At 45.2% G+C, this 71,441-nt stretch overlaps 2 protein-coding genes and 1 pseudogene across 2 annotated transcripts; 2 read left to right on the top strand and 1 right to left on the bottom strand.

Annotated features, from left to right (window-relative positions):
* The first annotated feature begins 28,532 nt into the window (after positions 1-28,532).
* LOC122119258 (60S ribosomal protein L10-like) lies at positions 28,533-29,028 on the top strand. The gene has a single exon (XM_042693288.1). It carries the CDS (start codon positions 28,603-28,605, stop codon positions 28,942-28,944), a length of 342 nt encoding a protein of 113 aa, XP_042549222.1. The 5' UTR covers positions 28,533-28,602; the 3' UTR covers positions 28,945-29,028.
* Positions 29,029-35,416: 6,388 nt separating this feature from the next.
* Dram1 (DNA damage regulated autophagy modulator 1) lies at positions 35,417-66,663 on the bottom strand. The gene is made up of 7 exons (XM_042693287.1): positions 66,471-66,663; positions 51,663-51,730; positions 50,065-50,207; positions 45,633-45,810; positions 42,597-42,655; positions 36,844-36,936; positions 35,417-35,792 (listed from the first exon to the last, which is right to left on the bottom strand). Exons 1-7 carry the CDS (start codon positions 66,599-66,601, stop codon positions 35,748-35,750), a joined length of 717 nt encoding a protein of 238 aa, XP_042549221.1. The 5' UTR covers positions 66,602-66,663; the 3' UTR covers positions 35,417-35,747.
* LOC122119331 lies at positions 54,620-54,743 on the top strand (annotated as a pseudogene).
* Positions 66,664-71,441: the final 4,778 nt, after the last annotated feature.

Below are 71,441 nucleotides of genomic sequence, written 5' to 3'. Positions count from 1 at the left end.
ACCCTCCAGAAAAACTGACTTTTCCAAGGAATATGGTGTTTTTTGTTTGCTTAAAGAAGTAAGATTCCTTCTAGTTCTTTGTCCTCTTTCACAATTGCAGCCATGTAATCCGTAAGGAATCCATTAATGTGTAAGAGGCTTTGAAGCCACTAGATGTGTGTATGTGTATACTTGTGTGTGTGTGCATATGTGTGTGTGTGTGTGTGTTGGTTATTTTCTCTTCCTCTCAGAACCTTGTGGCTGCCAACCACTGATTTAGGAATGTTTAGGGGTACATGCCAACTCAATAATCAGAATCGTTTTGGTACTGGGAACCCAACTTCAGTCTCTGTAGACCAGTGGAATTTATTGCTTGCTCCAGTTGATTAAGTAATAGTACCAACAACATTTTGAATAAAGAAAAGTCTGATAAGAGGTGATAGAATGTCCGCATAATTCATAAAAAACATGCTTGTTTTGAATCTGCAGTAGAAAAGCACAAATAGCCCGTGGTCATGGTCTCCTTGCCTTGACCTGTAGTGAAGTCTGATTCATAGCTCACTTCAGGAAAGACACTCAATACACACTGCCAGCTTGCTGCTGCCTACACATCCCTGTTTCCAGTCCACAAATATGTATCTAGGACCCACTGTGGAGCCACACACTCTGCTAAGCATTAGAACGTAGCAGTGAAGAAGATAAACATAACTCCTGCCGCATGACTCTCCCTGAAGGAAGATACCTTGCCTGCGTAAATTACTTCTTGAGACAGTTGAGGCACACACAAAAAAGACGAATGGTGAGGACTTGGGAACTTTAGCATCTGATTAAACTGTGGCTGATTCCAGACTATCCTACTCCAACCTATTTTATCTTGAACAATGTACACAGCCTTGCTAAACTGCCAAACCCTTATCACAGTAGTAATTACTTCATCTGGTTCTTTTGAGTGTTAAACATATAAATGTATATACACATATAAGTATATATTTATGTGCATACATATTATACATACATATATGTTTGCATGTATGTATTCATATATTTATTTTATATATATATATATATGTGTGTGTGTGTGTGTGTGTGTGTGTGTACATCCTTGCCAAGTGGCTCACACCTATAATCCTGGCTACTCAGGAGGCTGATATCTGAGGATCCTGCTGTTCAGCCCTGAGAAGGAAAGTCTTGCAAGACTCTTATTTTCAATAAACCACCAAAGAGGCAGAAATGGAGCTGTGGCTCCAGTGATAGGGTGCTAGCCTAGAACAAAAGAGCTCAGGACCAGTGTCCAGGCCCTGAGTTCAAGCCTCACAACCACCATCATCAACAGTAACAACAAAAATCCTTGTACGGTTTTAGCAAAGTGCCTAGCTAATAGCCAGAAGTATTGTAGTAATCTAATCATGAGAGTAAGTGGGCCAACTTGACCTTCACTGGAAATGACTGTTTCCTCTTCCTGGGCATAGCAAAACTTCATGGGTCCAATCAACACCAGGAAGTCACAGATTTATCCCACCTGGGATTCTCTTGCCTTTACTCTTTGATGCCTCTACTTCTGACTTCCCAGCAGGCCTTCACTTTGTTGTTGGTTCCACTGTGGCGAGGATCCCTCCATTCCCCTTATTGTTTGGGGAACCTCCCAGCAGTCACTGTGGCTGCGGAAGCCAACCATTCTGTGGCATCGACTATTGGCATTGATCATTCCCATCCACTCTTGTCTTGAGTGTCAGTAGACCTGGAACTTGCAGTAAATCCTTACCATTCACAAGAAATCCACCTTGATGATGGATCCTGAGTTGTTTATCCCCTGAGGATAGTCTTGGTTTCACACATTTTTCTCTAGAACAGCACACAACAGTGAATGATATAGCTGCCATATGCCCAATAGTTGAGGCTGAGATGGCATGAGTCCCTCCCACAAATGCCCATGACCTTCTTTTTGGCACATGGAACAAATTTTTCCTAAACTGAGATTTGGGGCAGAAACTGATGTCCCAGATAGGTCATTCTGTTGCTGTGCATCCCGTGAGCTGCCTTCTCTACCCAGGATGAGAGAGAAGTTGGCTTGTGCATTCTAAGGATTCAGATACAAAAACAAAACCAAAAACCCTGGATGGTCTGTTTGTCCACTCCCTCCTGTAACCAAGACAGGCACCAAGATTCCCATGATCCCATAAACCCATTCACACCTAGGGGACCTTACCACAGACAATGAAAAAGAACAAATATAAATAAAAAATATGAATTTCCTCCAAATAATGGTTCTAGTCATGCAATAGTTACCCAATTTCTTACATAGTGCCAGAAGAAAAACAAATTTTGACCACCTTCTTGGTAGTTGATTCAGAACTTCACCAAGCCAATCTGCATTAGCTATTAATTCAGGGAAAGGATAAACTGATATCAGAGGCTCATCTCTGGATGCTCCATCTTCTAAGGAGATTGCTTCCTCAGACTTCTTCAAGCTGATATTATATAGAGTGTCACACATACTAGCATCTTTTTCCTATAACTACGTAGCACAACACAGGAGCAGTTGCTTAGTCCTGAAACCATGGGGAAGGTACATTGAACCCTGGCTGGCGATGCACATGTCTCTTTTTGGATACTTGGAGCCAGAGCTCCAGTTACCAATGCTTCTGCTCTCTTTCCACATGGACACTGCCCCAGGGAATCTTACTTCTCTTTCTGCCATTTGTTGCCAGTTTAAGTTTATGCTGCCTTAGATCCCAGCAGATAGGCTGGCATGTAGGTGTGAGGCACACAAGGTCCCTATTTGTGAAGAATTCACAGTCATGAAAAAGAAAAATCAAAGGCAATATTAGATACAAATGCACTTACTGATGTAAGAAGTGGCTTTGCAGCTGGGCACCTGTGGCTCACACTTATAATCCTAGCTTCTCAGGAGGCTGAGATCTGAGGATCGTGGCTCAAAGCTTGCCTGGGCAGGACTGTCAAAATAACAACAATAATAATAATAATAATAATGGGATTGGGACCCTTATAAAAAGAGGCCCCAGGAACTCTCTGGCCCTTCCCATACATGAGAACATAGTGAGAAGACACCAGAAATGGATTAGGAAGAAACTCCCATATCGAGTCTGCTATGGTCTTGGCCTTGGATTTCCTACTTTCAGACCCATAGAAATAAAGTTTCTGTTTTTTATAAGCCACCCAGGTGCTGGCATATTTTTATAGCAGCCTGAATGGCCTGGATCACAGGAGATACTCACTAAAATAGAACTATTTTGTGTAGAAGGAGTGGCACGCAACTCTATACTTACATTGATTTATGAAAAGTTACAGAAAATCCTAAATGTGTGCTACACCCAAGAGTAATGTCTCAACACGAGAAGAAATTCCCCAATGGTTGAAAACATTACTGTTGGACTGAGATGCTGTCCTCTGGTTCTTCCCTACCAAAGAGTGCAGGACTAGCTAGACACCAGTAGCTCACATCTATAATCCTGGCTACTCAGGAAACTGAAATCTACAGATTGTGGTTCAAAGCCAGCTCAGGCAGGAATGTTCGTGAGACTCTTTATCTCCAATAAACGACTCAGAGAAAGCCTGAAATGTGCTGTGATCAAGTGGTAGAGTGCTGGCCTTGAGCACAAAGAGGCCCAGAGACAGCACCCATGCCCTGAGTTCAAGCCCCAGGACTGGCCCAAAACAAAACAAAACCAAAGTGCAGGGCTGGAGGGGAAAGGAAGGAGGAGCCACACTTTTATTTCAAAGACACTATCCACCCACAAAGCTTAGAGGAAGGTGGTCATTTTTGCTAAGTGATCTTTCCAGAAGTTCTTCTTTGTATAATTTGTATGTGGCAGCAGAATGCAAAGCCTTCCAGAACTTGATAGTGTGGTGTAGTCATGTATTAATAAACGGAAGCCTCCATTCCCCAGGTGGAAGTGGCTATTTCCTGAAAACCTCAGACTTAATTTAGACTCTGGCCTTGGGTCTCCTACCAGGGGGTAACCCAGGACCTTCAGAGAATATGGGGCCTGCTGACTTATAGTATATATGATGATTGCATGTTTTGGGGTTTGTTTGTTTTTGTTTTTGTTTTGGTGGTACTGTGATTTGAATTTAAGGTCTTGTGCTTGCTGTGCAAGTGTCCTACCACTTGAGCCATACCCACAGTTCTTTTACTTTTTAAATTTGTTTCTTTTCAGTGCTAGGGCTTGAACTCAGGGCCTAGATGTTGTCCCCAGGCTGACTTCAAACTACCATCCTCAGATCTCAGCCTCCTGAGTAGCTAGGATTCTGTGATACTTTTTCTACACCACACATCAGGGGTTCTACAGATGGGACTCCAGCCTCTGAGGACCATCTATCTATTCTCATGGTGAAGACAAATGTAAACAGCTCTTTGATGAAGTCCCTTGTGCAGAGTGCCAAGAGAGAAGTACGAATTGTAGAGGAAAAGCCCTGGGCAGTATCTAAGGGGATGAATAGACGATTCCCAAGAGCAATGGGTGTTGAAAGGGCCATGTGGGCTGAAAAACAGCATGGGCAAAGATTCAGATGTAGAAAGTAGCATGTCGTGTGCTGGTAGTCATTCAAGAAATGCACCATAGATGGGAGAAGAAAAAAAATTCAGAAAAGGGAATTCAGAAGCATCTTGGGAATGACAAGGGAATGTTATGTGATGTGGCCTCCCACATTCTGTACGGGTGAAATGAAAAACAGATGGGAAATATATTTCCCTACATGGCCCAAGTAAGGCTCTGAGAGGGAAGAGGAAAAAAAAAACCTCATTCAGGTCTGAGGAGCCTACAGAGTCCTTACTTCTAACCCTTGGTGATGGCCTACTTGGTATATGGTCCATACTTCCTTCCATGACCTGTACCCACAGCCAAGAACAAGAAGTCTAGCTCATATCCTTCCAGTGGAGGAGAAAATTCCTCATCTCTTGCACAAGGATAGCAATTGGAACAAGTTTAAAATAAATAGAGTCTCCTTTTATCAGTGTGGTAGAGCCATCTTGGAGTGGATAATCTCAAACAGCTCTGGCTTCCAATTGGTATAAAGATTATCTAGAAGGCATACAAGGATCCAATGAAGGCCAGAAAGGTGATGATGATGTTGGGAAGTACTGCAGAAGGGTTACCAACGTGGAAGCTTACAGGACAAATCACCTGCACAGGGGAGCAAATCTCATGTTCTCTTTAAGAAATATATATAACCCCAGAGAGCTAAGTTAACTTGGAAACCCCTAGATCCTGACTGATCTTCATGATTAAAATAACCTAGAAGGGTATAGCCACAGATGTATCAGTAGTATGAGTAGCAGCCAGGTGGACAGAAAAATAATTTCTTCAAAGATCATGTGGATCCAGAGATCCACACAAGACCTCCACGCATACCCAAATACCACCTACCCACCGTCATAGCAACACAATAAGCAAATCCAGGCACTATGAGCCAGCTGGAGTACAAAAACAGGGAGGGGACGGTGAAATGTACAGATTTTAATTTCCTTGTTATTCATCAAGTGAAGAACAATATTCCTTATTCTCCTAAGGAGGATTAGGTAATTTATAGAAAAATTAGCTGTATTTTCTTTGGATAAATAAGCATATTGTGTGTAAATGATCACCCCTCTGTGTGTGGTTTTAAGAATATCCCTGGCCCAGGTTTAGGGATATGGAACAAATTTATTTTAATTCAGAATAAGGACCCTATGGTGGTTAATGGCTGCTGAATCATGCCATATTCCCTGCCAGAACTAAAACTTTCTCTCGCATATTCAGTGGAAGAGATTACATCCTTTCTTAAATGTGCTCAGGCTTAAAGAAGTGAACAGTTCTTGGTACATCTTCAGAAAATGGGGACATAGATTGCTATTTTCTAAAAAAATCTTGGGCAACTCTTGGATCTAAAAATTGATTAACTTCAGGAAAATGAGTATTTGGTAGTATTCCATCTTGAAATTAACCCAAAGAGAAAGAGAGAGACAGAGACTGAGACAGATGGACAGACAGATAGGAAGACAGAGACAGAGATAGAATAGTGATAAAGAAGAAATCAGTATTTTCTATGGGTAGCACTGGGAATTTGATAGCTTGTAAGTCACTGAGGACCATATTTTAGGTGCTTTTTTAACATAAGAAAGTAATTTTTTGAGAGTCTTTCCTGTATTTAAATACTCTCAAAATCTCAATGACTTATAACAATGATTTATTTCGTACCCGCAAGCCATGGAGTTTTGCACCAGGCCCTACAGCAATTCTATCTCATTCCAGGACCCAGGCTAAGACAGAGATCCCTAGGTAGGACAAATCATGGAAAGAGCCAGAGAACTGGCCCAAACTCAAAGTACCTAATAAACCATGCTTCACATTTCATTGGCCAAAACAGGTCACATGGCCTAACCTAAATCCAGTGAAGTCAAACCATAAAATCTCCCCCAAGGGCTGCAGAATAAGTCACATGACTATGGGTAGAGATGAATAATACTCATAGGGAGGGAACAGAGTCATTGGAAAAATAATAGTTTGCAATGAAAAAAATTTCTAGCAAATCTGAAAAAATGTACAGAGGAAAGAAGACAACCTATCAACATTTGGGCATATACCCTTTCAGTATATGTATGTATTTGCTTGTTTTGACAAGTTTAGGATTATGTACTAGACACACAAATATACCTTGTTATATGCTTGTTATATATATGGAGTTATATACTCAAGTCTTTCCCACATAAATCATGAATTTTAAAAATTATAATTTTAGAGCCTGCATGATTTTTGTACTTATTCAGATAAATTTGGTTCTACATCAATAACAAAAATTATCAGCTTAAGCTCATGCTGGTGGCTCATTCCTGTAATCCTAACTACTTGGGAGGCTGAAATCTGAGGATCACAGTTCAAAGCCAGCCTAGGCAGGAAAGTCCATCAGACTTATTTCCAATTAACCATCAGGATACTGGAACTGGAGCTGTGGCTTAAAGGGGAAGAATGCTAGCTTTGAGCAGAAAATCTCAAGAATAGTACCCAGGCCTTGAGTTCAAGCCCCACAACTGACAAAATACCAGTTTATTGGTATGCGTATACCTAACAGACAGTCATTTCTCTTTCCATCTGTAACTCCCATGTAGATTTGACCATCTTGATTTCTCTGGAACAGAGTCAAATATATCTGGGTTTTGTGTAAGAGAAAGAAGAATCCAGAAAATCATATATTGCTCTTAAAGATTCTGTCCCCAAAGCTTTACATTGACCACCAAAGGTTATATGGTATGATGTTTTTTGCTTGCTTGTTTTTGTCAGTCATGGGACTTGAACTCTGGGCCTGGGTGCTGTCCCTCATCTCTTCAGCTCAAGGCAAGTGCTCTAGTACTGTAGCCACAGTGCCACTTCAGGGTTTTTGTTGATTAATTGGAGATAAGAGTCTCAAGGACTTTCCTGCCTGGGCTGGCTTTGAAGTGTGATCCTCAGATCTCAGGTCATGAGTAGCTAGGATTACAGGCATGAGCCGCCGCACCTGGCTTGGTATGCTGTTTTTGATGACTGTAAGATTACAGGTTCCTCTAATGAAAAAGCTGGATCTGTTCTTCCACCACTTGACTCAGAGATCAGTTACATGACTTACTGTAGTTAAGGAGACCATAGCAAATGTAAGAGATGCAGGGTGTTCGCCAACACTTTTCCTTTTTGTGGCCATCATAAACAACCTAAGATGGATTTAGAGGGTGAAAGACAGCAGGGATGGAAAGGTGGAGCTGTCTCTGGTATCCTTAACCATCCTACTCCCACTAAACCAGACAATGCCCAAAGGTCCCTCCAAGCAATGCACAGACTGTGAGAGTGTTTGAAGCCACTGAATTTGGGAGCTGTGATAGAGAGAGAGCTAACTCACACACGTGTTTATCACTGATTTGGGGGAACAAGCCTTGATGTTCCTGCAGAGTTTCAATGACTACCTCCATCTTAACTCGTATGGACATGCAATCATTTGCTCAGCCATCTTCTTACTGTTGGAATCACATCGTTACCAAATGTGGGACATCACTTTTATTGCAACTATAAATAACACTTCTACAAACATCTGTGTGTTCCCCACCCATCACAATAGTTTGAGAATTCAGAAGAGATACTACAAATAAGAACAGGCACACTGGAAGTCAACATTGCCAGGCGCTGGTGGCTCTCGCCTGTAGACCTAGGTACTCAGGGGGCTGAGATCCAAGGATCACCATTCAAAGCCAGCCTGGGCAGAAAAGTCTGTAAGACTCTCATCTCCTATAAACCACCAAAAAACTGAAAGTGGATCTGTGGCTCAAAGGATAAAGCACTAGCCTTGAGCACAAAAACTTAGGGACAACACCCAGGCTCTGAGTTCAAGCCCCAAGACCATCAAACATTTCCCCCCACCCCCACACAATAATGTTTAAGAAGACGTCCAAAAAATAGTGGACTTGGATAGATAAACCAATGTACTAGTGAGACGATACTTTTGATTTGATTTGTTTGGAAATTGAAAACCAGTTGAAAATGTCAACAGTGACTATTTTGTGTGCTTAATGACTGACTTAAAATGGACCAGATTAAAAAAAATACTTAGTTATCTTTAAAAAAAAATCTGTGTGTCGGGCTGGGAAGGTGGCTCAGTGGTAGAGCACTTGCCTTGCATGCTTGAGGCCCTGGGTTCGATTCCTCAGCACCACATAAGCAAAAAGAAAAAAGCCGGAACTGGTACTGTGGCTCAGGTGGTAGAGTGCTAGCCCTGAGCCGAAGAGCTGAGGGATAGTGCCCAGGCCCAGAGTTCAGGCCCACTACCGGCCCCAAAAAAACCCAAAAAATCTGTGTGTATACATTTTTCCAAGTTTCTGCTTCTTTCATCATAGAAACTTCCACTATCATAAGAATAATTACCAAATCAAACTTTGAGTATCTTAGTACTTCCCAAATGCTGTGCTAAAAGGCTACCAACGCATACACACACATATTTATACTTGCACATTTATATTCTACATATAATGAGAAAACAAATACATCATATAATCATGTCACTTCATGCTCACTAACTAATCATTATTAAGTATGAGCCTCTAAGAACATGTTTGTTCATGGGAAACTGTTTTTTGTTAAAATTTAAATTTCTTTGCAGATTGAGGCTGCATTTTTTTTTCAAACATTGTAAACAATTAATAATCCTAGCCGGGACTGGTGGCTCACGCCTGCAAATCCTAGCTACTCAGGAGACTGAGTTCTGAGGATCACAGTTCACTGCCAGCCCAGGCAGGAAAGTTTTGAAACTCTTATCTCCAAGAAACCACTACAAAACCAGAAGTGGCGCTGTGGCTCAAGTGGCAGAGCACTAGCCTTGAGCTGAAGAGATGAGGGACAGTGCCCAGGCCCAGAGTTCAAGCCGGATGACTGACTGAAAAAAAAAAAGAGTCCTTCTGAAGTACTCTGAGTATGGATAAGTGTTTTGTTTTGTTTTGTTTTTTTGTTTTCTATATTCAGCTAAATGAATATAGAAATCTAGAGTTTCCTGCAGTTTTGTTGTGTGCCTCCTATGACAAAATGACAGGAAGTTCCATATTCAGTTCCCTTTCCCTCTCTTAGGTGGGGGAGGGGTGTGTGTGAAGAGGGGAACTCTGTCCCCATGCATTGTCTCTCCCCATGTTAGGCACAAGAAATCTTCATGAAAACTTCACTTATTTCCCATAAGTCCTGACTTCAAACCAGGGGCTCACACTCACACATACCTTACTGATATCTATCATTGGACTTAGTCCCTTTCCTGCTCACACCCTTAATCACCTGTGGTTGGCCCAACAGCCCCTTCTGTCAGCATCCTGGAGAGATGAGAGGCAGACCTCGAGTTCTCTGTACTTGGCAGGGTTATAATTTTGGAAAGTTTAAGTGTGGTATGTAGGGTCTGGGGAGGAAGGAGAAAAGGCTAGGAGCAGTAGAGGTTATTGTATTCCGAACTGTTTCTCCTAAGTAGATAGTTGCAGGAGTTAGATATTTTAGCTGTTAGAAGTATGATGCCAATGCCAAAGTTTTAAGAAATCAAGTTTGGAAGTATTAAGCATGCATGATTCATCTTGTTGCTTTTGAGCTTAAGACAGTTCTTGGGTTGAGGCTATAGCTCAGTGATAGAGTATTTGTCTAGTGTTGCCAGATACTGGGTTTGAAACCAAGCAATGGACCAGTTTTTTTTTTTTTTTAAGCCACATTTCTTACTGGGTTAAGATATAAATCAAAAATTGGACTCTGTTTGAACTTGAGGAACCTACGAACAAAACCCTCTGTATTCTCACCACTTCCATGATTCTTTTCCCCATTGATGGCTTTTCAGAAAAGCTCCACTTCCATCATTGATCCAGTCAATAAACTTGCATCATTTTAGCCAGTCAATAAACAAACTGTTCTTCCCCGCCAGGGGATAATGAACAAAGCTAGAAACCCAATCACAGCCACTTGCCCAAGGAAGCATATAGTCTTCTCTTCAACACTCCTTTCAATCAGTGTCACCACTGATGACAACAGTCCTACTGTGAGGCAGCAGTCGGGGGTCAGGGACCAGCTTGCCTGCATGGAGGACGGCAAACTCACAATGATGCACCAAGGGCCAGTGCACTGTGTGTGATGTCATCTACTCAAGAAGAAGAAAATGGAAACTCTCACTCTCTGCAAGTGGGCCAGCTCCTCTCCAACAATATGCTGGAGCCAGGCAGGTGGGCAAAAGAGCAGTTCAAGGGATGGGACCCCTGAGAAAAGTGATCAGGGGAGGACTCAGGTCTTTTTTTTTTTTTTTTGTCAGTTGTAGGACTTGAACTCAGGGCCTCGGTGCTGTCCCTGAGCTTTTTTGCTCAAGACTAGTGCTCTTACCACTTTGAGCCACAGCACCTCCATTTTTCTTGTGGTTAATTGGAGATAAGAGTCTCACAGATGGGCTGGGAAGTTGGCTCAGTGGTAGAGCGCTTGCTTTGTATGCCTGAGGCCCTGGGTTCGATTCCTCAGCACCACATAAGCAAAAAGAAAAAAGCCGGAAGTGGTGCTGTGGCTCAAGTGGTAGAGCGCTAGCCTGGAGCTGAAGAGCTGATGGACAGCGCCCAGGCCCAGAGTTCAGACCCCACGACCGGACACCCCCCACCCCCAAAAAAAGAGTCTCATGGACTTTCGTGCCAAGGCTGGCTTTTGACTGTGATCCTCAGATCTCAGCCTCCTGAGTATCTAGGGTTACAGGTGTGAGCCACTGGTGCCCAGCTTGAAGCTCAGTTCTTTTTTGTTGGTGGTGGTGGTGGTCATGGGGCTTGAACTCTGGGCCTGGGTGCTGTCCCTCAGCTCTTCAGCTGAAGGCTAGTGCTCTACCACTTAGGCCACAGCGCCACTTCCAATTTTCTGAGTGGTTTATTGGAGATAAAAGTCTCATGGACTTTCTTACCCAGGTTGGCTTTGAACCGGGATCCTCAGATCTCAACCTCCTGAATAGCTAGGATTACAGATGTAAGCCATTGGCACCCAGCAAAGGCTCAGTTCTTATGTTTTGAGTTTATTCCTGGATCAGAGAGAGGTGTTTAGCGCTAGGACATTCCTGCAGACCTACTTGGAGTTGGAGTGTGTGTGTGTGTGTTTGTTTTTTGTTTTTTGTGGGGCGTGAACTCATGATCTGGGCACTGTCCTCCGGAGCCTCTTTTGTTGAAGCCTAGCACTCTACCACTTGAGCCTCAGTGGCCCTTCTGGCTTCTTCTAGATACTTTATTGAAGATAGAAGTCTCACAGACTTTTCTGCCTAGGCTGACTTTGAACCATCATCCTCAGATCTCAGCCTCCTGAGTAGCTATGACAGGTGTGAGCCACCAGCACCCAGCTCTTGGGGTCTTTTTAGTATAAATTCTCCACCAGAAACTCTCATGTCTCCTTATGGCTCACCATGAAGTATTAAAGCCTTTTTGGAAGAAACAGAAGAGTCCAGAAGCCTCTGGCTCTGGCAAGGTGCTGTGTAATGGACAGCCTGCAGCCTTAGGGGTGATGAAACTTCGCAGGCTGGAAGAGAATTCCACGGACAAGCACAAGAAAGACAGCTCCCCAGAGCTCACTGATGGCCCCCTCCCCCTTAACAAAAACACATGTGTGCTCGCCAGCAAAGTAAACGTTCAAGGTCAATATATGTTCCTGTCTGCCAGTCCTCTTTGGCACTTCCATAGGAACAAATCATCGATGGAGTACAGTGGAACTTTTCTAAAAATGTTGGTGTCGAGTGACTGAACTCACATCTGTGGATGAGGTTAACTATGCCATCAAACATCTCCACAATGCCCTGAGCTCCGATCAGTCTACTGACTGCATGAACAGTGAGGCCCTGGTCCGGAGGGGAGAGAGAGAGAGAATAGCCAAGAGCCGATGTTTGGATCTTGGATCTAAGATGATCTGTATAACCTGGTCATTTAATTACTGGTTCTGTCTCTGTAAGAAGGATTTGTGTTTCAAGAAATAAGTAGATCGTCTTGTCTCCACACATTCATACAAGAGGCTATGTCTGCCACTGTCAAATGGAGATTTTTTTTTTTTTTGGTCGGTCATGGGGCTTGCACTCTGGGCCTGGGCGCTGTCCCTCAGCTCTTCGGCTCAAGGCTAGAGTTCTATCACTTGAGCCACAGCACCACTTCGTTTTCTGGTGGTTAATTGGAGATAAGAGTCTCACGGACTTTCCTGCCCAAGCTGGCTTTGAACCGGGATCCTCAGCTCTCAGCCTCCTGAGTAGCTAGGATTATAGATGTGAGCTACCGGCATGGAGATTTTTTTTAAACCCTATCTATCTCCCGTCCTAGGTAAGCTAAGCATGTAGAAGTGTGAGCTTATTTTAGTGCTGTTTTATGGTTACCAGATGGAACAGAACCTAAGAATTGGCTAGCTATATTCATTCTTTCTTTTCTTTCTTTCTTTCTTTCTTTCTTTCTTTCTTTCTTTCTTTCTTTCTTTCTTTCTTTCTTTCTTTCTTTCTTCCTTCCTTCCTTCCTTCCTTCCTTCCTTCCTTTCTTCCTTTCTTCCTTCCTTTCTTTCTTTCTTTCTTTCTTTCTTTCTTTCTTTCTTTCTTTCTTTCTTTCTTTCTTCTTTCTTTCTTTCTTTCCTTCTTTCTTTCTTTTTTGCCATTCTTGGGACTTGAATTCAGAGCCTGGGCACTGTCCCTAAGCTTCTCTGTGCTCGAGGCTAGCACTCTACCACTTGAGCCACAGCACTACTTCTAGCTTTTTCTGTGTATGTGGTACTGAGGAATCAAATCTAGGACTTCATGCATGCTGGGCAAGCACTCCACCACTAAGCCACCGTCCCAGCCCTCTCCGTTCATTCTTTCAAATACTTTGTGAATACTTCCTATGTGCCAGGTACAGAGCTAGAACAGTGATGGCTGACAGATGTAACTCAGTCATTACTGCATCTACAGTGTGGTGACCGCAGCTGCCAGCTTCAGGCGTCTCCCGCTACATTGCTCACACCCTGAGCTCGGTGCTTAACCATGAGCATCATCGACCCCTGTGAAATGACAGATCCTAAGCCTTCACCTTATCCTGCCGAATGTCACAGGAGTTCTGATGCCTTGTATGTCACTGGGAAGACAGCCAAGGAGCCCTTCCAACAATCATGTGGTGCCTTTCCACGGAAATTGTACATGGAGAAGTTTTGGAAAGCAGTAAGAAATCCTCTGGTAGCTACCACCTAGATCATTCTCCAAAAGCCACTGGAGACCTTTATAGGGACCTTCTATTCACCTCCTCTTGTTGTGGGATGCGAATGTAAACCCACAATCGCATTTAATCTACTGGGTTAGTGAGTCCAGATGGGCTCCTACTTCAAGTCCATCCTGAAGATGGACCTAAATCATACAATCCAGAAGTTCTGACACAAGGATTCGTTGGAAGTAAGTGATGGGTTTTAGAACCCAACCTTCCCAGATACAAGACTGGAAGATGAGCTCAAGATTAGTGAAATATAGGATCAAAGATCTGGAGAGATAACTCAATGATAAGAACATTGGCTCTGAGTTCAAAACCCAGGACTGTCAAAAGGAAAGACATACAGAGTCAAAATCCCCTACTGCTTCTGCACACCATCCCCAAACACCTGGTTATCTCTCCTCTCCTTAAATCTGGAGACCAATTAATTTGGAGTAAACTGCCTCTGCTTGCCAAGTTGCTGGCATTACAGGCATGTACTCCCAAGCCTGGCTTGACGCTCTCTTTCTTTCAGCAAGACAGTGTTCTAGAATTTTAACTGGTCAAAGATACTGATGCCATCTCCCAGCCCTCTGGCCCCCATGAGCAGTGTGAATGAACACATTTCTTCATGATGCCCTGTGTGTACATTTGTGCAAAGAGCTGTAAATACCCAGGGATGAAAAATTGTCGTCCCTGCCCAAGCTCAGATGGGAATATCACTGTGTTTACATAAACACGTCTGCTTTAGAATACACTTTGAAAAGAGGGATCCCACGAGGGCTCGGCTCAGGAGGTCTGGTAGAGGATGAGCTTCTTCCATCTTGATTGGCCTCTGGATCTTGGTGCTGATCCTGTGTGGTAGTTGGACTTCCCCAGAGAGAGGCTCGGAGAATAGTGGAGTGTCTGGGGTTGGGCCAGGTTTGAAGACAGCCCATGTGTTTTGAATTGGCAATTCTTTTAACAGAAGCAGCTTGGCAGCTGGACTGGGAAGCTACTGATGCCAGAAATGTTTCGGCCATTTTCTATGTCCCCTGAGGGCAGGCCCTCAGCTTTCCAGGGTACCTGAGGGTGATTTAAGTGAGAGGCGAAGAGGAACTGCCCTCTTCAAAGGGAGGCCTTTCACAAGTAGAGAGTACGGCCAGAGCTCCCTCCAGGAAGAAACAGGCCATGGGGATGAAAAATGGAATATAAGACACTAAGTTGTCTAATCCTAGCTAGTCAGGAGGCTGAGATCTGAGGATCAAGGTTCAAAGCCAGCCTGCTCAAAAATGTCTGTGAGACTTATCTCCAATGAACCTCCAAAAGGCTATATGTGAGAGCATGGCTCAAGTAATAGAGCTCTAACCTTGAGCCATAAAGCTAAGGGAGAGCGCCCTAGCCCTGAGTTCAAGCCCTGGTACCAGCACGTGCGCACGCACACACACACACACACACACACACACACACACACACACCAAGCCGGGGGGCAGGGGAGTGCCAAATGGTTCTCAGTAGTATTTTACTTACTGAGCACTGAATCTGGAGTTCAAATCTTAGCTTTCTAGTTCTTGGACCGAGTTTTCTCACCCACACTGATCCACTAAGAATGACTTGGAAGTTGAAGTAAAAGATCCGATCATATGGGAGGTGTTCCATAGATATTCATTTCATCGTTTATCTGACGAAGCCTTTCCTGCTTCGTGACTCTATGACTCAGCACTTCCTGGAATTCTGTGGCACTAAGAACTTGCCAAGAGTTGCAACGGCTGTGTGTGTGCCGCGTCCAAGCTCTTCCCAGCACTGCCTTTGGAGGTGAGGGGTGGAAATCAGACAAGACACTGGGCTTCATTTGTTGGTCCCTCTCTACCCTGTGCATTGTCTTTTCTCTACTGTTCTCGCTGGGAAGAGAACGAGATTGCCAGGACACAATGTTCCACAAAGCAGTAGATCTGGTGGGCTGGGAGAGTCATGGGTGCCCCTGGCTGCCTACAGAGAGGAGCACCTGACATCTAAGGTTGGATCAGGTCTATAATCGTGGGACAACAGGGAATAAGTGAATACCCATGCCTCACTTGAGACCCAGCAAGTTCCCTTTTGATAAAAGAAAGCAATTAGGTGATGGCTGAAGATTCTCCCAACGTCAAGCTCCTCTGAGCCCACACTATACAGAATTTCTAAGGACTGAAAGAGACCTCCTGAGCCTCATGTTTTGTTATACTTTCTTTTGAGAAAAAAAAAGAAGATTTTAAAAGCCAAGACGGGTACCAGTGGCTCACACCTGTAATCCTAACTACTCAGGAGTCTGAGATCTGAGGATGGAGATTCAAAGCTAGCCTGAGCAGGAAAGTGTGTGAGACTCTTATCTCCAATTAATAAGCAAAAAGCTGGAACTAGAGGCATAGCTCAAAGGATAGAACCCCAGTCTCTGAGCGTAAAGTACAAGGCCCTAACTTCATTAAAAAAAAAAAAAAGGATTTAAGAAGTCTATGTAAAAAGTCCTCTCTCCTCATACTAGGAGTGGTGTTGGGGTGTGGGGAGCTGGGTCATAACAAGGTAAAGGATGTAGGAAAATATAGTAATAAACTCCCTGAGCATTTTCTGATGTCAAAATCACCTTGGCACCTTACTACATATGACCCCATAAGTTGTTTGCGTTTAACTTGGGTACAGAGGGTGGCCTGCTTTCGTTGATATGACAGAGGAAAAATTTGTACATTTTGTCTCTAAACCTCTCAGAGCCAGTCACCTCATTAAAACTAGCCAAGGTTTAAAAAAAAGAGCCAAAAGAGAAAACTTTTAAATTAAAGAGAATTTATAAGCCAGGTATTGGTGGCTCATGCCTGGAACCCTACCTACTCAGAAGTCTGAGATCTGAGGATGGTGGTTCAAAGCCAGCCTGGGCAAGATTCATTTCCAATCAACCACCAAAAAGCTGGAAGTGGCACTGTGGCTCAAAGTGGTAGAGTGCTTACCCTTGAGCAAAAAGAGCTCAGACACAACACCCAGGCCCCAAGTTCAAGCCCCACAACTGACAAAAAAAAAAAAAATTTAAAAAGAGCTTACATCTTGTGGGGCTTTTTTCTTTAAAATGATTTTTTTCACAAAAATGGAAGGACAAATGGTGAACACATGAAGCAATGATACTCAGTAAACACTATTAAAAATGAACTATACAACTTTTGGGTGGGGATGGGAAGGAAAAACTGGGAGAGAGCGAGGGAAGGGTTGGCATTGTCCAGAAAGAAATATACTCTTTACAACTTATACAATTGTAACCCCTCTGTACATCACCTATAGTAACACTATTTTTTTTTGGGGGGGGGGGTCGATCATGGGGCTTGGACGCTGGCCTGGACACTGTCCCTCAGTTCTTCAGCCCAAGGCTAGCACTCTACTGCTTGAGTCACAGCGCCACTTCCGGTTTTCTGGTGGTTTATTGGAGATAAGAGTCTCACCGACTTTCCTGCCTGGGCTGGCTTTGAATGGTGATCCTCAGATCTCAGCGTCCTGAGTAGCTAGGATTACAGGTGTGAGCCACCAGTGCCCGGCTTGCTACTGTTTTTCCAAGAGAAAATTGTCAAGAAATTATAGGCTTTCAACTTATAGGCTCATTAAGAACTCCTGCTGTCAATGAATATCAAAGATCGGTGAACAGTTGAAAAGATTATTGCTGCTGTTGAGATAAGGTCTCGTTGTGTATCCCGGGCTGGCTTTGAACTCCAAATCCTAATGCTTCAACCTCTTGGGTGCTGGGATTACAGGCATCTGTTACCACCACTGCACCCGGCAAAGGATTGCTTTATGTGGTTTTCTATCTCTAAACGATAAGAGGTAAAAGATATTCCCTCACCTGAATCTATCTATCTCCTCAATTCTTTTTTTTCTGCAAAGGAGATAGAAACTCAAAAAGAAAAGCCATTTCTTCCTCAGTAGCTTTCCATTCAGCTGGAAAAAGAATTGCTCAAGTCTGTGGTTGGCTCTAACTTGAGTTCGTCCTTTCTGGCCAAGTCTTACAGGAGTAAGCCATTCTTACAGTCCCCTAGCGCCTCCAATCGTCCATTTCAGGAAACTATGTTCCATAAACTGCTAAACTTGGATTCCTTTGAACCTCGTAAACTTTTCTGACAACCCTCAAAAGTTCAAGATTGTGGTTTTACCTTTGATTTCCCTGAGAGATAAGTCACAGTTCAATGTTAAGAAGTTGTTCTTAGCCAATGTTTTATAACCAAATGTAGAATTTGTCATGGCCATGTCTGGTCATGTCAAACCAGAGAGTTAGGGAATGCTGGGTAAATGAGCACTGAAGGGAAGGATGGATACATGACATTAAGTAAATATGAAATACAGAGTTCTTTCCTGCTCAGCTTCTCAGAGGATTTAACATGGTCTGTCTCCTGAGGAGAAATGAAACTTCCTAATCACATATAACAGAACTTTTCATCTGAATTGTTGTTGGTGGTGGTGGTGGTGGTCCTGGGATTTGAACTCAGGGCCTGGGTGCTGTCTTAGAGAGCTTTCACTCAAAACTAGCTCTACCACTTTGAGCTACAGCGCCACTTCAAGTTTTCTGGTGGTTGATTGGAGCTAACAGTCTCGTGGAACCGGACTCTGGTGGCTCACACCTATAGTCCTAGCTACTCAAAAGTCATCCCAGGCAGGAAAGGCTGTGAAACTCTTCCCTCCAATAAACCACCAGAAAACCAGAAGTGACGCTGTGGCTCAAGTAGGAGAGTGCTAGCCTCGAGCTGAGAGCTGAGGGACAGCACTCAGGCCCAGAGTTCAAGCCCCCTAGCCGACAAGAAAGAAAAAAAAAGTCTTGTGGACTTTCCTGCTTGGGCTGGGTTCAAACCACAGTCTTCAGATCTCAGCCTCCTGAGTAGCTAGGATTACAAGCATGAACCACTGGTGCCCATCTAGGAACATACTTGTGGAGAGTGGAGTCCAAATGAATCAGTATTCAAATTTGGAAACTGAGTCCCAGGAGGTGGCGGTGACTGGGCAGTAGGAAGCCACTCTAAAACGCGTTGGCAGGCAACTTTCTCATGGGAAGGATTACTACCATCACACCCAGAGGTGACCCTTTGTATTTGTGTATCTATAACGTATGTACATTTGTGGGACAGGAAATGAAATGCCACTGCTAATGCCTTTGGAAGAGGAGGAGGAGGAGGAGGAGGAAGAAGAGGAGAAGGAAGTGGAAGAGGAGAATTAGCAACAATTACCATCAATTAAGAAAGTGGGGTGTCTCTAGTTGGTGACATGGTATGTGTTTACCATTTCTAGTATGCTGACCAGGGTCAGCTAGAATGGGGATCTTCTCAAAGATGTAGGCTAGGTAGGTGTGCAGGATGGGTAGAATATGCGTGAAAAACAATAAAGCAAGCAGGGAAGGGATATCTGGTAAATATGGGTAACATCTGGTAAAAATGAGTGAATGTGCCAAGGACAGAACCAACCAACCACATGGGTGGTACTAAGTAAACTGGTCTGTCTTGAGAAGGATTTGATGTTCTATAAATATGGTAACCAGGTACCTAAGCTGGTCTCCCAATGTCAAATAAGTGGTCCTATTGTTCCCTTAAGCTCTCTCACACGCACTGAGCTATGTGCCTGGGTTTCAGGATCAGAAAATATGGACACCATCAGTTGTTGGACTGTCTTCTTCACCAGGGAGCTAGACAAAGCCTCTTTCCCATAATCCTTGCTCATGAAGTCTATTCTGGCCAGGCTGCTGTTCAGAACCCATCCTACTTTGTGCACTCTTAGGAATTATTTGTAGGTCAGGCGTCGGTGGCACCTCAGGAGGCTAAGGAAGCTGAGATCTGAGGATCGTGGCTCAAAACCAGCCTGGGCAGAAAAGTCTGTGAGAGAGGCTGGGAAGGTGGCTCCGTGGAAGAGCGTTTGCCTTGCAAGCCTGAGGCCCTGGATTTGATTCCTCAGCACCACATAAGCAAAAAGAAAAAAGCCGGAAGTGGCGCTGTGGCTCAAGTGGTAGAGCGCTAGCCTTGAGCTGAAGAGCTGAGGGACAGCGCCCAGGCCCAGAGTTCAGGCCCCACAACCGGACCCAAAAAAAAAAGAAAGAAAGAAAAGTCTGTGAGACTCTTATCTCTAATAAACCACCAGAAAACCAGAAGTGGTGCTGTGGCTCAAGGGTAGAGCACTAGCCTTAAGCTGAAGAGCTGAGGGACAGTGTCCAGGCCCAGAGTTCAAGCCCCATGACCGACAAAAAGAAAGAAGAAAGAAAGTATTTGTGATCATTTCTCATCATGCATAGAGGGTATCACAGACCCCAAGCATCTGAGCTCACAACAAATGCACAAACAGAAAAGTTGCCAAAAATGAAAATAATTATCTATCAGAAACTGTATGGACACATTATATGTCTGTTCCATAGTCAATATTCAACTTGCTCTGGGAGGGATATCAAAGAGGTACTTCCTACCTAACAGAAAGTTTTGTAAAACATCATATCTTGGCATAATATTCATCCAGTTTGTGTGTGTGTGTGTGTGTGTGTGTGTGTGTGAATTGAAGATAAGAATCTCACAGATGGGGCTGGGAAGGTGGCTCAGTGGTAGAGCACTTGCCTTGCATGCCTGAGGCCCTGGGTTCAATTCCTCAGCACCACATAAGAAAAAAGAAAAAAGCCGGAAGTGGCGCTGTGGCTCAAGTGGTAGAGTGCTAGCCTTGAGCTGAAGAGCTGAGGGACAGCGCCCAGGCCCAGAGTTCAGGCCCCACGACCAGACCCTACCCCCCCCCAAAAAAAAGAATCTCACAGACTTTCCTACCAAGGCTGGACTTGAAATGCAATCCTCGGATCTTAGCCTCCTGAGTAGCTAGGATTACAGGCACAAGCCACCAATGCCCACCATACACTAATCTTTTTGATTGTCTCCCATGACGCAGGTACGTCTGTGTTTGTAAGGATTTACAATGGTTTATGATTGACAGAGACCTAACTCAAACTCATGTAAACTAAAGGAGGAGGGGAGATTATAAAGGATAACCTGACCACTCTGAAACCCAAAGACAGGAATATGCCTGGGGCTGAGAACAACTGGAACCGTGGATTTGAACACCATCAGAGTCCTCTCTCATTCTTCTCTGCTCTGGGGCTCCATGCACTACTCTCCATTAGCTGCATTCTTGGTGCTAACCAGAGTTCATGTGATGAAAAGCATGAGGCCAACAGCTCCTAAACTTACCAACACCTAGATAACTTTCACCCTACAGAGTCACTAAACATTCTCTCTGGTTCCAAGACAAAATATCCCAGAAAAATGACTCCCTAAAGGAATCTGAGTCAGGCCAATTCCAGAGAGTCATGAAACGATATGGCAGTTTCTCTGGGAAGAATAATGATGGTTCCTAGGGAAGAGAAGCTTCTAGAAAAAAAGGGGAATGAGGTACTGGGCAAACAAAACAAGAAATGCAAGAAATGATGGCCATCCATCCCTCCTTTCCTTCCTTCCTTCCTTTCTTCCTTCCCTCCTTTACTTATCTTTGCAGTAATGGAGATTGAACTCAGGGCCTACTGCTTTCTAGGCTGGCACTGTATCACTGAGCCATACCTCTAACATAGCTTTCTTTCTTTTCTTTCTTTTTTTTTTGGGGGGGGGTCCGGTCATGGGGCCTGAACTCTGGGCCTGGGCACTGTCCCTCAGCTCTTCAGCTCAAGGCTAGCGCTCTACCACTTGAGCCACAGCGCCACTTCCGGCTTTTTTTTTCTTTTTGCTTATGTGGTGCTGAGGAATTGAACCCAGGGCCTCTGGCATGCAAGGCAAGCGCTCTACCACTGAGCCACCTTCCCAGTCCCAAGCATAGCTTTCTTCTTGCCTGCACAAACCTAGATTATCAACTGACTCTTCTAGGCTTTCTAGGCTGACAGACATGTACCACGGTGCCTAGCTGTTGGTTGAGAAGGATCTCACAAACTTTTCTGCATAAGGCAGGCCTCAGACCACCATATTCCCCATCTCAGTCTCCTAAATAGCTAGTATTCCAGGCATCTGGCTCTTTCCTTATCACTCTTAATGGGACTTAGTTATCAACAAACAACTGTATTTATTTAGTAAAACACCTATTTATTTGCTGAATGTCCGCTACATACCAGGGATTAATTTCCCTAGGAATGAATGATACTTTCTTGGAACTATACCTCCTCTCAGAGGGCTAGCCATTCCGAGATATCAAGAAGTAGAAAATATACTTCATGTAGAACCTTTAGGAATCTACCCCATGACTGAGAAAGAAATACATCATTGGCAAATGCTCAGATGGCAAGCTGGGTGCTATGTGTGAAGAAACAAGCGGGCTCCAGCTGCAAACACTCAGGAGAAGCATCTCAGAGAGGGCAATATTTTTGTCGGGCCTTTGTCGGGTGAGAATTTGCTTTATGACGGCATGTGCTCAAGTGCAGTACCTTTGCATCATCGCGCTGAGCGAGGCCCTGCGCATCTGAAGGCGTTCTGGAATGCGGCCTTCTGCCAGTGGTCTGTTCCTTGTTCAGAGACAGGACTACCACCCACAGCTCTGCTGATAGTCTTGTTTTTAATTGCCATGGCCTGTTGGATCAAAGCCACTGAGTTGGATGCAAGTTCAAAATAATTTCCTTCAAGGATTAACTCATCTTTCTGGGCTTGGGAAAGCCTCACAAGCAACATCTGGTACGGCCTGCAGAGGGGTTATTTTCACCCAAGGAGTTTCGGATTTCAACATGTGAACCACGCTTGCTGGTGAACAAGGACGGGAAGTGGAGCTCTCAGACCTTATCTCGAAAGGGGAGGCTCTACGGAACACCCCCCGGTCATGTTTTGAACACGACTAGAATAAATGGGGCAAACTCTTCACAGGTTCCTGATCGTGTTGTTTCTTGCAGAGAGTGAATTCCAGCTGTTGGAGGATGAAATCCCTTGTGGTTTCAATCTTAGAACTGCGAACAACACCCTCCCTCCCGCGTGGATTGGGACCTCGCTCACATGTTCATGTCAACTCAGGAAATCCGCTGGTCAGTGCCTAGTGTCAGAGTCTATCTATCACCTCTCTCTCATCTGCCCAAGGCTCCTGGAAAGTTCTGGGGAATCATCAGTTTGCCTCTTGGCAAACCCAGGCTTTGTTGTACCAGAATGTTTTGTGGCATTTCCAACTCAGCTCCTTCTAGCCCATGGTCTAAGTCCAACCACCCCTGGAGTTCTCTCTGAGGTCAAGAATTTACAATGCTCTTACAGGTAAATGCTATAAAACTAACAGAATCTTAGGGCTGGGAAGATGGCTCAGTGGTAGAGTGCTTGCCTTGCATGCATGAGGCCCTGGGTTCGATTCCTCAGTACCACATAAACAGAAAAAGTCAGAAATGGTGCTATGGCTCTGGTGGTAGAGTGCTAAGCTGAAGAGCTGAGGGATAGTGCCCAGGCCCAGCATTCAAGCCCCACGACCGACCAAAAAAAAAAAAAAAGAAAGAAAGAAAACTAACAAAATCTTACAGCAGGGATGTGTTACTTATCAGAGTACTGTTATTAGCACCCCAAGCATTAACAGTGGAATAAGGTTCAGTTGGAGAAAATTGCCCAAGGAGATATAAACTCATGTCTGTCTCTTACCTAAGACTGATGCTTTTTTTTGGAGGGGAGAGGGATTGTTTTTCATGGGGATTGAACTTGTGGCCAGGGTTGTCTCCCTTAGATTTGGTACTCAAGACCGGTGTTCTACCATTTAAGCCACAGTTCCACTTCCAGCCTTTGGCTGAGCAATTAGAGGGAAGAGTTTCATGGGCTTTCCTGCCTGGGTTGGGTTCAAACTATGATCCTCAGATCTTGGCCTCCCTAGTAGTTAGAATTACAGGTGTGAGCCACTGGCATCCAACAAGGCTTCTCTTTTGCAGAGATAAATACAGGCATCCAATGAAATGGTTATGGAAGCCCTTAACTTATAAGAGGAGGAAGAAGGTAAGCAAAGAGGAAAACCCAATGGTTCTGAATTCAAAGTGGTGCATTTTGAGAAATGAGCAACTGTGTCTTAAGAAGAGAATTACTACTGGGCACCAGTGGCTCACACCTATAATCCTAGTTACTCAGGAGACTGAGATCTGAGGATCATGGTTCAAAGCCAGCCCAGGCAGGAAAGTCCGTGAGATTCTTATCTCTAATTAACCACCAGAAAGCCAGAAGTGGCGCTGTGGTTCAAGTGGTAGAGCACTAGCCTTGAGCTGAAGAGCTGAGGGACAGTGCCCACGCCCAGAGTTCAAGCCCCACGACCAACCAAAAAAAAAAAAGAATTACTAGAGTTTCATTGGCGTAACAAAGGCTATTAGCAAATGTTTTCAAGACAACTTCAATAGTTGTGGGTCTTGAGAAATTGTTTGGAAGTGGAAAGGACAGCACAGACCACAAACAAAACGGAAAGGCAGCTCGGCAGAGGGTGGAGAAAGAGCTTGTGTTCTTCATTTTCTTTTCAGGACTTTACTGAGCTCAGGGATCACCCGCCGAGCTCCCAGATGCTTTCCCAGCACTGCCTCAATGAATCCTCAGGATTTGTCTTTGAGACAAGTGACATCCCTGGACCCATTGTACAGATGAGCACAGTGCGGCTGCAGGAAGGTTACCTGAGTTATTTGGGGCAAGGAAGTGGGCAAACGGCAACCTGAAAAAAATCAGTTCTTCTTTGACTTTAAAGATCTCAAAACTTTAGGGGGGAAAAAAAAAGATGGTAAAATGTATGTAACAAAATATACCATTTTCACCATTCAATGGCCTTCAAATGCTATGCAGCCATCATTACTATTGATTTTCAGAAGTGAGTGAGTGTGTGTGTGTGTGTGTGTGTGTGTGTGTGTGTGTGTGTGTGTTGTTTGGATGGTTAATTGGAGATAAAGGGTCTCACAGACTTTCCTTCCTGGGCTGGCTTCGCCTGGCTCACGTTCAGAACTTTCTCATCATACCACACAGAAGCTCTTATCCAGACGGTAACTCTCCACCTCCCCTCCTCTTGCCCTTGGTCACCTTTATTCTGCTTGCCGACAAACAGCAGAGGAAAAGACCAAGACTGAAGGAGACAATAGCAGGCCATGGCACGGGCTCGAATTCTTCATCCCAATGTTTCAGGATGAGATTAGAAAGAGACAGGGCTATTGCACTGGACCAATTGGTATTGCTGAGATAAGTAAGGCCACCATCTGCAGCCTTTGTTCCCCAATATAGGGCAACATCTCCCATGTTCTCTCTCCCCCCACCCCTTTTTTTTTATGTGTGTGTGTTGGTCATGGGGCCTGAACTCTGGGCCTGGATGCTGTCCCTCAGCTCTTCAGCTCAAGGCAAGCGCTCTACCAGTTGGGCCACAGTGCCATATCCGGTTTTCTGGTGGTTCACTGGAGATAAGAGTCTCACAGACTTTCCTGCCCGGGCTGGCTTTGAATCATGATTGTTAGATCTCAGCCTCCTGAGTAGCTAGGATTACCAGCTTGAGCCACCGGTGTTCCGCTCCATGTTCTTTTTTATCTCTTTGCCCCAGCACTTTGCCAGTCCCTCCATGGGCAGAACCTCTTCCTACCTCACCTTTATGAGGCTCCCTCTCCCCTGCCTCATGACCACTGGGGATCCAACCACGCCCATCAACTAGGGCGGCTCCCAGACCAGGCCCTCACACACAGACTCCAGTCCTAGGCATCTAGTGAAAGTTCGGGAGCAGATTTAGCAGGTCTGGTTCAGGGCCCTAAGATATGCTCTCAGGTGGCCTGGGGAGTTTTGTCTCTAGACCCCACCTTGAGTCACGGAATGCAGAGCTCACCATGGCAATGTTTACTACAGCATTTCTTCAGCTGCTTCTCCACTTTGCTGTAAGGGCTGGCAGCCATCTTGTTATATCCCCAGACCTTACAGTGATGCCTGGCCCAGAGTATCCCTCCACCAAGGGGGAGCAAGTTAACTGATCAATGAGCTCACAGACCGGAAGGACTACAAAGGAATCTGATCTGAAAAGAGCAATTTGACATTGATCATGAAGCTATGGGCAGCCACAGAAGAATTCTAGGTAAGATTGTGACGTCACTGTGCGATGTGGAAATGGATAAGGAAGGACCAAGACCGAAGTAAGAGGCAGTAGCAAGCTATGGTAGTATTCTGAGGAAATAAATATAAAGGCCTGGGGCTGGGAAGGTGGCTCAGTGGTAGAGTGCTTGCTTTGCATGCATGAGGCCCTGGGTTCGATTCCTCAGCACCACATAAGCAAAAAGAAAAAAGCCAGAAGTGGCGCTGTGGCTCAAGTGGTAGAGTGCTAGCCTTGAGCTGAAGAGCTGAGGGACAGCGCCCAGGCCCAGAGTTCAGGCCCCATGACCGGACCCCCCAAAAAAAACAAAACAAAACCAGCATCAAGAAAGGAAGGTCTTTTCTTTTTACCCATGGACATACCTTGTTACTGCCAAGGCTGAAATCTGATGGGATCTTTGCTTGTATGCATTTGTTTAGATGGAAGTACATATTTATATGTGTAACGATGAATATGTTTTTTAATATGTTTTTTGTTATTTTTAAGATTTCACTCTAAATTTCTGATATTTGAGGGCGAGTTATTGTTGGCTGGACAATGCCCAGGCCCTGAGTTCAAGCCCCAGGACTAGCAATAAATGAATAAATAAATAAATAATTGGAGGCATATGAGAGGCATCCCTTCCTGAAGCTCAGAACTCAGTACATTCCAGAACAATTCACTGTATTGTCTTAGGGGCTTGTCTTATGTGCCCCTCGGACTAACCACAGATGGGGTGCTGAATAGGTCAGTTCATCCTGCCATTTGCTTCTCATTCTCCATTTTCTTCCCTTTAGGCCACAGCTGAGGCTGTTCCAAAGGAGCAGGGGCTTCTGAGTGTCTTCAGGATAGTTTGCAGCCCAGTTTGCAGCCGGGCCGGTCATTTAGTCAGTCAAGTGATGCATCATTCCCAGGGCTGGTTATTAAAGTCTGAAGAACACATCCCTCGGTTGGACAGTTCTGAGCCAAACCTCTGGGGGATACCGAAAGGCTCTACCTCATTTCTAAGCCTCATGACCCAACATCATGACTAATCCCTAGTCCTCCAGCCATCGTATCAGCCCCTGCCACCCTGAAGCACGTCAACAACTAGGTAATTACTTAAACTACCTTGGGGGACTTACCTATGTGTTTCTTCTCTTGGCCCGGAGGCCTGGGATTTTCCTGGTTTCAATTTCAAGGTGGTTCTGACTTCTGGATTCCAAATGCGGTCAAGCGGAAGAAGAGGAGTCCTCCCTTAGAACCTTTTTGAGGGAACTTTCAAAAACCAAGCTGTGGCTTTTCAAGTATTAAGAGGAAATGAAAGACGGAGCCCAGTTCACCAGTCATTTTAACACAGGTGTTAGAGGTTATGTTAGCAGCTGTCAGATCGCTGGCCGGTTCTCAGGACTATCACTCTTCACCTTAAATCAGATGCCTTGGTGGTACCCGGAACCTGCTTACTCCTCAGGGCTGCCCCTGGCAGAAGGATTGCTGGCAAAGGTGAGATATGTCTTCTGAGATTTCCCATTATTGGTTCTAATCATAGGCTGATGGGCAAGGCTGAGGAAGAGAGCTCGAGTCTTCTGCTCCTTCAGTCTCAGGGAAGATGATAGATACTATGTGCAGCAGGTCAGAGGGGGAACTTAGATGGCTGATGAAAGTGAATGGCAGAAGTAAACAACCCCATTCAAAACCAAGCACACAGCTAGGAAGGTGGCTCAGTGGTAAGAGTGCTTGCCTAGCATGCATGAAGCCCTGGGTTTGATTCCTCGGTACCACAGAAACAGGAACAGCTGGAAAGAAGTGTTGTGGCTCAAGTGGTAGAGCGCTAGCCTGGATCAAAAGAAGCTCAAGGATAGTGCCTAGGCCCTGAGTTCAAGCCCCAGGAGTGGCAAAAAAAAGCACACATGTGAGAAGACTTGTTCTCCAAGGAAGATGTCCAAATGGCCAACAGACACGAGAAAAAAAGCACCCGAGACCTTGAGCTTTTAGAGAAATACAAATCAAAATTACAATGAGATACCATCTCATGCCGATTAGGATGGCTACGAAAGTGGAGGTATGGCTCAAGGGTAATGCACCAGCCTTAAACCAAAACAGGCAAGTGAGGGTGTGAGGTCCTGAGTTCAAGCCCAGGTACTGGCACAAAAAGAAAGGGCGCAATGAGAGGAGAGAAGAGGAGGAGGAGGAGGGAGGTAGGAGGAGGAGGAGGAAGAGAGAACCCCAACAGATGGGAAATAACAAAGGTGAGCAAGCATGTGGAGAAATTGGAATTGTTTGTGAGCATATAGAACATACAGGCATTGAAGAAAACAGAATGGAGTTTCCTTAAAATGATTAAACATGAATGACTGTGTGGCTGAGCAATTCTATGGCTGAATATGCATCCCAAGGAGTTAAAAAGCAGTGCTGGAGGAGCTGGGAATGTGGCTTAGTAGCAGAGTGCTTGCCTTGCATGTATAAAGCCGTGGGTTCGATTCCTCAGTGCCAATACAGAAAAAACTGGGAGTAGCATTGTGACTCAAGTGGTAGAGTGCTAGCCTTGAGCAAAAGAAGGTCAGGGACAGTGCCCAGGCCGGGAGTTCAAGCCCCAAGACTGGAAAAAAAAAAATCAGCATTGGCTCTTTTCCTCTGGTGCTCCACTGAACACTCTGGTGTCGCCATAGGTCGCCACCCTGCCCGGTGTTACTGGAATTGTAAGAACAAACCATACCCAAAGCCTTGCTTTTGTCAGGGTGTCCCTGATGCTAAGATCCGCATCCTTGACCTGGGGGCAGAAGAAGGCAGAAGTGGATGAGTTCCCACTTTGTGGGCTCAAGGTGTCAGATGCATATGAGCAGCTCTCCTCTGAAGCCCTGGAGGCTGCGCGTATTTGTCCTAACACGTGTATGGTAAAAAGTTGAGGTAAAGATGGCTTTCATATTCGAGTGTGACTGCATCCTTTCCACGTCATTCACATCAACAAGATGTTGTCCTGCGCTGGGGCTGACAGGCTCCAGACAGGTATGCGGGGTGCCTTTGGGAAACCCCAGGGCACTGTGGCCAGGGTTCACACTGGCCGGGTAATCACGTCCATCCGCACCAAGCTGCAGAATAAAGAACATGTAATTGAGGCCTTAGGCAGGGCCAAGTTCAAGTTCCCTGGTCGTCAGAAGATCCACATCTCCAAGAAGTGGGGCTTTACCAAGTTCAGCGCGGATGAGTTTGAAGACATGGTAGCTGAGAAGCGGCTCATCCCTGATGGCTGTGGAGTCAAATACATCCCGAATCGTGGTCCTCTGGATAAGCGGCAAGTCCTGCACTCATGAAGATCTCCACCCACTGAGCTCTATCACTCACCCCCACTTTAATCATGCTCCCCAATAAAACTTGCATTATGTCTAAAAAAAAACCCAGCTCTGTGCACAGTAGCTGAAATGTGGGCAATGAGCATCCTCTGGCAGATGAACAGATAAACAAATGATGTAGACATGCACAGAGCCCTCTCACCCTGAGCAAAGGAGGGACTACTGTCATATGCTCCAGCATGGATGCACGTGGCAGGGATGATGGCAAGAGGAATTAGCCACTCACCAAAAGACAAAGTCTGTATGACCCCACTCCTGTGAGGCGGTGAGAACAGAAAGGACGCCATGGGCTGAAAAGGGAGAAGAAAACAAAGAATTCTTGTTGGAAGCACAGGATTTCAGTCTTGCAAGATGAAGAGAGGTATAGTGATGCATGCTGGTAATAATTATACATTATGAATGTATTAAATACCACTGAACACTGAAAATTATTCTAAGACGATCAATTTAACGTTGCATTTTGTTTGTTCGTTTGAGACTAGGTCTCACTAAATAGGCTAGGCTGGCTTCGAGGTTCAGGTCTTCATAATCTGACTTGAGTTGGAAACTCTTTGTATAACTACTTAAAAAAGTAATAAAGTTTCAGGCACCGGTGGCTCATGCCTGTAATACTAGCTACTCAGGAGGCTAAGATCTAAGGATCACAGATCAAAGCCAGCCCGGGCAGCAAAGTCCGTGAGACTCTTATCTCTAATAAACCAACAAAAAACCGGAAGTGGAGCTGTGGCTCAAGTGGTAGAGCGCTTGCCTTGAGCTGAAGAGCTAAGGGACAGCACCCAGGCCCAGAGTTTAAGCCCCACGACAAAAAAAAAAAAAGATCCCAAAGACAAAATGACAATATTTGTTGAGTTACATGCAGGCCTGGAGGCACAATTCAAGTGGTAGAGCTCAAGTATAAGTCCCTGTGTCCAAACCCCAGTACTGTTGGGGGAAAAAAAAGAACAAAATAAAGGCATCTAGTGGTATAAAGGAACATCTCCAAGATACATAGCTAAATTAAAATAAAAGGCTCAAATGATTTAACACACTGTGGAATAAAAATACACTTGGAATAAAAATTTTAAACACAAAATATTTAGAAATGTTTAGTTTTGCTTATCTTCTCATGTAAACTCTGATTTGAAAAAGCTGAATGTGGTGGTACACGCATGTAATCCTACCACTTGGAAGGCTCATGAAGAACTAAGTGTGAAGCTGGCTGGGTTCTATAGTAAGTTTCAGGACAGTCTTGGCTACACAGTGGAGTTCTAGAATCAAAAAAAAAAAAGTTCACTGGGTGCTGGTGGCTCACACCTGTAATTCTAGCTACTGAGGAAGCTGAGATCTGAGGATTGAGGTTTGTAGCCAGCCTGGGGAAGAAAGCCTGTGAGACTCTTATCTCCAATTAACTACCAAAACCAGACATGGAGCTGTGGCTCATAAGTTGTAGAGTGCTTGCCTTGAGCAAAAGAGCTCAGGGACAGCACCCAGGCCCTGAGCTCAAGCCCCATGGCTGACCAAAATGACCCTAAAAGTTATAAATGATTATGTCTAAGGGAAGGAGTCACTGTGGGCAGAGAAAGCGCAATAGCTTTTGTAGTGTAAACCATTACTTTGACTTTCAAATCATGAATATATATATGTGTGTGTATATATATATATATATATATATATACACACACACATATATATTATTGTTGCTGTTGTTGTTGTTAGTCATAGGGCTTGGACTCTGGGCCTGGATGCTGTCTCTTAGCTCTTCAGCTCAAGGGTAGCGCTCTGCCACTTGAGCCACAGCTCCACTTCGGGTTTTCTGAGTGGTTTTATAAGAATCTCACAGACTTTCCTGCCCAGGCTGGCTTTAAACTGCAATCCTCAGCTCTCAGCCTCCTGAGTAGCTAGGATTACAGGCATGAGACACCAGTGCCCGGCATGAATATATTATTCATGTAAACAAGAACAAATTATACAGAGAGGAAGATCTGTGATGAAGGCAGCTGAACTCCACTTTTGTAGAAATTATCTTTCCTCAGCATAGGCCCCACGGTGATGCTCCAGCTAAGGAGAGTTTACTACAACATTTTCATAGTAGACCAACCCTTGAATTTCCCTGTGAGGACCCTTACCGCTTACAAACATCAGAAAAGCCACTACGCTTTATTGAAACTCAGAAGAGATTCTTTATCCACTCAAAGAGCGGCACTGGCTCTGCTGCTGGTAGAACACAGAGCGTTGTTTGCCTAAACCACAAGGCTCCTGGGGCACCCTGGATTCCTTCAGCCAAGAGCACTGTCTCTTGTTGGGTATTTTCTCTGCGATGACTTTGGAGGTCACTGTCATTCCCCCACAGAAGATCCAGCTACCCTTGGTTTTAAAAAAAAAAAAAACGGAATCTGCTGGGGGTGACCCAGGAAAGACAGGAGCTTCCCCTCCAGGCCTAGAGCTGCGGTTGCGGTCTTGTGCAACAGACACGATGCAGACGCATGACATGGTGGACTGAGAATGTGGGGGATTCAGAGCCAGACCAAGAAAATGTGTGTGTGCAGACGGCTGGCTCTCTTGGCTTGCCAGGATCTGAGAGAGAGAGAGAGAGAGAGAGCGGGAGACCACTTATCTGCCTCCCACTCTTCCTAGCCTCATTCCAGGCCTAAACAACAGACCAGGATGTCTCCAACTGAGTCAAAAAATACAATTTAAAAAAACGGTAACCTGGGACACACCACCACATAGAAAGGGTGTGACGAAACCCAGACCCAGAACAACACTGATGCCCTGAATTGGGGTTAGGGAATGCAAGTGGCGATTTCTGTGGGATCCTCTGTGTTCATGTATAAAATAAAAAAATGAGTTTATTAATAACCAAATAAATAAATAGATAAAAGCTCCCTTGACGAGGGAATCAAGAAAAAGGAAGAGTCCCAGACTGGAATGTGTGCCCTTCTCATTTGCTGGCTGGCTGAACCTTGTGTTGGTTTCCTCAGCTGAACATGTGATCACTAACTTGCCCATCCAGCCTCTCAGAGGTTAAAGGCGTAAGAGCCTGAAAAGAACACAGGTGTCACTAAGAAGGTACAAAGGCACTTGAAGTACCCTTTAAGGCTTGTTTGGTATTTTTTGGTTTAAATCAGAAAAGGTTAAGTGTAATCAGGTTTGTTGTTTTGGGTTTTTTCGGTCGGTCGTGGGGCTTGAACTCTGGGTTTGGGTGCTGTCTCTGAGCTCTTCAGCTCAAGGCGAGCACTCTACCTCTTGAGCCACAGAGCCCACTTCCGGTTTTCTAGTGGTTTATTGGCAATCAGAGTCTCATGGACTTTTCTGCCCAGGCTGGCTTTGAACCATGATCCTCAGATCTCAGCCTCCTGAGTAGCTAGGATTACAGGCGTGAGCCACAGGCACCCAGCTTATAATCAGGTTTAACCTTGTAGCAAGTTAGGTTGGGTTTGCTGAGTCAGCTCGAGGCTTTCATTCTGTAGTAGAATCGGCTTCTTTTCCATCTGCCCAAGGCTCACTCCCTACAAATTCTTTTTGTTGTTTTTTTTTTTGGGGGGGGGTCCGGTCGTGGGACCTGAACTCTGGGCCTGGGCACTATCCCTCAGCTCTTCAGCTCAAGGCTAGCGCTCTACCACTTGAGCCACAGCGCCACTTCTGGCTTTTTTTTATCTGTTTATGTGGTGTTGAGGAATTGAACCCAGGGCCTCAGGCATGCAAGGCAAGTGCTCTACCACTGAGCCACCTTCCCAGCCTTTGTTGTTGTTGTTGTTGATCATGGGGTTTGAACTCTGGGCCTGGGTGCGGTCCCTCAGCTCTTCAGCTCAAGGCTGGCACTCTACCACTTGAGCCACAGCGCCACTTCTGGTTTTCTGGTGGTTTATTGGAGGTAAGAGTCTCACGGACTTTGCTGCCCAGGCTGGCTTTGAACCTCGATCCTCAGATCTCAGCTTCCTGAGTAGCTAGGATTGCAAGCGTGAGCCACCGCTGCCCGGCCCTACAAATTCTTGAGAAAACAATTTTCAGTCACTGTTGGCCTAGTGTTTTATATGGTGTTAACCCCCTCCCTTCTCCAAGGGTAGACATGTGACTCAGGGCTGACCAATCAGAGAATCACTCCCTTGTAACCACTCCATGAACTCAAATCAACCAATCAGATGGGACAGTAAGTTCAGTTCTAGGCTTTGGCTAGAACATTTGATAATTGTCTTTTGGTCTCTAGAAGCCATCTTACTCCCACAGGAGAAAGCCTGCCTGAAAATGATGCCAACAGGGAAGAAAGCAGAGCTGAGAGGAGGGGAGAGGAAATGAAGGATATATTTAGTTGGTGATATGTTTGATCCTAATGCCAGCTCCCTCCTGGGTCATGCAGTCAAATACCTACCCTTTCTTTCCATCCACAAAGTTGGACTTCTTTTTTTTTTTTTTTTGTCAGTCGTGGGGCTTGAACTCTGGGCCTGGGCGCTGTCCCTCAGCTCTTCAGCTCAAGGCGAGCGCTCTACCACTTGAGCTACAGCGCCACTTCCACAAAGTTGGACTTCTAAGGGTCTTGACTGACATACAATTCTGAGACAGATTGAGAATCCCTACAAAGATCAGCCAGCGGGCACAATCCTCACTACTCAGGACATAATTAATGTACCATGAGCCCAGGTAAAAGCAGGAGGCCTAATCTGAAAAGTAAACTAAAGCCAAAGGACTGAGGTGTGGCTCAAGTGGTAGAGTGCTTGCCTTGCACGCAGGAGACTCTGGGTTCCATCCCTAGTATTAAAAATAAACAAAACCCCATAGGTGTAACCCATCCCTTTATAAAGTGCACAAGGGTGCAGAATCGTCAACACTTCATAGTAGTACCCAGGCGATATAAAAGAGACACAAATTACTAACATAAAGAAATATTTCACTTTATTTTACTCTTTCAGTCACGGGGTCCAAGGAAATGCAAGTTCACAGAAATGAAAAATAATACCAAAAATGTGGATAAGACCAACTTTAGAAGGTGCACAAAATCAGCAGGATATGATTGTCTGGAGTCAGGTTTTGGCTTTCTCAGTTTGCCCAAGACTGGTATAACCATTTGGTTTAGCCCACGTTAACAATTTCTGTGGTAACTGTCCAGAAGAGACTTGTCATAGAATCATGAAGCCCACACAATTGAACTGTTTACAGTACACAAAGCAAAACGGTCAACATTACTAGGTGGCACAGACAATTTGTTTACATTCAAACAACTAGTAAACAAGAGCAAGGCAACCCCCCAGTATACAGCATCCAGACATCCCTAGTCAGTCCTTCGTGTGAACACTGCACACATGCACTCAGGAAGCATCTGTGGTGTTCCAGGAAGCGCTGTACTGAGTGCTGCAGTCACTAAGCTAACGGATATGCTCAGCCCCCAGTGAGTTCCCAGTCTCATCACCAGAGCTGTGAACATCAGCAGTACAGTCTTACTGGCTGATCACACACACTCTGAGATCCCTTCTACCAGAGGGTCCATGGGGAAGATAAGCAAAGTCCTCTTCCTTTACCAAGTAGTTAGGAGGTCACTCTCCTCTTCCAATATCCCAATGGGGATGCTTCCCTCCCCTCCAGCTTTGTGACAAGTGACAATGGACTCAGAAATGACAATGAACATCCCAACCACTGTATTCTTTCAGGGGAATCCAGAGATGGGGCAGTAGTCTCCAGTCTCAACCTTCCCTCACTTAACAATGCTTTAGTGAGGTGCCATCACCTGCTCACCACTGCCAGGGTGCCCACGTGGCTAGACCTGGGTTTGTTTGAAGCCCAGGAGTCTTTCTTTGAAAGACAAAGTACCTTCCTTGCCCATATTCCAAGGACCACTTGAGCTTACAAAAGGGCTTGTTCACTTGTCATTTGGTGACTTGAGTCAAACAGTGAAAGCCATCGCTCCTGCCTGACACCAAGAGCCTGACTCACACGTCCCCTGGTGTGGAAGAACATCCAGCCATGGCCATTCAAAGGAGGAACAAATGCCCAGCACAGCACCGGCACCTGGAAGTTCCAACTGCCCCCTCTCCTTTCTCCCTGTATTCTCTTGGGCAGCACATAGACTCAGACTATAGATCCCATTATGCCAGTGACCACCAAAGGGAAGGGGTTCTAATTTCCAATCTGCCTTGCACAAGCCAGGCTCCCTAAAGGTACATCTACTAGGGCCAGCAATGTCCAGCAGGGGGAGAGGCTGCAGGCCTCTGGGCAGGAGGTTAAGGCTGAAGCCTCCAGAGCCCTTTAAGAGTTGTTCCCACCTTGTGATAGACATACTTGGCTTAGTTTGATTTTCTTTAAATAAAAACCAGAATATCTTAGTGTTTGTTTATCAACGACATCCTTAAGATTATGACATATTTAATGTTACAAATGCTCTCATGATTTTAAAAAGAAAAGAAAAGAGTCCATCTAACAAAGGAATTTTAAAACCAATATTCCCGATTTCACTTTTTCCCCCCATAAATATACTAAACTTAAATTCTCAAGTTAGTGTATTTGCACAGATCATTCACACCCAAAGATAAAACACAGAATCTGCAACACCATAGGTTTTCTATGAATCTGTTAGTATAAAAACAAGTATCTTAGAAAAATATAAAAACATCGCTACCATGTTATAAATGCTCTACATTTTCTAGGGAAACATACCTTTGCAAATAGTACAACTATTAGGAATTGTTAATGACATTCAAGTTCCGGATGTGCCACAGACGCATGCCGATCAGGACATCAAAACCCTGTGGTCCTCTGGATCACTTCTAGAAACTTCTAGATACATTCTCCTTTCTTCAAATATCACCATTGATTTCTGTGGATATCCTGAGGGTGACACTCTTGAGGAGGAAGAAAGAGAAAGATGAAAGGAAGTGAAACAACTTCAGCCCAGCTGACATTTCCAGCAACTCTGCCCCACCCCAGAGGGGACTTCTCACTGAAGTTTTTCACTAAAGCTAAATTGGGTCCTGAAGAATTTTCTAGGCTTTCTCTATCCTGTTAGCTAATAAGTCACTTGTTCGGAAATATCACTTTCCTTGTGGCCAAGCTGTCTAAAGTCCAGCTTCTCTCTGCCTTGGTAATAATGGTAAAAAGGCATTTTTCATCAGCCAACTTTTTTTAGTTGGTCATGGGACTTGAACTCAGGGACTGGGTGTTGTCCCTGTGCTTTTCCGCTCAAGGCTAGTGCTCTATCACTTTAAGCCACAGCGCCACTTCTGGTTTTCTGGTGGTTAATTGGAGCTTAAGAGTCTCACAGACTTTCCTGCCTGGGCTGGCTTTGAACCCTGATCCTCAGATCTCAGCCTCTTGAGGAGCTAGGATTACAGGCGTGAGCCACCAGTGGCTCATCAACCAACTTTTTACAAAGCTGTGTTTTCTGGTTTTTGAAATTCACTTGAAAAGAACTAGGATGCCAGACTTTGAGCAACAAATGGTAACAGATGCATGGAAGCTTCATTGTCTGGGTGAACTATGAGGGTTGCTTTCCTCTATGAATAATACATTGAATAATGCCTTTCTTATTTTTTTGTCAGTTATGGGGCTTGAACTCTGGGCCTGGGGACTATCCCTCAGCTCTTCAGCTTAAGGCAAGCACTCTACCACTTGAGTCACAGCACCACTTCTGGTTTTTTGGTGGTTAATTGGAGATTAAGAGTCTCACAGACTTTTCTTCCTGGGCTGGCTTTGAACCGCGATCCTCAGATCTCAGCCTCCTGAGTAGCTAGGATTATAGGCATATGCCACCAGCACCCGGCTTACATTTATTTCCTCAAACACGTGAAGAGTCAAAAGAAAGTGCTCCCTAACACAGGCAATAGATTTTCCATGAGTGTTTATTAACCCTAATTGTTAGCAATTTATATACCAATTGAACTAACCAGTACCTACCTGGAAATCTTGGATGAACGTTAGGAAGTAGAAAATAAAACCAAAGGCCACCGTCCATTCACAGATTGCACTCACCACATGATATACATAATCCTATCAGCGGCAATAAAGAAAACACAATTTAGCCTTTAAAAAAAAAACTCTCATGGAGAACCTGAAATAATAAGTAAGGCATTTAGGAGAGAAGAAAAACAATTGTCTCATGAGCATACACCAGAACGTTGAGGAAATATCATAAGCAGAGCTATGTAGATAAACATCAGCTACCTGGCGTTCTGTTCCGGACGGCATTAGCAATGCAATCATCCCCAAATTTCTTTCTAGCTCCTGCACACACTGCTTTTAAGGATTGTCTACAGAACTTCAAAGGGCAGCATGAGGACCACAAAATAGCTGAGACAGGGAAGTAAATGTGGATTCAACTAAAGGAAAAACTTGGCATACAAACCACAACCCGGTCTCCTACCACTAGGAATCCCAGAGTTGAAGGGCTCACTTACCAAGAATCTAGTGGATGCTCCAGGGGTTTACCCCAAAGAAAGGTGTCTGTGTGTGTGTGTGTGTGTGTGTGTGTGTGTGCGCGCGCACACATGCATGCACAGACACAGCTAGCTGACCAACCTGCTGGGTTGTATATGTTTCCCTGTTACTATAGGAAATAGTAGTTCAGCAAAGTTTGGCTCAAGATTGTAAGATAAACAGAGCTGGGTGCCGGTGGCTCACGCCTGTAATCCTAGCTACTCAGGAGACTGAGATCTGAGGATCGCAGTTCAAAGCCATCCCGAACAGTGGTTTAACTGCAATAAACCACTCAGAAAACCAGAAGTGGCGGGGTGGCTCAAGTGGTAGAGCGCTCACCTTGAGCTGAAGAGCTGAGGGACAACACTCAAGCCCAGAGTTCAAGCCCCACGACCGACTGACCAAAAATAAATAAATAAATAAATGGATGCAATGCAAATGACCAAGTAGGAGACATCCCCCGACAGCTGTGGGGCAGCCACGTGGCTGCTGTGTATCTCCTTGGGAGCAAGGAGGGAGAACCAAAGCCAAGAACTCGAGTGACTTGAGTCAGGGCTTCAAAACTTGGTTGCTTATGAAGGCCAGGAAGTTCATTAAAAATCAATTGCCGAGTGCCGGTGGCTCACCCCTATAACCCTAGCTACTCAGGAGGCTGAGATCTGAGGATCGCGGTTCAAAGCCAGCCCAGGAAGAAAAGTCTGTGAGACTCTTAATCTCCAATTAACCACCAAAAAACCAGAAGTGGCGCTGTGGCTCAAGTGGTAGAGCATTAGCTTTGAGCTGAAGAGCTCAGGGGCAGTGCCCAGGCCCAGAGTTCAAGACCTCTGACCAACCAAAAAGAAATAAAAATCAATCAATAACCAAAACTAAGGACCAAAGATGTAGCTCAGTGAAAGAGATCTTGCCTGGTATGGTGTAACACCCTAGATTTGATTTTCCAGCTCTAGGAGGGAGGGAGAAGGGGGAAAGGGAGAAGGGAAGGAGAGAAGGTGAGGAGGAGAGAGAAGGGGATGGAGGGTGGGGAGATTAGAGAGAAGATTCTATTTTCTTTCATTTTCAAAATGTATTCTTCACTGATTTACATATTTTGCTGGGGTGGAACCCAGGGTCTTGTGCGTGCTTGGCGAGCACTCTCCTACGGTACAAGGCTCCATGATGCTTACTCCATTTTTGAAAATGGGGAAATACTAGTCCAATGCTGCCTCAAAATCGGGCATGCCTGCATGTGTGTGTGTGCGTATGTGCGCGTGTGTGTGCGTGTGCGTGCGTGTGCGTGTGTGTATGTGTGCGTGCGTGTGTGTGCGTGTGCGTGCGTGTGTGTGCGTGTGTGTGTGTGTGTGTACAGGGAGGTATCTGTGATCTTATATTTTTCTTTCTCTTTTTTTAATGGTTCTGATCTTTGCACTTGCTGGGCGAATGCTCTATACCTAAACCATGTCTCTGCCCAAGTCACAAATGTACACCTACCTACATTCAAAGTGGCAAATTAGGTCTGTGGACTCAATTTGTCCCCTGCGTTTTCAAATAATGGCTTGATTTTTTTCCCCCTGTTCCATTTCAACTGTACTATGCATTGCAGGGGTAAGAAGGGTTAAGTAAACGAGGGTGCAGCCCTGCAGGTCAGTTCTAAGGCGACCCTTCTTTGGCTTGTTATCTTTTCCAGATACTTAAAGGAGCAACCTTGAAGTTCACAGGTATCACTCCTGTCTCTCCTCACCATTAATCACCTCCATCCATTGCTCTGGCCGAGGTCACTCTAGGGACAACCTAGCCAGCCTACAGGAGAGGCAAGGAACAGAGAGGCTTCCTTCCTCTTGGGGTCTCCGGCAGCAGGGAACATGACTCAATCCAGATCATCCCTGGGCAACAAGGATGGCTCATAAAAACGGATGGTCAGCTAGACGTCGGTAGCTCACGCGTATTCCTAGCTACTCAGGAAGCTGAGATCTGAGGAACATAGTTCAGAGCCAGCCCAGGCAGGAAAAAGCCTGTGAGATTCATCTCCAATTAACCACCAGAAACCAGAAGTGGCACTGTGGCTCAAGAGGCGAGTGCACTACCCTTGAAGAGCTGAGGGACAGTGCCCAGTCCCAGAGTTCAAGCCTCATGACCAACCAAAAAAAAAAAGTCATTTCTTCAAAATAACATTACTGATGATCAAAGTGCATTGAAACACAAGTCCCAACTGTCCAAAACACATGTACATGCAGGGCCAGCATTACCTAAATGAATATTCTACTCAGGTCATTGATTTAAGGGTTTTGTGTTGAGTCTTTTTTTTTTCTTGCAATCATTGACACTTGAAACAGAAGGTAATATCCAACGTGACATAGTAAGTCCTACAGTGAATAGAACACATAGAACATGTGGTATTTGAACACTTGTTAGAATGAGACTGGCCTTGAACTTTAGATCGTCCCGCCTCCGCCTCCTGTGTGTAGAGAGGACCGGCATGCACCACCACACCCAGCTGCTTTTTCATACTTTAAGATAGAAAAATGGAAAGTAACTGCCTGAGGATGTACTTGGTGGAGCCCTCCTGAGCAGCTCCTTTGTATCTGATTTGTGGTGGGTTGCTGCCACCTTGTGGCTCAAGAGTGAAGTACTTCAGTTGTGCACGAGGGCTCATGCATCTCACCAACCAAATCCAATCACCTTCAGGTAGAAAAGTGCCTGTTATCTAGGGTCTAACCTATTGGATAGTTTGACCACTTTAGTGTTATAGTCCAATGAAGCATTTTCTCGAAATCCTCTGTGGACACTGTCTTCATCATCATCATTTAATCTCTGATTCTATCAAGTGCCAGAATCTTCCATTTTAGAAAATTCCTTGACCCTCTGAGTCCCCTTCTATCCCATTCCACAGTAAGAAATTAATGGTCTACAACATGATGCTGGACCTTCAGAGTACTATATTTGGCAGTTGATATACAGCTGTTTGTCTCAATGAATTTGAGGCTTCGTTGAGAGCCCAGCCATCCTTCCTTCCAGCTTTGCCCAGCCCAGCCTTGCCTGTGACAGACTTGCTTGTTGATGTGACCACACTGCTCAGGAATCCCTGCTCTGGTGGGTCAGGGTCTTCTTGCTTTTCCTCTTCCTTTCTCTTTCCTTCTATTTCTTCCTTCCTTCCTTCATCTTCTTGCTTTTCCTCTTTCTTTTTCTCTTTTCCTCTTTCTATTCCTTCCTTCCTTCCTTCATCTCTTTCTTCTTTTCTACCTTTTTTTCCTCTTCTTTCTTCCTTTCTAACTTTTGGCACACATACTGGGGCTAATACTCAGGGCTTTACCCTTCCACTTGGCTTTTTTGTTCAAATCAGGCATTCTGAGACACAGCTCCACTTTGGGATTTTTTGGGGGGTAGTTAATGGTAGATGTTAATGGTGGTTAAAGGAGGTCTTATGGACCTCCCCCTCCCCCACCCCAGCTGTCTTCATTCAAACCACAACCTTTGGATCTCAGCTTCCTCAGTAGCTAGTACTACAGGCGTGAGTGGCTAGTACCAGACTTATTTATTTTGCCAGAGACTTTCTTCCACTTATCCCTGGAAAAGTTTCTCCCTGCAATTCTCTTGCTATCTCTCTTCTCTTCTGGGTACCATCTTGTTGTCATTCTCTTGTAGGACACCTGGATGAACTAACTCCCAGCTACACACAATTGGTTCCATGTTTTCATATGGTTGGCTGGGAAACAGCTGGTTCCTCTATGCGCTCTGATGGCTGTCAGTCCTTCCAGAGATCTGCCCATGTTTCTAACCGGACACTGTTCCTACATGTCTCATCGGAGATGTCTCCGATTCAATGATTCCAAAACAAAGCTCATCCAAGCATTCCTGTTACACACCTTATTTCTGCATATGGGAAGGAATTCTTTGGTTCATCCAAGAGAAAGACATGGAATCACCTGTTACCCACCCCTCATCCCCCCTCATTCTCAACTCAGTCGCTTGCTGGCACCCACCTAGTATTTCCCCCTATCGTTTCCAATCGTGCTCGAATCTGAAGGAGACCTGCCATCTTCCTACCCTAGGGCTGAGCTCTGTCTTCAATCCGTGCCAGGTGTTCCTTCTGCCTCATACTCATCCGAGAACACCTCCTCCATTGCTTTCCTGTCCACACGTCTTCAAAGGCTGACACTAGTCCTTCTAGTAAGTATGAACTTCTCCACGGTTCCCTCAGAGTTATCCTGGACTATAGTTAATTCCCCCTCTAGCTGGACCACTTGCCACAAATACTCCAAAACACTCTCGCTTCTGTAAAACTCCACAACTTCAACTGCCTCTTCTACTAAGTGTGGACGGTTAAGGTGTGAAAGAAATCGGGAATTCTGAACCTTGAAAATAATCTCAGGAACCTTTGGGATTACTTAAATCACTAATATTACACAGAAAATTATGTCTCAGACTTAGGGCTTGCACTCAGCCCTGATAGGACAGACCAACCCAAATGGAAGGGCTTTATGCCTGAGTGCCACCTCATCAAACACACGAAGCAGGCTGGATCCCAAAATTGCTTTTTTTTTTGAAGACAAGAAATTCTAGTTGCAGGAATTAGTGTAATAAAAACAATTCTTGTTTTACCCAACAGGATAATAATAGTAATAAATAGTATGAAGTAAACGGATGCTGGCAAATCAACTTTACCCTACTCCGCTCATGTATTCTCACCGCCCACAGAGCTGCCATTGGCCAGTGAATGGCTCGACTGTTATAGAAGGAAGTCGGTCCCAGATTCATGGAAATCACCAAGAAAAGTCAATCAAATCCCTAACTGAATTCCGTGCAACTCTTGTCTTTCGAAGCTAATGACTCTACATTGCCAAATGACTGGTTCGCGAGTTGCTGAAATGCCATCACACTTGGTACATTTGCTGTACGGAATAAGGATCTCACCTTTCTAGGATTCACCTAGCCACACAGACTCACTCAAAAAAGGTGTTCATCTTTTTTTTGCCAGTCCTGGGCTTGAACTCAGGGCCTGGGCACTATTTCCTAAGCTTCTTTTGCTCAAGGCTAGCGCTCTACCACTTGAGCACCACTTCTGGCTTTTTCTTTTTTTGGTCGGTCGTGGGGCTTGAACCCTGAGCCTGGGTGCTGTCCCTCAGCTCTTCAGCTCAAGGACTTCTGGCTTTTTCTGTGTATGTGGTGCTGAGGAATCAAACCCAGGGCTGCATGCATGCTGGGCAAGCGCTCTACCCAGGCCAAGGGTGAACAATTTTTGAGGACAATGTAACAATTACCTTTTCTTTTGGATTCCACTCCAACTTGGTTATAGAAATTAGTGAAGCACAGGCAATCACTTGTAAGAGGAGAATACTGTTAAGGAAAATGACAGCAGAGAACAGGTTCTTGAATTGTTAAGACAAGTCCATTACTATGACTACGGGGGTGGTGTTCAATGGTTCAAAAGCCCGCAGGACTGCAGGGGGAGCTGTCTTTGCAGAAGTAGCCCGCTTCTGGTCATCTCAGCCCTTCGGTGATGACGGCAGCTAAAGCAAGGGAGGGAAACGCAGTCAGCACAGCGCAAAACTTCACTCTGCAGCTACATGCAGTCAGCACGGCGCAAAACTTCACTCTGCAGCTACATGCAGTCAGCACGGCGCAAAACTTCACTCCGCAGCTACGTGCAGTCAGCACAGCGCAAAACTTCACTCCGCAGCTACATGCAGTCAGCACAGTGCAAAACTTCACTCCGCAGCTACATGCAGTCAGCACAGCGCAAAACTTCACTCCGCAGCTACATTTTGTTTGGTCTTGCGTGGTTCTGGAAAATCCCCAAAGATGGGTCTTTTTGGCATACTTGCTACTGAATAAAAATACTTTTCCCCCCCCAAAAAAGCATATTGAAAATAAAGGGACCGGGCTGGGAAGTTGGCTCAGTGGTAGAGCACTTGCCTTGCATGCCTGAGGCCCTGGGTTCGATTCCTCAGCACCACATAAGCAAAAAGAAAAAAGCCGGAAGTGGCACTGTGGCTCAAGGGGTAGAGCACTAGCCTTGAGCTGAAGAGCTGAGGGACAGTGCCCAGGCCCAGAGTTCAGGCCCCACGACCAGACCCACCCAGCCCCCCCCCCCGCCCCCGCCAAAGAAAAAGAAAAGAAAAGAAAGGGACCTTCCTCAGTTTGTCAAAGGGCACGTATGAAAAACTTAGAGCTAACATATCACAAAATGCCGTAAGACTAGTTCACTGAAATTTAATGTCATTACTGCTGCTACTAAGTCTACGGTCTTAGTGTTTCCTAAGACTCCCACTCGTTCCTTGGCTTTCTCTTGTCTTTCTCACTTGAAATACGGAATGAGGCAAAAGTGTGTGTTTCACACCAATTCTATTCATCAGAAGTTCTAGCAGAGGTACTGGGTCAAGAAAACAAATGAAAGGTCAGAAAGGAAGAACTTAACACTATATTCACAAATACCTTCTCATTTGATATAGAAGAGCTAAACATCATTTCTAAAATCAGATTGGGAGCCATGTGCTGGTGGTTCACGCCTGTAATCCTAGCTACTCAGGAGGCTGAAATCTGAGGATGGCAGTTCAGAGCCAGCCCAGGAAGGAAAGTCCATGAGACTCATCTCCAATTAACCACCAGAAAACCAGAAATGGTAAGGTGGCTCAAGTGGTAGAGCTCTAGCCTTGAGTACAAACAGGCTCAGGGACAGTGCCTAGACCCTGAATTCAAGCCCCAGGACCAGGAAAACGAAAACACACACACACACACACACACACACACACACACACACACACACACACACACACACGATCCTATTGGGAGTTGCCACGCACCTGTAGCTCATGCATGTTAATCCTAGCTATTCAGAAGGCTAATATCGGAAGATCTAGGTTCAAAGCCATCTCAGGAAGGAAAGTTCAAGAGGCTCATCACCAATTAAACCACCCAAAAGCTAGAAGTGGAATTATTCATTTATTTATTTATTTGGATGAGTATACCAAATAGGGGAGGGGTGAGAGGCCAGTACTCAGGCCTTCACAAGGTCTAGTGCTTTAAGTACAATTTCAATATTTGGTGTCTTTAGCCAAGTACTAGAAAGAAAAATACTTTCACATGACTAGTGAGACTGAACTGTGGGAGAGAAAGTAAACAGAAGCTGAAGGGTTTCTAGTATTTCACCTTCACCTTTCACCCCATTCCTTTTCCAAAAATACCCTTTTGATCTAACCACAAAAAGTTGAGCCATTTTCTTAATGCTTCCCACTTTTCTCCAGCTCATTTTCCTGAAGGAGATGCAAATTTGGCCAACACCCTTTGCCTTCATTTGAATGATTCTTTTTTGTGGGGGTGGAGGGTAGGAAACTAGCCTGCTGAGAAAGACACTGTGACATGTATTTTTTTTGGGGGGGGGGGGGTCCGGTCGTGGGGCCTGAACTCTGGGCCTGGGCGCTGTCCCTCAGCTCAAGGCTAGCACTCTACTACTTGAGCTACACCGCCACTTCCGGCTTTTTTCTTTTTGCTTATGTGGTGCTGAGGAATCAAACCCAGGGCCTCAGGCATGTAAGGCAAGCGCTCTACCACTGAGCCACCTTCCCAGCCCATGTGACATGTATTTTTGCTGGGCCAAATTTTAGCCAAATTCCTTCACTTTCTCCCAAACACTCACCCACGCCCTTAGATATACAAACTCCCTGGCTCAGACAGCTTAGGCAGAAGCTGCCACTCTGTTTGTTCAGATGACTTCTCCTCCATCACTTGCCCTATCTGACCAACTAGCCTGTCTTCAGCAAGAATCCTGTTAGGTTCATTAAGTCAGTGTGTGTGTGTGTGTGTGCGCGCGCGTGTGTGTGCGCGCGCGTGTGTGTGTGTGTGTGTGTGTGTGTGTGTGTGCGCGCGCGCGCGCGCACACGCGCTGCTCCTGGGACTTGAACTCTGGGCCTGGGCTCTTTGCTCAAGGCTGGTATTCTATCACTTGAGCCATAGCTCCACTTCCAGCTTTTCTGGTAGTTTATTAGACATAAAAGTTTCATCGACTTTCCTGCCTAGGCTGGCTTCAAACCATGATCCTCAGATCTCAACCTCCTGAGTAGCCAGGATGATAGGCCTGAGCCACCAGTGCCTCATCTTCTTAGTATTTTTGGATCTACTGACTGCCACCCTCCGCTTGCGAGCTCAGTCCATTCTCCCACTGGAATCTCCTTTCTGTGGTCCCTCTATAGCCACTGCAATGGTCCTGAATCAAGTCTTCCTCACCACCGCTACCCGCCTTAACACCTATCGCTGGATTCCTTTATCCTCTTTCCTGAGGAACACTGTGGAAAGGATACTGGGGACGACGGCTGCGCAGGAAACGGCAGAGATAGCCATCCGTGTGTGGCACGTGAGGAGGCTGTTCCACTGGGGACACGCTTTGTAGGAGATGATGGACTGCAGCAGGGTGTACACCACACCGCACACAAAAGCCAGTAGAGCGCCCCCATCGTGGACCACTGGCACAGCTAGCTCCTGGGGAGAAGACCACAGGAGAGCGTCAGACAGACAGGCAGACAGGCAGACAGACAGATGACAGACAGACAGACAGACAGATGACAGACAGACAGACAGACAGACAGACAGAGAACGACATCACACCACAAGCCCTCACTCATTCTGAGATGTTTCCAGCCACAAGTGTGAACCCACGTGCACCTGCTCTTGGGAAATGCAGCTGCTGTCAGAACAGCGTCAAGAGAAAAGCTTTTCTTTCAAATCCCAATGACAAATCCTAATCTGACCCAGCAAACCTGGCTACCTGCGATAAGGAAAGGTGTTCTTTTTTTGTTGTTTTTTTTTTTTTTTTTTTTGGCAGTTGTGAGGCTTGAACTCAGGGCCTGAGCACTGTCCCTGAATCTGGATGTTTCTCTTGAAGGTAGATTTGAGTCTGGGAATATCTGACAAACTCCACCTCCAGACAGTGTGACTTTGGTGCCAAGCTTTGAGCTCCATATCTAGACACTATCTTGCAGTTTTGCAGTGAAGATTAGATTCAATTAGATTACTCCTGGATGCCAGTGGCTCATACCTGTAACCCTCGCTACTCAAGAGGCTGAGATCTGAGGATCACGGTTCAAAGCCAGCCTGGGCAATAAACTTTGAAACTCTTATCTCCAACAAACTATTCAGAAAAAGCCAGATGTGGGGCTGTGGCTCATGTGGTAGAGTGCTACTAGTCTTGAGCAAAATAAGCTCAGGGAGCTGGGTGCTGGTGGCTCACGCCTGTAATCCTAGCTACTCAGGAGGCCGAGATCTGAGGATTGTGGTTCAAAGCCAGCCTGGGCAGGAAAGTCCATGAGACTCTTACCTCCAATAAACCACCAGAAGACTGGAAGTGGCACTGTGGCTCAAAGTGGTAGAGCGCTCGTCTTGAGCTGAAGAGCTGAGGGACAGAGCCCAGACCCAGAGTTCAAGCCCCACGACTGACCAAAAAAAAAAGCTCAGGGACAGAGCCCAGGCCCAGAGTTCATGCTCCAGAACTGGCAGGGAAAAAAAAGATTAGATGATATATTTCATCTAAAAATATTGTAAAAGTTGGGTGCTGGTAGCTCATGCCTATAATTCTAACTACTGGGGAGGCTGAAATCTGAGGATCACAATTTGAAGCCAGCCAGGGCAGACAAAGCTGAGACACTCTTATCTCTACTTAACTAGAAAAAAGCCAAAAATGGAGGTGTGGCTCAAGTGTTAGAGCACTAGCGTTAAACAAACAAAAGCTCAGGAAGAGACCAGAGGCTCTGAGTTGAAACCCAGCATACACACACAACAAAGAAACAAAAGTGTTGTATTATAAAGGACTAGAGATGCAGCTCAGTGGTATGGCCTGGCAAATACAAGGAGCTGAGTTCAGTCCCCAGGATGCAGGGGGGGGGGGGGGGGGGAGGGGAGAAGAGACTACATTAACATTCTATAATAAATGCTATTTTCCATTTGGTAAGTATAGATTTTGTACACCTAAGCTAACTGGCATGGGCATATAAAATCAAGGAAGTTATATGGAAAAAATGCATACACACACACACATACACACACACACATACACATATACACACACACACACATACACACACACACACATACACACACACACACATACACACCCTTATGGGCTTCAAAGATTTCAGAAAAGCTAAGTGTTGGTGGCTCACGCCTGTAATGCCAGCTACTTAGGAGGCTGAGAGCTGAGGATTGCAGTTCTTAGCAAGCCTGGGCAGGGAAGTCCATGAGACCCTTATCTCCAATTAACCACTAGAAAACCAGAAGTGGTACTGTGGCTCTAAGTGGTAGAGTGCTAGCCTTGAGCAAAAGAATTTAGGCACAGCGCCCAGGCCCTGAGTTAAAGCCCCATGACCAAAAAAAAAAAAAAAAAAGTTCAGAAAATGGTTAAGATGATACATTGTGTCATGTATATTTTACCACAAGAAAAAAAATTCAAAAACAAACCTAAATTGTTCCCAAAAACAAACCTAAATTTTTCCCGCTACCCCTTGTATGTTAGGTATACTTTGGACAAAGGGAAATAAAAAGCAAAGCCATCTACTACTAATGAGTCACTTTCCAGAATAGACTAAGAATTCTGGGACTTTCCACACTATTGTTCTTATACTAAGTAAATTTTTTTTTAAAAACTCTTGAATGTGCATACTTTGTTTCCTCTTACTGATTTACCAGGAAATGTTCTCCCTTAGTCTTGGCCGGTTCATCAGTGTTTAGGGTCTGACTTGGCACTGAGAATTTTGGCTAGAAACCAGCTCAGGCAGACAAATCCAAGAAACTTTTCTCTCCAATTAACTAGCAAAAGGCCGGAAGTAGAGCTGCAGCTCTAGTGGTGAGTACCAGCCTTGAGAGGGCATGAGCTACAATCAAGTCCAGCACTGGCACACACTTACAAAAAAGACATTGCCTTCACGCCAAACTGTCAGTGGAGACACAACATAGGTCACGACATTAAATGAGGCACAGAAAGAAAAACTGGCATGATTTTGGGTACACGATGAGATGAAAACTTGACTTCCTGTTTGCATTCTTTTCTAATTTCAGAGACAATAAAGCACAGAGCACACCAGAACACTGAGAAGATTAAACATTAGAAATATGTGTCTCCAAAAAGATAATTGAATTGAATTTATTCATGTTTGTTTGTTTGTCGGTCATGGGCTTGAACTCTGGGCCTGGGTGCTGTCCTTGAGTTCTTCAGCTCAAGGCTAGCACTCTACCACTTGAGCCACAGCGCCACTACTGGCTTTTTCCGCTTATGTGTTGCTGAGGAATTGAAACCAGGGCCTCATGCTTACGAGGCAAGCACTCTACCACTGAGCCACCTTCCCAGCCCAATTTATTAATTTTTAATTGGATTATTAATTCTTTACCATTTCATCTAATTTATTTATTAATTTTCTCACTAGATAGCCTAGGATGGCTTCAAACTCTTGACCCTCCCACCCACCTAGTCTTCTGGATGCTACTAGTAGCATGCTGAATGGTTATTGGAGATAAGAGTCTCACATATGGGCTGGGAATGTGGCTTAGTGGTAGGGGGCTCACCTAGCATGCATGAAGCTCTAGGTTTAATTCCTCAAAAAAAAAAAAGCCAGAAGTGGTGTTGTGGCTCAAGTGGGAGAGTCTTAGCCTTGAGCAAAAGAAGCTCAGGGACAGTGCCCAGGCCCTGAGTTCAAGCTCCAGGACTGGCAAAAAAAAAAGTCTCATAGACTTTCCTGCCCGAGCTGGCTTCCAACCAGGATCCTCAGATCTCAGCCTCTTGGGTAGCTAGAATTACAGGTGTCAGCCACTGCGCCCGGCTCAAGGACACTTCTTGAGGGAAATAAAGCATGGCTGGAAATGGACGAACCAAGGAGTTTCCACCCCGCCCACCCATCTGTGAATGTCTCCCTAGTGTGATTGGCTAGGCCTTAAGTGGAGCCTGTCACTCTCTTTCTTGGCCTCCTAGATGAAATTCTTCTTCAGATTAAACGCCTCACATCGGTTTGATCTTGGCACAAAGAACATGAATCACAGGATATCAAACAAGGACGTTGTGAAGATTATTTATAAGAACATTGACAGGGAAAACACTCTGCTCCCACAGAATTTTTTTATAAACATAAACATTTATTCACTGAATGAAAGTTTGCAATTTTTCATTACCTAACCCTTTGGGTTGTTTTTTTTTTTGTTTGTACCAGCACTAGGGCTTGAACTCAGGGCCTGGGTACTATCCCTTAGATTCTGTGCTCAAGACTGGCACTCTACCACTTGAGCCACATAGCTCCATGAAAGACTTTTAGGTGTTTCATTGGAGGATACCAGTTTCAGAGTTTTTTGCCTGGGCTGGCTTTGAACCATGATCCTCAGATCTGCAAGAAATTAGCTGACTGAGTGAATGACTCTAACCTCTGAGTCCACGGCCTCACCTGCACAAGGAGTAGATCTGGTGCTGTTCTTTGAACATCAAGTGGTTTCTACCAGTGGCAAGAGTGAGCAAGCGCACACTTGGCAAAAGCTGCCACAGACCCACCACCCTTCATCACAATAGACCAGGAGCAATGTGGACCTCTCTTCACCAAGCAATAGGTAAGAATCAGGCAAGACTGATGTGCAAATGTTCATGTTCTAAATATCAAACAATCCAATGTTTGGAAACCTATCAACCATTTCCCAGTGTTTCTTTCTCACACACGTTATCCATCACCCCCCCCCAAAATGCCCCCCAAAAGCCTCAGGCCATACCTGAAAATTGGCTACAATGCCCATTCCGATACATCCCACCAATCCAAGAACTAAGGACACCAAGTTAAAAACAGGAGTGCTGAAATAGCTGGTTTGATTTTGTTTCTCTACTATTTTATATCTTGTGTACATCGTGGCTGCACCTGAAGAAGAAAATAAAAAGGCACTCTGATGAAATGTTGCTAGCTGATTTTTTTAAAAATGGAAAACACAGGAGCAGTTTTGAATGATTAGTTTTCTTAATTTTCTATTTGTGGCTGGGGATGTAACTCCGCACTTCCTAGCAGGCCTAAGAAGGGTGCTGCGTTGTTAATTGCCAGGCAGCTGGGATGAGAAGAACAGCCTCACCTTCATTGGCTCGAAACAAGACCGTGAAGGATCATCTGAGTCTCAGCTGCTTTGAGGAATGGCAAAGAGAAACTGTAGCTGAGCTGAAGGAAAACGGTTCCTGCTATCACCTTTCTCTTCTCTCACAGGTCAGGACAAACTTTTGGGAGCATCCTAGTCCCCTAGAGTGTTTAGTTTGGTGTTCTTTGCTCTGTGCCTTACTAGGATTTCAATTCAAGGCCTCAGGCTTGGGCTTGGCTTTTTCATTCACAGCTGGCACTCCCTTGAGCCTATGCCTCTACTTCTGGCTGTGTGCGTGTGTGTGTGTGTGTGTGTGTGTGTGTGTGCGTGCCTGTGTGTGCGCGCCTGTGCACCTATAGTAGGGCTTGAACTCAGGGTCTGGACACTGTCACTGAGATTTGGTTTTGCTCAAGGCTGGTGCCCTCCCATTTGAGCCACAGCTCCACTTCAAGCACTCTGGTGGTTAATTGCAGATAAGAGACTCAGACTTTCCTGGCTCAGGCTAACTTCAAAGCTCAGTCCTGAGATCTCAGCTTCCTGAGTAGTTAGGATTACAGGTGTGAGCTACCAGCACCTAGCGGACAGGACATTCTAATCAGCAGCACAGGTGATTTTCATGTAAGCTGCCTTCAGAACAGACTTAGAGAAATAGTGCCTTCTGGGGCTGGGAAGGTGGCTCAGTGGTAGAGTGCTTGCCTTGCATGCATGAGGCCCTGGGTTCAATTCCTCAGCACCATATAAGCAGAAATAATCCAGAAGTGGCGCTGTGGCTCAAGTGGTAGAGGGCTAGCCTTGAGCTAAAGAGCTGAGGGACAGCGCCCAAGCCTAGAGTTCAGGCCCCATGACCGACCAAAAAAAAAAAAAAAGAAAGAAAGAAATAGTGCCTTCTGCATTAACTTACAGAGCACCTTAGCTATAAATCACAGTTTTAAAAGCCCAATTATATTTAAATTCCACTGAAAGGGTTGGGGGTTTAAAACCACCTTTCAGCAAATCCTGTGTGTAATTTCCACATGAAATGGATAGATCTACAGTGAGGCTATACAGTATTTTGGATTTCTACAGACTTTTGTTTCTCAATGTAGTCCTATTACTTAGTAGTAATTTGACATTACTCCTCAAAGTAGTAGCTGTGAAAGTTGTGCTTTTACAAATACACAAGCTATAAATAAGATATTGTACTTCCCTTTGGACTGTTAATAGTTATTGTTAATAATAACTTCATTTGTTAATGATAATTGCACACTTACCAAGAAAGGCAGAGAAGTTTATCATAAATCCAAAAATTCCACTCTCTGGCGGTGTTGTTCCTGTATCACTGGGAAAGAGAAGAAATGTCTAGCTTACTAACAAAGATATTCAGTTCACACCTTGGGACACGTAATTGGTAAGTTTTGTGTTCTTTTTTCTTCTGGGTAACTAGCCACTTTTATCTCTGAAAGTACAGCCTGAGTTTGTCTCAATGTATTTTCATATGGATTCTAAAAAACTAAATCTTATTCTTTATCATGAGACTGCATTTGAATCCAGGCGCCGGTGGCTCACGCCTGCAATCTTAGCTACTCAGGAGGCTGGTATCTGAGGACTGAGGTACAAGCCAGCCCAAGCAGAAAAACCTGAGAGACTTATTTCCAATCAACCAGCAAAAGCTGAAAGTTGGATGTGTGGCTCAAGTGGTAAAGCACCAACCTTGAGCAGAAAAGCATAGGGAGAGCATAAGGCTGAGTTCAAGCCCTTGTACCAGTACACATATACAAAAGAAAATGTTAGTGGGGCGTAGGTGACTCATGCCTATAATTCTATCTACTCAGAAGGCTGAGATCTGAGTTTTATGGTTTGAAGCTAGTCTGAGCACTCTTATCTCCAATTAACTACCAAAAACCCTGGAGTGGACCAGTGGCTCAAGTGCCAGAATGCTAGCCTTGATTTAAAAATCTTAGGAAGCTGGCTCTCACCTTCTGTTCCTAGCTATTCAGGAGGCTGAGACCTGAGGATTCTGATTCACACTAGTGTGGTCAGGAAAGCCCCTGAGACTTTTTTTTTTTTTTTGGTCAGTCCTGGGGCTTGAACTATGGGCATGGGCACTGTCCCTGAGCAATTCAACTCAAGGTGAGTACTCTACCACTTGAGCCACAGCAACACTTCTGGTTTTCTGGAGGTTAATTGGAGATAAGAGTCTCAAGGGGCATTCCTGCCCTGTCTGGTTTTGAACAGCGATCCTAAGATCTCAGCCTCCTAAGTAGCTAGGATTACAGGCATAAGCCACTAGTGGCTGCTTAGTGAGACTCTTATCTCCAGTTAACCACCAGAAAACCAGAAGTAGAACTGTACACAGCTTAAAGTGGTAGAACTCTAGCCTTGCATGAAAGATCTCAGCGACAGCACCCAGGCCCTGAGTTCCAGTCCCATGAATGAATGAATGAGTGAAAAACAAAAAACAAAAAACAAAAAAACAAAAAAGCTCAAGGGCAGGTCCCACCCCAGGATCAGCACCAAAAAAAAAAAAAAGTTTGTGATATAAGAATAACTTAAACCTTCATTCTTAGTGAAGAACTGAGTAACTGTTGAAAATTAAAAACTGAAATCAAGAAGTGGCACTGTGGTTCAAGTGGCAGAGCACTAGCCTTGAGCAAAAGAGCTTAGAGACAGCGCCCAGGCCAAGAAGAGTTTAATCCCCAGGAACATACAAAAGCAAACAAAAAAACATTATTAATCTCTGTACAATAACAAGTACTCTTGTGATAAATTAACAAAAGCAGGGTTCTATGGAAAAAAAAAAACTTCAGGTACAGTTTACCAGTCCATTAGACTATTTGCAAAATGGTAATGAATGTGTTATGAACGTTTTCTGTTCAGTAATGTCAGGTTTTAAATGCTTACATTGCTCAAACTGCTCACCGATCACTTTTCCCCTTGAAAACCACTAGCAGAAGAGCTCCCAACAGGAAACAGCATGTACCCGGTTCTGAGTGTTTCCACATATAAAAATAGCTCTGAAATTTCAGTGTTGAAAACTGATCACATTGCAAAGATGCACTTCAGTGTGAAGCAGCCACAAGAGGCCCGAGTGTGCTACACGCGAGAATGTTCTCAGACTGGTGAACACTTTCCATTTCAAGAGTGCAGCAGGATACACCGGGTGGGTGGGGGAAGCGGGCTATGAGGCAAGGCAAAGGGAGCCAGGGATTCAGAGATGCGCATTGTGTTACTGAACAGTGAACGGCTTGATTAGAAGCACACAGGCACTGCTGGCTTTGCTGTAAGCCTCACTTCTTCTATAAGCTGTACACATAGCCGCAGCATTCTGTCCTTGACCTTGCCTGCTCTCCCAGATGATTAAATATACTCTGAGACCTGCACAGAATAGCTTAAAGAAAAGATGCTTATCTTGGCCTCCAAACTTGTGAGTCCTTACCAATTCTTTGGTGAAAACACACTCCTCAAAGTCAAAATTTGGGCTATCATCATGCCAGTCACTCAGTGTGAGAGCATGTCAATACTAGCTGAGCCAATACACTATGGGAATAAGACCTTCAGGATATGAAAAGGAGGGCTGGGAAGGTGGCTCAGTGAGAGAGTGCTTGCCTCGTGTGCATGAGGCCCTGGGTTCAATTCCTCAGTGCCACATAAACAGAAAAGCCGCACGTGGTGCTGTGGCTCAAGTGGTAGAGCACTAGCCTTGAGCTGAAGAACTCAGGAACAGCACCAAACAAGCCCAGAGTTCAAGCCCCATGACTGGCAAAAAAAAAAAGAGAGAGAGAGAAGGGACCAGTGTGCACCTTTGCTCTATCTAGGAAGGTAAAAACTAGAGAAGCACTTAACGCTTCTCAGTAGAATCTCACTGTGAAATCTTTCTTGACAAATAAACAGCAATGTAAATCTGATTTTTCTCTTCAGGATTGCAGAAGGGTCCGTGACTCACATTCCTATACCTTTGCTCTAGAGCCCAGGTTATAGAGCAGTACAATGGGTTCATGACCAATCAATTAAACCACTGTTTGACTTTTTTTGAGCCATGGCTCCATAAATAACTATAAAGTTTATCAACAATACTGGTTCGAGTCACATATTCATCAACAAAATATTTGTTAGATACTATCCGGTTACAGTTTCCCAAATTACACCTTAGCTATGACAGGTAAGAATAGTTGGCATTTGTGATTTATTTCCACTAAATGAGGAACATGTAGACTAATAATCAGAGTTGTAATTTTGCTTAAGAATGTTGCATAGTGCTCATCTTATATCAGCCAGGGGCAAAAAAATCCCATGTTGATCCCAGCATGGCTTTTGATCTGTGCCTTTGCCTGGTTCATGCCTTGGACACACATGGAAAAAATTAAAAAAAATGTTGCATAGCTGGGCACTGGTGGCTCACACTTGTAATCCTAGCTAATCAAGGAGTTAAGACAAGATCTGATGATCAAGGTTCCAAGCCAGTCTGGGCAGGAAAGTCTGTGAGACTCTTATCTCCAATAAAGTCCTCCTTTCTTCCAAAAATAAGCTTGAAGTGGAGCTGTGCCTCATGTGGTAGAGCTCTATCCTTGAGCAAAAAGAAGCTCAGGGACAGCGCCCAGGTTGGGGATAGGAGGGAGGGTTCCATATGCTGAGTACAGTGGCTCACCCCTGTAACCCTAGATACTCAGGAGGCTGAGATCTTAGGATCACTGTTTGAAGCCAGCCCAGGCAGGAAAGTCCTAGAGACTCATATTTCCAATTAACTACCTGAAAACTGGAAATGAAGCTGTGGCTCAAAATGGTAGAGTGCTAGCCTTGAGCAAAATGAAGCTCAGGGACAGTACCCAGGCCCTGAGTTCAAGCCCTGTGACCAACAAGGCTGGGAAGACAAATCTGAGAAATGTATCTCCAATTAACCAGCAAAAAACTGGAAGTGGAAGTATGGCTCTGGCGGTAGAGCATAAGTCTTGAGCCAAAAAGCTGAGCAAGAACATACAAATACACACACACAAAGAATACTGAATGAAAACTTTCCAAGTAGCAAATGAAATTTGAAATTTGGACATGTCTAAAAAATAGTATTTGGGCTGGAATGTGGCTTAGTGGTAGAGTGCTTGCCTCTCATGCATGAAGTCCTAGGTTTGATTCCGCAGTATCACATAAACAGAAGTATAGAGTGGTAGAGTATAGAAGTATAGAGTGGTAGAATACTATCCTTGGGCTAAAGCAGCTCAGGGACAGTGCCCAGGCCCTGAGTTCATGCCCCATGACTGGCAAAAAAAAAAAAAAAGAATAGTATTGCTGACAGGTGCCTCACACTTGTAATCCTAATTACTCAGGAGGCTGAGATCTAAGGATGGGGGTTCAAAGCTGGCCAAGGCAGAAAAGTCATTTTGAGACACTTATCTCCAATTAACCACCCAAAACCTGGAAGTATACCTAAGTTATATGTACGGCTACAATGTTTTATGTAAGAGACTTGAGAATGCAAGCATTCTTGCACTTTAGTATTCATAGGCATTCCTGGACTCGATCCCCCAGAGATACCAAGGGATGACTGTTGTTTAATTGCCATAGCTGTATCTCCTTGCTTGATTTAGGGAACTGCAGAAAAGGTGAAACTAGTTGCATCTTAATCTGTCAGTAATCTCTCTGCCCAGCTCCTACCATACCCATTTGCTTTCCCAATAGGGTTGAGCTTGTAGCCCAACCCACCACCTCTTGACCTCCTCCTAAGGGAGGTGCTCTGGACTCTAATGGGGATGATAAAAATCATGCATTTTCTCCCTCTTAGAAGCTGTTGAGACTGTTCTATGTACACAGTTGTTTTGTGGTAGATTGTGACTGGGAAATCATTTATGTAAACATCTCCTGTTTACATTTCCACAAGTGAAGCCAACTGTGGAAAATTCCAAGTTGTTTGTAGAACATCATTCTCCAAACTAATTTATGGTGTTCAGGTGTTTCCTAATCATGTATGCTCACAGAAATGAAACAATACAAGGCCACGTGCCTGCTAATGGAAGACTTTCCCAAATTTGGACAACTGTTGATCTAGGATTACAAGCATGAGCCACTGGTACCCAGCAATGTTACATTTTACTAGAAATATCTAATAAAATAGGCTAATTTATGGCAGCTTCACTCAGTGATGACTTCTAGAATGGGAGGCACTCTCTACTTTTTTTTTTGTCGGTCGTTGGGCTTGAACTCTGGTACTGGGCGCTGTCCCTCAGCTCTTCAGCTCAAGGCAAGCACTCTACTACTTGATCCACAGCACCACTTCCGGTTTTCTGGTGGTTAATTGGAGATGAGAGTCTCGCAGACTTTCCTGCCCTGGCTGGCTTTGAACCTCGATCCTAAGATCTCAGCCTCCTGAGTAGCTAGGCTTACAGGCATGAGCCACTCGCAGCCAGCCATTCTCTATTTTTAACTCCAAAAAGTTTCCCAACCATTGGGCTGGGAAGGTGGCTCAGTGGTAGAGTGCTTGCCTTGCATGCCAGAGGCCCTGGGTTCGATTCCTCAGCACCACATAAGCAAAAAGAAAAAAGCCAGAAGTGGCGCTGTGGCTCAAGTGGTAGAGCGCTAGCCTTGAGCTGAAGAACTGAGGGACAGCACCCAGGCCCAGAGTTCAGGCCCCACGACCGGACCCAAAAAACAAACAAACAAAAAAAAAGATTTCCAACCAGGTACCAGTGGCTCATGCCTGTAATCCTAGCCATTCAGGAGGCTGAAGTATGAGGATCACAGTTCCCAGCCAGCCTGGGCAGGAAATTCTGTTCAACTTTTATCTTCAACTAAACACCAAAGAGCCAGAAGTGGGGTTGTGGCTCAAGTGGTAGAGTGCTAGACTTAAGCCAAAAAAAAGTTCAAGGACAGTGCCCAAACCTCAGGACTAGCAAAATAGCATATGTGTCTCCATTTCTGTACCTTTCTCTGCTCTGAGTCATTCACTCATAGCATCCTAGGAACTCAGGAAGGACAGGATTGATCTGGTAACATCTTTACAGACAGAGAGAGATGGAGAAAACTTCCACAAGGAAAGGACAGCACAACCTCTTACAGAACAGGCCAACTGTAGGCGGCAAAGATTTGTGTATCCTGACCAGATTTCTTCTCTTAAATGATCTCAGTGACACTAAAGTTTTCTCAATCTAGTTGATGGATCCACCAGGCCATACACTGACCATCACTGTGGTCACACACATTACACACAAGTTTGCCTCTTACCCAAGTTCTTTCTCTATTTCAACCTAAAGCTCACTGTATCCTGGAAGATGGGCTAAAGTGTTTACTTTTGACTTTTCCTGTAATATGCTTGTAGCTACTCATAAAGCTCTGCTCTCTGCCATTCACCATTGTTTGTGTCTCTCTATTTGGCAAAGTGGGGAGAGTGGCCACACCTGAGGTGGAACCCCTGGGAGATGGGATTTTTGCCTCCAGTTTCAACTACAAAGGAAATATTAGAGAAGACAGCAAGCAAAACTGTGCTTCAGAATGTGGGCATGGCTTCATAAAGATCTAAATTAATCCTTTGAAGCTTTTACTATTCTTGACTTTTACATTCTTGTAATTTATGGTTTCATAATACATACTGAAATATCATATTATGCTAAATTTATTGTTAAATTGTATTGTTTAAAATTTATTTAAAATTTATTATTTAACTTGTTTAGTATTAAATTTAGTAGTGTCTGGATCCCATACTTTTTATTTAATTTTCTGATATGAAACCCAAACATTTGTTTGTTTGTTTTTTCTTTTTTTGCCACTGCTGGAGCTTGAACTCAGGGTCTGGGCACTGTCCCTGAGCTTCTTTTGCGTAAGGCTAGCATTCTACTACTTAAGCCACAGCACCACTTCTGGCTTTCCCTGTGTATGTGGTACTGAGGAATCGAACCCAGGGCTTCATGCATGCGAGGCAAGCACTCTACCACTAAGCCACATTCCCTGGATTTTTAAAAATGAATGTGTACATACCAAAAATTATGCAGCAAAAGTCTTACACCTTACCTACTCTCACTTCCCTCTTGCATCTTTTACCACACAAAGGTAACTTATATTTATTCGTTTGTTTTGGGTGCTGGGGATTGAACCAAGGACTTGCGATTGGACTTTGTTTCTTGGTCTGTGAATTTGTTTGCTTCTTTGCATCAATGGGGCTGGAATCCAGGGCCTCATTCTCACAGCTAGTGCTCCAGCACTGGGGCTACACCTCCACGCCCCACTTATTTGCTGGTTAATTGAAAATTAACCAGTCGGCTCCAGACTAGCTCTGAGCCTTGATTCTCAGAGCTCAGTCTCCTAGATAGCTAGGATTACAGACATGAGACACCAGTGTCAGCTTGGGAGTTAATTTTGAGACCGGATCTTGCTGGTCCTGGTTTCCATCCCTAAACACAAGATAAATGAGTAAATGAATGAAAGAATGAATGCAAAAAACCAACCGTGTAGATGTGCCATTCTTCACCCCAGCATATATATTTATAGGATAAATTTCCCACTCAGGGAAGCTCCCAACAAAGGATGTTAAATGGTGAGTGGGTCATTGAAGAGATATGAGGGAAATGCCAAAAGTTTTAGAATCCAACAAAAAGAAAAACACAACATATGAGAATCTTTGGGACACAGTAAAGGCAGTTATCAGGGGAAAGTTATATCTACGAGTAACTATATCCATTTAAGAAAAAAAATCTCATATAAAGTGGCCTTGTGGCTCAAGTGGTAGAGCGCTCACCTTGAGCTGAAGAGCTCAAGGACAGTGCCCAGGCTCAGAGTTCAAGCCCCAGGACGGACAAAAAAAAAAAAAAAAAACTCATATAAATATCGTGATGATGAACCTTAGAATCTTAGAAAAACAGGAACAAGCCAAACCAAATGGACAGAAAGAAATCATAAATATTAGGGCATAAACCTATGTAACAGATACTAAAAAAAATACAAGAATCAACAAAACAAATGTTAATTCTTCGAGAACATAAACAATATCAATAATCCCTTAGGAGCCAGCCTGACCAAAAGGAGAAAAGAAATCATCCAAATAAACAAATTTAGGGATTAAAAAAAAGAATATTATAACAAGTACAATGGGCTGGGAAGGTGGCTCAGTGGTAGAGCACTTGCCTTGCATGCATGAGGCCCTGGGTTCGAAGTGGCGCTGTGGCTCAAGGGGTAGAGTGCTAGCCTTGAGCTGAAGAGCTGAGGGACAGCACCCAGGCCCAGAGTTCAGGCCCCACGACCAGACCCCTCCCCCACCCCCCAAAAAAACAAGCACAAGCATAATTCAGAACATTGTGAAGAAATACTTTGCAAACCTTTACTTGGACTAGAAAATGTAGCAAGATGAATGCATTCCTAGAAAACCTCAACATACCAAAATGGAGGTAAGAGAATATAAACCATTGTAACAGAGCTATTACAAGTAATGAAATTAAAATGGCAATGAAGAATAGGCTGGGATACAGTTCATGGCAAAGCACTTGCCAAGCAAGTACAACTTCCTGGCTTCCATCTGCAGTACCAAAAAGAAAAAAGACTCAAAAAAAATTCCAAGAAAGAAAAATCCATGGCCCAATGGATACACAGCTGAATTCTATAGGACCTTTATTTTAAAAAAAAAAAAAAAAAGGTCTGGGAAGGTGGCTCAGTGGTAGAGCGCTTGCCTTGCATGCATGAGGCCCTGGGTTCGATTCCTCAGCACCACATAAGCAAAAAGAAAAAAGCTAGAAGTGGCGCTGTGGCTCAAGTGGTAGAGTGCTAGCCTTGAGCTGAAGAGCTGAGGGACAGTGCCCAGGCCCAGAGTTCAGGCCCCATGACCGGACCCAAAAAAAAAAAAAAAAAATCACCAGGGCTGGGAAGGTGGCTCAGTGGTAGAGTGCTTGCTTTGCATGCATGAGGCCCTGGGTTCGATTCCTCAGCACCACATAAGAAAAAAGAAAAAAGCCGGAAGTGGCACTGTGGCTCAAGTGGCAGAGTGCTCCCTAGCCTTGAGCTGAAGAGCTGAGGGACAGCGCCCAGGCCCAGAGATCACCAGATTCATTCTATAAAGCCAGAACTAAACTCATCCCCAAACTGGACAAGGACTTTACAGAGAGAGAGAGAGAGAGAGAGAGAGAGAGAGAACTACAGACAAATCTTTGTTGAACATAGATGCAAAACTCCTTAATAAAATCCTTGTTAACCAAAATTAACAGTTAATAAAAAAAAAATCATGCACCATGACCAAATTTGATTTCATCCCAGAGATGCAAGATTGATTGGTTCAATATGTAAAAATCAGTAAACGTAACACAGCTCATTAACAGAATCAAGGACAAGAATCACATGATCATCTCAATAGATAAAAAGCCTCTGACAAATCCAACATTACTTTGTTTATGTTAAAGGTTCTGGAGAAAATAGGAATACAAGTATCATACCTCAAGATAATTAAGGTTATATATGACAAATCTTCAGCCAACATCACACTAAGTAGTGAAAAACTGCAACCGTTTCCTCTAAAATCACGTACAAAACAAGAGCCCACTCCTCCCACTCCGATTCAGTCTGAAGCCTAGCGAGAGCAACAAGCTAGAGAAGACATACAAGGGACTGAACTGGGAATGAAGAAGTCAAATATTCCCTGTCTGCAAATGATATGTCTACAGGCTCCTAAAAACTCCACCACCAAAACTCTTAGAGCTGATAGACACCTTTGGATACACATATAGAGATAGATAGATATAGATATAGTACACAAAAATTAGTAGCTTTTCTATATACCAACAGTGAACAGATAGAGAAGAAAATAAGGATAGCAATCCCATTCACAGTAGCCTCAAAAAAAATTCTTAGTAATGGACAAGGAATGTGGCTTAGTGGTAGAGAACTTGCTTAGCATGTGTGAGGCCCTGGATTCAATTCCTTGATACCACCATAAATACAAAAAACCCAGGAAGTGAGGTCCACCATAAAGATAACTTCAAAAGTTTGATGCCATGAGGTATAAAGAGCTCCCATGTTCATGGAATAGCATAATTAGCATAGTGAAGATCGCCATAACACCAAAGGCCACCTACACGTTCAATGTAATACCCAGCAAGATTCCAAGGTCATTCATTGAGAGAGAGAGAATAATCCAAAATTCATATTAAATGACCAAATACCCAGAATAGCTAAAGCAGAGGAATCACAAATCCAGACTACAAAGTTTACCACAGAGCCCTAGGAATAAAATCAGTTTGGGGGGCTAGGAAGGTGGCTCAATGGTACAGTGCTTGCCTCGCATGCATGAGGCCCTGAGTTCAATTCCTCAGTACCACATAAACAGAAAAGGCCAGAAGTGGCACTGTGGCTCAAGTGGTAGAGCGCTAGCCTTGAGCTGAAAAGCTGAGGGACAGCGTCCAGGCCCAGAGTTCAGGCCCCACGACTGACCAAAAAAAAAAAAAAAAATCAGTTTGATAATGGCATAAAAACAGACCTGAAGACCAATGGAACAGACCAGAAGACCCAGAAATAAACCTACATTCTTAGAGCCACCTAATATTTGACAAATTAATCAAAAGTGTATGCTGAATACACAACTGGACATCCATATGCCTAAGACTGAAACTGGATCCCTGTCTGTCATCTTGTGCTAATACCAATTCAAAGTGGATCAAAGACCGCAACATAAGACCTGAAATCTTAGACTACGATAGGGAGGAGTAGGGGTAATCCCAGAACTCAGCAGCACAGGCAAAACTTCCTGTATAGCACGCCAGGGTCACAGCAAATAAAAGAAAGACTTGAGATTGTACCAAGCTAAAAAACCATCTGCAAGGCAAAGGACATAGTTACTACACCAAGAAAACAACCTACAGAATGAGAAGTCTTTGCCAGCTACACATCAGAAAACAGTCTAAAAACCAGAATATACAAGGAGCTTAAAAAAAATCAACAACCCAATTAATAACTGAACAAAGAGTTAAACATACACTTCATGATGTACATATTGCAAATAAATCCATGAAGAAATACTCAACATCTCTAGCTATAAAGGAAACGCAAATCGAAACAACACTGAGACTTTTTTTTCTCATTCAGGTTAAGAATGGTCATCATCAAGAATATAAACAGACAAAAGACAAAGTTGCAGGGTGAAAATGTAAACTAGTGCAAACACTATGGAAATCAGTATGGCGATTCTTCAAAAAACTAAACATGTGATCTAGTGTTAGCACTCCAGGGTAGATCTAGTGATAGCATACTTAGGCATTTATCTGAAAGACTAAATGTCAGGATACAGCAAACATATCTGCATACCCTTGTTGATCACAGCACAGTTCAAAATAGCCAAGTTATGAAAACAACCCAGATGCCCCACAACAGATGAATGGATCATGAAATTAGGTAATTTGCTGGGAAATGGATGGATCTGGAAAATATCACATTGAATGAAGTAAGACAGATCCAGAAAGACAAAAGATGCGTGTTTTCTACCACATGTGAATCTTAGTCCCAAAACACAACCTACTATATGATCACAGAAGCAAGATGCTTATATACACGATTAGTTCACTCATATAAAGTATATGCAAGAGTGAATCTCCACAGAGTAAGCCTTTTAAACAATAAAAGTTTATAAAATCAATAACTGAGTTTGAGATTGTAAGCGTTCAGTAGTGGGAGGGAAAGAAATGAATGAAAAAGGAAATGGAATAAATACAGCCCGAATACTCAATGTACAAACATGACCAAGAAAGTAGGAGATGTGAAATGAGCTGGGGGGGAGGGAAGGGCCACCCAAGATTAGGGAGGGAAGGGTGGCTTCGAACAGGTAACCCTAGACACTTAGATGGGCATGCTCGATTGTAACCTCCTTACAGAACCCTTTGAAGTTCAGAAGAAAAGTTTAAAAATTTTAAAAGCTTGTAATTGTCATAGATTTTTGCCAGTATTTATATAGATACTGAAATCAATTTATCTCTACATTAGTAATGCAGGAAAGAGCCTGTTTCGCCCAAATTTCACCAGTACTGTTATCAAACAATTTGTTTTCTGCTAATACAGTAGGTAAAAAAGAGCACCTAGTGAGTTGAGTTGCAATTTCAATTTTTATTTCTATTCATGAAGCTGAGCACTTTTCCATAGGTCTGAGAGCCATTTGCCTAAAGCTACAAAGACAACACATCTAATAAGAAAACTTGGGCTGGGAATGTGGCTTAGTGGTAAAGTGCTTGCCTAACATGCATGAAGACCTGGATTCAATTCCTCAGCACCACATAAACTGAAAAAGTCTGAAGTGGCGCTGTGGCTCAAGTGGTAGAGTGCTAGCCTTGAGAAAAAGAAGCTCAGGACAATGCCCAAACCTTGAGTTCAAGCCTCAAGACTGGCAAAAAAGAAAACAATGTTGTTCTTGGAAAGAGTCCCTCCTCTTTATGAATTCTGACAATACTGTGTAAGTGTGCTGAAAACATCATGTTATCAAAATTGCTGAACAATGCTAACAAATGAAGTGGGTTCACTCTGAGGAGTCCAAATCACTCACCAGCCCCACTAAGAAGAGACAGGCTCTCATCTGGAATAAACAGAACATTTTTCAACTCATAAAATCTTTGGAGAACTTGCATTTTTAAATTTGCTAGAAGGAGACAGGTGCTCTGGTGAACAGTTAGACTGGATATGAGGAACCAGGAATTTAAAAACCAGGTGATCAGGACAATTCTCACCAAGTTGATATTTGAACAAAGAACAAGAGAAAAAAATCTGGAGATAGTCCAAGCTCCAGTGGCTCATGCCTGTAATCCTAGTTACTCAGGAGGCTGAGAGCCAAGGATCACAGTTCAAAGCCAGCCACGGCAGGAAAAGTCCATGAGACTCTTTGATCTCAGGAAAAGCTGGAAGTGGCACTGTGGCTCAAGTGGTATAGTGCTAGCCTTGAGCTGAAGAGCTCAGGAACAACACCCAGGCCCAGAGTTCTTGCCCCACCACTGACAAAAACAAACAAAGGTGAACGGTTCCTGGTCTGCTGAGTGAATCTGGCATTGACATCCTTCCATTTCTCACAGTTGAACCCAGGGCCTTGCACACGTCAGGCAAATGCCTTACCATTAAGCTACATCTTTGGACCCTACATAGCTGCAGCGTGTCTGCTTCCTGCATCTTCCTTGCTCCAAAGATGTTGAGATAATCCAGAGCTACAAACTTCTCCCAGAAGCCAAGAAACCCATCAGAACCCCCCAGGCGATCATGTTTGTAGTTGGCTTATGGCTCCAGATGATAAGGGACCCCACCTACTGACTTTTTCTCTTAGGGAGTTCAGCTATTCCTGAAGATTTGTTCAATGTTTAGCTCATTCCTGGGCGGTTCACCGTGTCTGCTCATTTCCCATTTGACTGTCTCCTGTTTCCTGTTCACGTTGGAACACAGTTCATCACCAACCACCTCAGGATACTACAAAGACTGAAACTTCACCTCCCTTGGGCTGATTAATACCCATCACACTTCTGCCTCAGACCCTTCCCTTTAAGACATACAGTTGTTATTTTCTCCATGTCAAGGACTTTAGGGAAGACCAGCTCTTTGACTCACATCACAGAGGAACTATCCTGTTCCAGAAATGAGGGGAGGTAGCCAGGCACTGGAGGCTCCCACCTGTAATCCTAGCTACTCAGGAGGCTGAGATCTGGGAATCAGACCAATCACAGGAAAAGTCAAAGTGGCACTGTGGCTAGCCTTGAGCTTAAGGAGAGGGGCGGAGGGAGGAGATGGGAAATGGTGGACCATGGGAATAAAACGAGTCATGAAAAATCAAGGCCAGGATTTTTGGGGGGACAGGAGACCAGCTGGCAAGGTCTTCCTCTATGTACAGAACATTTCTTCCCGCATGGATAAAACCACCACTTCCACTACAGATTGGCTACTGTATCCTGTTCTCTATCCATTGCTTTCTTCCTTGCAGCTTTATACTTCTCTTGTGTTGTGTATTACGTGTGTGTGTGCAAGTGCGTGTGCCACAGCTCCACTTCTGACTTTTTGCTAGTTAATAGGAGATAAGTGTCTGAGACTGGCTTTGAAACATGATCCTCAGCTCTCGGCCTCTGGTGTAGCTAGGGTGAGTCACCAGCGAGCCCAGGACAGAGCCACAATTGAATAGGTTTGGTGAAGGAGAGGTCTTACAATTAATCTCTGCCTCCAACTGGTTACACATCTTGGCTGTCACTGATCTCAGCGTCCTCTCAGTAACCAAGGCAGAGGAGAGGGAATCCCATTGGTTAGAGATGGGTGGGTCAGGCCAGCTGTGGTGGCTGCACACTGTAATCTCAACCAGTGCAGGCTGAGGAAGATCTTGAGTTGGAGGCCAGCCTGGGATTCACGGCAGGGCTAGTCTCAGAAAATAAGAGAAAGGGAATGGAGAGAAAAGGAAAGGGAAAGAGAAAGGAAAGGGGGGAGGAAGAGCGGAGGAGGGAGGGGGAGGGAAAAGAGGGCAGGACCCTCGTGAGGGTTAATGGATGCATCTTGCAAGGCTTGGAACTGTAATCTGTGCACTAATATCACACCACGGTCTCTGGCTCTAGGAAAGGCACCACCTCGGGAAAGGCTGGAGACAGAGACACGGAGGAAGGGGGTGGGAGAGATCAAGTGGTAAAATAAGGAAAGAGATGTCATGGGCTGGGAAGGTGGGCTCCGTGGTAGAGTGCTTGCCTTGATGCATGAAGCCCTGGGTTCGATTCCTCAGCACCACATACACAGAAAAAGCCAGAAGTGGTGCTGTGGCTCTAGTGGTGGAGGTGCTAGCCTTGAGCAAGCAGCTCAGGGACCGAGCCCAGGCCCTGAGTTCCAGCCCCAGGACTGGCAGAGATTTCACAAGCTGCAAACTTGGGAGAGCTCTGGTCCCAGAGGCGCCGCCCTCGGGAAGTGTTGGGCAGCTCGGGCCCAGCGCGCGGGGGGAACTTCAGCCAAACTCCAAGGGACCTGGAGGTGGGATCTTGGGTGCGAATTCTACCTGCTGCGTTTGCCACCCAACCTCTCAGGGGTTCCCCCCCCCCCTCGCTCTCCGGGGTCAGGACCTCAGTCCGACTCTGACCCTGGCCTCGACTTCCCCGGCTCCGCCTCCCTTCCCCCACCTCCTCCCCTCTCACCTGATGTAAGGGAGGAAGGGGTTGACGTGCCCGGAGAGCACGGCCACTACGTAGGAGATAATGAAGGCGGCCGACGACCAGGTCACCAGGAGGAAGGGGACGAAGGCCATGCCCTTCAGGAAGCACAGCATCGCGCCGCGGCCGCGGGACGCCGGCCGGCCGGAGGAGGGCTGCCTGGAGGCGGCGGCCCGGGGCGCGGCGCGGCGCTGGGAGCCGGGGCGCGCGGGGGCGCGGCGGGCGCGGACGGCACGGGGGCGCGGCGGCGGCGGCCGGGGCGGGCCCAGGCCCCCCGACGGAGGGGCAGCGCGCGGAGCCCAGCGAGGCGGCGGGCGGCGGAGCGGCCGGCCCGGGGTGGGTGGGGCGCGCGCGGCCTCGGGGGCTTGTTGCGAAACCGGTGAAGTCACAAAGCGGGCGGCCGGCGCCCCGCGAGCGCCCCGCGGACGAGCTGGGGGCTCCGGTCGCTTTCCGGGACGGGGACGGAGGGTGGGGTGACTCGGGCGGGGGGGGGGGGCGGCCCGCCCGCCCCCGGGGGATGCCCGCCGGAGAGGTCGCACCCTAGGCCGTTACGCAAGTGTGGCTTGACTTCCCCTTCCCTTGGGGTCAGGGGGTGGGGGTGGGGTGGGAGTCACAGGACCCCGTCCGGGGTCCCGCGGAGGCCCGGAAGTGTGGGTGGCCTGGGCCGGAGAACCGCGACGGCGGCGCGCGCCTGTCATCCCGGCTTCTCCCGAGGCTGAGACGCGCGGATCGCAGTTCCCAGCCAGCCCAGGCTGGGCTCCGCGAGTGGAGCCCCGAGATTAGAGATACCCCTGCAGTGGGGTGCGGGAGGGGTGGAGGAGACCTCAGACAGCCCAGTCCCTGAGTTCAAGCCCCAGGACCAGCAAACTAGGATCCATCACGCAGGTTCCACGTCGGGCGACGGTGAGCGGGACCGTGGGTCTGCCCCCGGCCGTATTCATTCCTGGAAGGAGCGTCCCTCCTCCGGGTTCGTCCTCAGCCCACTTGGACCTCGACTGGGCCGGGACCACATGTATGATCCTCAAACGGTGCGTTTGAGCCGGTGGTTCGCACCGGCTGGAATCCTAGCTACTCAGAGGGCTGACATCGGAGCATCGCAGGTTCGAAGCCAGCCCAGGAGCTGCATCCCCAATAACCTATTAAAAAGAGCAGGAGGTGGCGGCAGTAGTGGAGTGCTTGCCTTGAGTACAAGAAGCTCAGGGAAGGCATCCAGGCCCAGAGTTCAAGCCCCAGGAAGACAGAGACAGACAGACAGACAGACAGGCACAGACACATCTCTGGAGGTGCTCAAAGCACTGAGGTTTTGAGGTATCTATTCTGAGTGCCAAGTACATATATAAGACTGGATGGCATGCCTTGTGAGGGAGCCACAACAGAGATTAAATCTGCCAGCTAAATTATACATAATAGGATTAAAGCTAAAATGGAGGCCTCTGCTGGCTGAGGCTAGGGGGGCTTTGGTTTGGTTTAGTTTTGCACTCCCCCGCCCCCCAGAGGAAATAATTAACTAAATTAAAGTGAGACCAGCATTCCAGGCCTTAGCAACAAAAAATTAGAAGACTGACAGTATTTCCTGGGTACTAAGGAAACCACGTAAACAGTGTGTGGCAGAATGGAGAGGTGCCAGATACCAGCTCACCAGAGACCTGCTTACCAAATTGGTGAGATGGTTGGTTGGTTGGTTGGTTGGTTTGGAGGGTTTAGGGAGGAAAGTATGGAAATGGAGGTCCATTTCTATTTCAGAAACCGACCTCTAGACTGACTACTTGACTGCAATAAAAGCAGAAACTTGAAATTTTTTTTCTTTTGTGTTGGTACTGGGGCTTGAAACTCGGGGCCTGGGTTTTATCAACTCAAGGCTGACACTCTACCATTTATGTCACAGCTCAGCTTCAAGCTTGTGTGTGTGTGTATGTGTGTGTGTAGATGAGACTCATTGACTTTCTTATCTGGGCTGGCTGTGAACTGTGATCCTCAGATCTCAGCCTCCTGCGAAGCTAGAATTGTAAGTATGAGTTACCAGCCTCTGGAAAAATCAAAACTTAAAAAAAAAACACACACAGAAAAATAGGCTGGGAGTGGTAATGAAAGCCGGTAATCCCACCATTTAATAGCATGTTGAAGACCAGCCTGGAAGTGTGTAATCAATCCTAGCTACTTCAGAGGCTGAAAGCTGAGTATCTGTTCCAGAAATTCCTAGGCTCTTGAGTATAGTGCCTAAAATTGGAACGCTGCCCCTAGTGTAGTAATATAACAAATGGTTATGTATTAGCAAAGCAGGAATTTACCTACAGGGGTGAGGTGAGCCATTCAGGTAAAGATTGACTGGAACTATTTGCTGGTAATTCACACCTGTAATCCTATCTACTCAGGAGGCTGAGATCTGAGGATCACTGTTCGTGAGACTCTAACCTCTAGTTAAACACCAGAAAACTGGAAGTGGTGCTGAAGCTCAAGGTGCTAGAGCACTAGCCTTGAGCTGAAGGGCTCAGAGACAGGGCCTAGGCCCAGAGTTCAAGCCCCACAACTGACCAAAAATAACAGTAAAAAAAGATTGACTGGGAGCTGCAAGGCTTAGAGGGCTTTGTTTGTTTAATAAGGTAGAGTTACTAAATGATGTAATTCTGGACCACTCCTTACGGCCAGGTCTCCAGGCTGCCAGGTTGTGGAAAGATCTTTGTCCTTCCCAGTTGAACCTGGTATCCAATGAGCTTCAAAAGAAGGACCTAGGACCGTTATCAGAGTATGGGCTGCATGTTCATCTAGATGTTTTAGGATGGAGATTTGTAGCCCAGCACACTTACTCCTCCTGGTCCCACTCTACTGGTCTACCTAGACTGTCAGATCTAACTACCGCTTTCCATAGGCTGAGCCTCCTGACCCATCCCTCTGAAGGTTGGTGTTTTCAGTGCTTGAGTGTGGGGAGATGGGAATGGAAATGCACTATGTAACCATTTGTGACTTTCTAAAGTATATTATAAAAGTAGAAGGCAAGGGCTGGAAAGGTGGCTCAGTGGTAGAGTGCTTGCCTTGCATGCCAGAGGCCCTGGGTTCGATTCCTCAGCACCACATAAGCAAAAAGAAAAAAGCCAGAAGTGGCGCTATGGCTCAAGTGGTAGAGCGCTAGCCTTGAGTTGAAGAGCTGAGGGACAGTGCCCAGGCCCAGAGTTCAGGCCCCATGACTGGACCCAAAAAAAAAAAAAAAAAGTAGAAGGCAAGCCAGGTAATGATGGCTCCCATCTGTAATCCTAATTATTTAGAGATCAGAAGATAAAAGATGTTCAAAACCAGCCAGGGCAAGAAAGTCTATTGAGACTCATTTCCAATGTAACACCAGAACTGTCCAAAATGGAGCTGTGTGTGTGTGGCTCAAGTGGTAAAGTGCTAGCCCTGAGCAAAAAAAAAACAACTCAGGGACAGTGCTCAGGCCCTCATTTCAAGCCCTAGGACTAGTACACACACACACACACACACACACACACACACACACACACACACACACACACACACACACACGGAAAAAAATCTTTTTCAGCCTTTAGTTGACTTAAAATAATTCTCTCACCTACCTAGATCACAGAACCTTCCCAAGGCAGAGGAGCTCTGTGCCATACCCCAAGAGAGAAATGCTACAGAGGCCAGACTTTATTAGCACCCCCTTTCCATCCAACCATATTTCAGCATGGTTAGCCAGACTTCAAACCTTTGCAATTAAGTGGTCAAAAACAAACAAACAAACAAACAAAACACCAAAAGTAGGAAGTAGAGCTGTGGCTCAAAGTGGAAGAACACTAACCTTGTGCAAAAAAGCTCAGGGACGGCACCCAGGCTCTGAGTTCAAGCCCCATGACCCACCCCCACCCCCGCCTCCCGCCAGGCATTGTGGTGCTCACCTATAAAGCCAGCACCTGAGAAACTGAGGCAGGAGGGTTGAAGTTAGAGGTCAGTCTGGAATGCCTAAGAAGATCCCCTCTAAACTGCGGTTTGAATTCAGCATCTGGCCTCTGATCCTTGGCCTAGTCATTTAAGGCTGGCACTCCACTACTTGAGCCACAACTCTACTTTTAGTATTTGGGTGGGCGGTTGGAGATTAAGTGTCCTTTGGATTTATCTGCCCAGGCTAACTTCAAACTGTGATCCTCAAATCTCAGTCTCCTGAGTAGGATTATAGGCATGAGCTACCAATACCCGGCTCATCATATTCTTTTAAGCTCTATTCTCACATCTTGAATTGAAATCCCTTTATACAACTACTTAAGGATAATATATAAATACAAATCTATATAATCTGGGGCTGGGAAGGTGGCTCAGTGGTAGAGCACTTGCCTTGCTTGCCTTGCAAGCACGAGGCCCTGGGTTGGATTCCTCAGCACCACATAAACAAAAAGAAAAGAGCTGGAAGTGGTGCTGTGGCTCAAGTGGTAGAGCACTCGCCTTGAGCTGAAGAGCTGAGGCACAGCGCCCAGGCCGAGTTCAGGCCCCATGACCAGACCCCCCCCCATATCTATATAATCCTATGTATATTATATAATGCAAAAAAAAACTCTACTCTCTTTTGTGATTAGAAAAGGAAGGCATTTAAAAGATGCTTATGCTTGGTGCCAATGGTAGTAATCCTAGCTACTCAGGAGGCTGAGATATGAGGATCGTGGTTCAAAGTCAGCCTGGGCAAGGAAAGTCCCAGAGATTCTTATATAATTCCAATAAAACGAGAAGTGGCACTGTGGCTCAAGTGGTAGAACACTAGCCTTGAGCTGAAGAGCTCAAGGACGGTGTCCAGGTCCAGAGTTCAAGCCCCACAACTGACACACACAAACACATACAAAAAAATGCTCTTGGGGAGATGGATTGGGCAGAATCTGGCAATGGAGCCCTGGCACGTGGGGTGTCAGAACTAGGACAGGCAGAGCAGTACCGGCAGCCCTTCTGAGGCTAACTCACGGCGCAGGTGGGTGC

Source organism: Dipodomys spectabilis, unplaced genomic scaffold, assembly GCF_019054845.1.
Source record: "Dipodomys spectabilis isolate Male_0828 unplaced genomic scaffold, ASM1905484v1 ptg000163l, whole genome shotgun sequence".
Classification (NCBI taxonomy): domain Eukaryota; kingdom Metazoa; phylum Chordata; class Mammalia; order Rodentia; family Heteromyidae; genus Dipodomys; species Dipodomys spectabilis.
The sequence above is the reverse complement of the archived record's forward strand: the minus strand, read 5'-3'. Positions and strand labels throughout refer to the sequence as shown.

Excerpts from the sequence above, each read along its gene's own strand:
- LOC122119258 (XM_042693288.1), top strand. The coding sequence starts at position 28,603 with ATGTTGTCCTGCGCTGGGGCTGACAGGCTCCAGACAGGTATGCGGGGT.
- Dram1 (XM_042693287.1), bottom strand. The coding sequence starts at position 66,601 with ATGCTGTGCTTCCTGAAGGGCATGGCCTTCGTCCCCTTCCTCCTGGTG. Across the intron at positions 51,731-66,470 it reads CCCTTCCTCCCTTACATCAG|TGATACAGGAACAACACCGC; the intron begins GTGAGAGGGGAG and ends TCTCTTTCCCAG. Across the intron at positions 36,937-42,596 it reads AGTGGAATCCAAAAGAAAAG|GATTATGTATATCATGTGGT; the intron begins GTAATTGTTACA and ends TGCCGCTGATAG.